The 72089-nt window shown below is 38.1% G+C and overlaps 1 protein-coding gene across 1 annotated transcript; it reads left to right on the top strand.

Moving 5' to 3' along the window:
• The first annotated feature begins 28022 nt into the window (after positions 1 to 28022).
• Positions 28023 to 71694, top strand: ELN (elastin). The gene is made up of 44 exons (XM_053455867.1): positions 28023 to 28150; positions 40042 to 40116; positions 40835 to 40876; positions 41775 to 41807; positions 43085 to 43216; positions 43381 to 43440; positions 43940 to 43984; positions 44493 to 44534; positions 45153 to 45194; positions 48275 to 48316; positions 49075 to 49113; positions 49545 to 49619; positions 49940 to 49972; positions 50081 to 50143; positions 50452 to 50499; positions 50634 to 50705; positions 51489 to 51515; positions 52945 to 53016; positions 54755 to 54802; positions 55442 to 55498; positions 55919 to 55981; positions 56164 to 56319; positions 56412 to 56459; positions 57282 to 57383; positions 57876 to 57914; positions 58110 to 58139; positions 58853 to 58888; positions 59353 to 59388; positions 60073 to 60096; positions 60520 to 60555; positions 60642 to 60671; positions 61029 to 61055; positions 61191 to 61223; positions 61678 to 61710; positions 62205 to 62330; positions 63108 to 63134; positions 63437 to 63592; positions 64092 to 64130; positions 64604 to 64708; positions 65199 to 65246; positions 65618 to 65722; positions 67373 to 67408; positions 67494 to 67523; positions 71268 to 71694. Exons 1-44 carry the CDS (start codon positions 28072 to 28074, stop codon positions 71315 to 71317), a joined length of 2541 nt encoding a protein of 846 aa, XP_053311842.1. The 5' UTR covers positions 28023 to 28071; the 3' UTR covers positions 71318 to 71694.
• The last annotated feature ends 395 nt before the right edge of the window (positions 71695 to 72089 follow it).

Here is a 72089-nt window from a genome sequence, read left to right as displayed (position 1 = left end):
ACAAAGAGCAAATGTTTTTGTTACAGTGAACTTTGGCAGCAATGGATTTTTTTTGGGGGGGGGATAGAAAAAAGCCTTAAACCCAAATGAAAGTATAAAAATATGTTTTTATATGAAATAATGCTGACTTTGTTAATTTATTATTATTATGTTTTATTATTACCCTGTATTTGTACAACTGATATTTATTTATTATTGTATATTGCTGGCCAACTAGACTGTGCCATATCGCTATCAGGGAACAGACAGGATTTGGCATAACACACTTCTTCTAACCACTGCCATGATATAGTGAAGCCAATGGTGTCACTTTGAGGGGGTTCATACAATATCTGTCCCGAGAATGTGGAGCTTACCATCCCTCATTACAATGGTAAAGTTATCCACCTATCTGGACACACAGTAGACGTGGCTTTGTGGTTGAAGAGATCCTAAAACCATGCAGTTGCTATTTTACTAATTCCAATATTTTAACGTTATGCTGATCAGGGTACCTTTTTATCTAGGGACTGATCTGTATGAAAACATGCATAAATACACTGTTTCAACCGTAATACATCATGTTAAACTTACATATTAATTATTACAATGTAAACAAGCAATTAGTAATTAAAAGGGTTAAGACCTTGCTGACTGCCAAAGTTGCATGAAAAGTGAGAATTTTTCCCACAATAGTAGTGGCATTTTCTGCATGCTTTTCCTGAATTATTGCATGTGTCATGATGTAAATGCCATCACTTTTGATGTAAACATCATACCAAACATTACGCAAATGGCCATGGAAATTCTATACAGAAACAGGAATTTGCAAGGGACAGAAATCCACTATATTTTCAATATAGGCAAAAGTGTTCTCACAACTCTGCCAACCACAAACCAATGTTAACAACATATTTACAAACTGATTTTGAATACAATATATATTACATGTACATGACAAGTTATTATTAATAGTCATTTAAATAACCTTGGGTTTTAGTTTATGTCCCTGCCCATACAGAGTATGACTAGTTATGTCTCAAAAAAAAGACACTTCACTCATCATCTCTTTGCCCACCTCCCAACTCTTATCGATGCAGGAGATGTGTTCGGTTTAACACATCTCTTTACACAATATACTTACCGCCTGCAGGCAGGATTAAAACAAGGGTTCAGATCACTTGCCCAAAACCACTTCCATTGAGTTCAATCAGTAGCAAGAATCATTGGGCCACAGAGGTAGAGGGGAGCTGCGTATGAGTCTATGCAGCTTCTAGCTTAGATTTGGAGGGGGTTGAAGAAAACATATTAAAGAACACCCAGAATACTTTAATATGTATTTTTCTTTAGTGGGGCTGTCAGGTACATTAAACTGTCCCTTCAATTAGTTCAAATTACAAATAAAAGAAATGTCCCCTAAATTGTTACATTGGTATCAGGACAATAGATGTTCCTGTGTTCTGTGGTTTTGCTAAATAATTTGCTGGTCAGTATTTTTGCTTTCTATGTGAAAGATAGAAGATGATAAAAACTGTCACGGAGGAGATGCTGTTTTATTGGCTGATAGAACAGATATCAGCCCTTCCCCCCCTTATCATGAATTGAGTCCATGTGATAAAATGAAGGGATATGCAATGGTGGAACCTTGGGCCCTTGAACACATACATGCTCATTTTAAGAATCAGGCTGAGGAAAGAGCCAGTGGACAAAACAGTTTAACAATATAAAGAATGCATACAATATTAATACAAAACATAAGACTTAACACGAGACTTCCTACATGGGAGTGCGGTATTAATTCCGACAGACTGCTGTAAGTCTGGGTCCCATTGGATTCTTCACGTTGGCTTCATTTGACGCAGAGATTTTAAAATTATGTAACACTTCATCAGATTTGATTTCCCACACTTTTCATGAATGTAAGTCAACACATTTCCAAGGTGTCTTAAGGCACAATGAGTGTTAATAATTCTTTCTCAGTGCAATGCCTATAAATTATATTTTTGAATATAAGGTTTTAATAGATATTAATGAAATCAATGTGGGATGAAGATTATGAATGAGAGGGGTGGGACAGAGAATTAGTAATAACACTGGTATGCATGGGGTTTGAAACTTCTATATAGTATGAGCAAACCACACCAATGGAGCATGTCAGAGAGTTATAGAAGGAATAAGACAACATCTGGAGAGCTATACATTGACCATTCCTGTTTAGAAACATCTATGGGCTCCATGGCAAGTGGTGCAAAACTTAGATAGTTGCTTCAATTCTTCTTGCAGGGCATCGGCCAATGGAAAGAAATACATACCACAAACATGCGAAATCCTACGGCAAGTGGAAACAGTTTTTCTCATAGGCAAACATTGGGTTTCGTATGCATTTAAGGAACATGAGTTCCACAGGAACATGGGTTTAATAAGAATAGAGAACCATAAAATGGAAAATATATATCGAAGTAAAGGTCCACATCAAGATATACAAAGAGGGTCAAATGAATTATACTGACATGTTTGTAGGTGGAAATAGTCTGTCTTTTTCTGTTTTAATCTTTTTTTAAACCAGCATGAGGCATGTGAAACGTAAACCCAGTGTAACATTTGTGAGGCGTCAGTAATTTGCACATATTATACAACCTAACATATACAATGTTGGCACATCTGTATTGAATTTGTGTGAAAATGTTTATTGTGCACACATCCTGGTCAATGAAATATTTATATGTAAATTCTCGATTTAGATGTATATATAATGTAAAGTTAATCTCTATGTTTTACTAAGTCTTTGGCTTGGCTAAGTTTCTTGGCCCAGAACGGTTGTTCATCCCACACATTTTCCCCTTCTATACTCCTGATCTCAAGAGGAAGGAGATAATTACTGACAAGACCCAGTGGAAGATTCTCGCTGTCTTCTGGTTCCAAACAGTTGTGCAAGAAATAATGTGCTACGCCTATGTTGAAATAATAAAAAAAAATGTTAGAAAAACTGTTTTCGTCATCCTAAAAGATTATGAATGTCGTATGCGGAATGACCTGAAAGGACAAATAACTGCTATATAAATAGAAATGTACACCTCAGACAATTTTAATGTTTGCCTGTATGATATGGCAATGATATTGTCTAGGGTAAGCTTCTCGACCAAAAAAGTTTTTATTCTAAAGACATAACCTGTTTGGAACAGGTCTGGAATTGAGAATACTGTTGCTTCAGGTTGCGTTTGGCCAAACATAATAAACTAGGTTTAATCATCCTTTATTTCCAAACTATTTTTTTATTTTTTTTTATTATACAATAATCTTAATCTATTTATTTTATTATTTTACAAGCAAATTAGTACTACACACACATGATTTTGCTAATCCCATGTGTGAGACAATCTCTTATCATGGGAGACACAGGTTCCAGTAACCCAATTAAATGAAATGCTTCAGTGCCAAAACTAACAGAGTCTAGCCTCATAAGTAATAGATTCAATGCCAGAAGGGGTCTGCAATCCATTACATAAGAAAGCTCCATGGGTCATACAACAACAAAGTAAAAGGGCAAACTTGTGTACACTGATCTACATTGTATAACAGGTGTAACACAAATAAGGCTTTCATTTAAATAGTTTACAAGTTACATCAGGTTTCAGGAATGGCCAAATAATGTGTCATAAACACACTTAGCATATAAAAAAAAGTATTAACTCATTATTACACAAATGGCTAGAATGAAAGCTTAGTGGTCGGATCAGATTAAAAGTTATGTCAATTCCTTTAGATGTATGGGGCTTATTAGTGTGTATTGGTGAATACATTATTTCATCTTCCTTCATTAAGCATTTCACTCAGTACAAAAAGATTACATTTTTTACCCACATACATTATAAACATATTTGATTTTAGCCTCAGAGTAGTAAAAAGAACACTATAATCTTACTAAATATACAGCTTCCATTCAAGCATATGAATTAAAATAAAAACATAACTCTATATCATTTATCAAATGATAATGTGTTACCGAAGGAATAATTGTTGAAATCGGTGCAACAAAGTACTACTTAAGGTTACCTGTACTCAAATTCTCGAAACACTTGAGATTCTCTTTGTATTCGAGAGAACATGAAAATAAACACGAATGTTGTGTTTTCGTTGTTTAAATAGCAAATAAACTAATATGGCGGCGTGTAAACGTACAGAAACACGAAGAAGCACAACACAAAGAATCTTCATGTTCGTCTTTATAAATATCTCCTAGCTAATCTGTCTGGTCCCTTACCCCCGTATACTGCCTCTAGCCTATTTCGTAGCATCACAGGGGTTAACGGGAACGGTAATCTGTTGGATCGCCAGGAGTTAAAGGTCCGTAAAAGCACTTCATTGGTTGATGATAGAGGAACTCCCTGCCGGCAAAAAATAGAGTCGCTCTTATGGACCTTTACTTCTGGCCCCAAAGCTAATGGTCTCCACAGGCCAAGTTTTGGCGCCAGGAGTTAAAGGTCTGTAAGAGCGACTCTATTGTTTGCCGGCAGGGAGCTCCTCTGGCATCAACCAAGGAAGACTAGCTGCCCTTATGGTTGTTATAAACGCTAAAAATCTCTCTTTACTATATCTTTATGATATTTAATTCTTTTAGGCATATACTGTTTTTTTTGTCATATTAGGTTTTTTTAATTCTCCTCACTCTTTAGACTTCTCTTACATCGGGAGGAACAGCCTCTATGGAAAAAGAAGTATACATAGCCCTTAACTTTCTTTTGGCTATTCCTTTAGGAATTTCTACATTTGTACCATGGAACTGAGGGTACTGTAATTACCTAGTTTCCTATCTTATAATGGGGATAGGACCAAAATCTTAATACATAAAGATGCTGGCCCACCAAAAGAAAACAAAAACACTACTGGATAGGCTTTAATTAAAAACAGTCTGAAAGCTAACCTTGTTTAAAATTTAACATCACCTGATATTTAGACCTTTTCACACCAACATTATTGCCAGTTTACAAGAGGACAGTATCTATCCAGAGCTACATCGCATATAAGGTACCATTTACATCCTTGGAGCACTTGGGGAGTACAATGAATATACTTACTTTAATAAAAATATACAACTATGGTCCAGTGCATGGCAGTGTAGTTTTTAAAACATGTTGTAACTAGAGGTATCATGCATCCAAAGGGATTGTAACAGGGCTGGTGCAAGGATTTTTGCCACCCTAGGCAAAACATAATTTTGACCTCCCTGGCTCCACCCCCACAAGCCCCTCCCCTTTTGTCCTCCTAACTGGCTGACCCGCTCCCACTCCTCCCCATAATGACCCGAGCCACGGCCGCACTTCTAATGAATGACCGGCTGCGCGGCTGCCGGCGCCCCTTCCAAGTAGGGGCCCTAACAATGTGTTTCCTTTTTCTTTTTACAGGGTCTGCAAATTTTCAGATCTTTTCTTCTTAATTTTAATAAAATGAAAAGTTAGGGGGTGAGTTTACATTCGAGCAAACAACTCTGTACCCACTATATCTCTACTCTCATGTCCAAATACACTCCTAACTGCCCTCTTTGCTCCTCCCATGACCTGCGCCTCTCATCTACTTTTACAAACTTTCCCCAAGCGCGTATTCAGGATTTCACACAGGATGTTCACTTCTCTGAAAGCTTACAAACCTTTCCTCCTAATACCCCAAACAGCATCCTAAAGAAGCCACCTGCAAGATCAAGAGAGTTCTCCATATCACCCTCACTCGAATGAACGCATCTCCTATCCTACTGTCCCCATTAACCACCAAATAGATTGTAAGCTTGTAAGAGCGGGGCCCGCTTTTCCTTCTGTACCATTAGATTTTAACATATGTTATGATGTCATTTTAAATTGTCTCTGTTACCAGTAACAATGCTACAGAGTTTGCTAGCACTATATAAATAAATATAATGTAATTTTAACATAGCAAAAGCTTCCTTGATGAGCAATGTGAATTCAATTGTAAGCATAAGTTGGGTGTTTTTTTTCAATGAGAGGAAAGGATCGGAGAGCATTAGGTGATCTCACTTATTACAACATGATTTTCTTCTTAGACATTCAAAATGCTTTAGGTTTGAATTTTTAACATACTTTTACATAAAAGCATTACAAAGAACATTAGAAAGCTAGCACGATAAAGCAATTAGTATAATGAGTCCTGCAACAAAACACATTCCTAAAGTTTGTCTACCCTAAGTGATGTAATTAATAATGGAAAAACTTGCTTTAAAGTGATATATCATGATTAAAAACGCACTTGCTACAAATTCTGCTATACTATTAATTCATTAGCACTATGATGAATAGGGCTACATATTCTGTTGTGTTCCTGTGTATATGTTGGTTGGAGGGCTGTCAGGTGTAGGCTTGTACATTAGCAAGAAGGGTGCTTAGAGGTATCCAGAACATACATAAACACTCTCTGCTATCTTATACTGAGAATTCTTAGAATATATACCGGTATATTATAATTTATAAGTACATTTCCAGCTGTGCTAACATATTTGCAAAAGGATTTTTTCAATTGGCCTTCTAAACTTAACCCCTTCACGTCCTTCTGATGAGGTAACTTGTCATAAGTGGCGCTCGTGTAGCTCAGTGCTCACCGCCACTCATCTCCTTAGTCCCTGAGTCCAGGACTAAGTCCTGAGTCCTAACTGAGACAGGGTTCCTGGACCCAATCGATGATCGTGGGGTCAGCTGATCACTTTTGAGACACTTTGTGTCTGTGTCACCCTGCGAACCTCAAACTTTGATGTAAGGCACAGAGAGTAACAGACAGTGTAACACAACATTGGATGAATTTCAAAGTGTTACAAAAATATATTACATTTAAGATTAACCCTTCCCATCCCTTCCCGATCACAGTAGTACACTGTAAACAATGTTATGTTACTTTTTCGTACTATTTTTTTTAAAAAAATATTTACCGCATTTTTATTTGTTTTACATTTAAAAGCTTTTTTTTTTTGAAGCTGCCATTAAAAGATTACACAATTAACACACTCACATTATATATATATATATATATATATATATACACCCTAAACTAAATTATATTATATAACCTACATTGCTTTTCCTTTATTTTTATTTGTTTCCCATACAGTGAAAGTAATTTACGTTATTATTTATGAGAACATATTTTATCAGAACAACCAAATAAATAATTACAAAGAAAAATAGACTGTGCCATGATTATGGCTACTGGAATATGTGGTTTAAAGGAACACACAAAAGTATGAGACCTTTTTTATTTGTTGCATTATAATAGGTCCTCTGGATTCAGTCTTCTTTCAAAATGTATTCTTAATTCCCCATTAGCCATTTTCTTGGAAACATGAATGACTTTCTTCATTTAGCTCCTCTGGCTTCCTTCACTTGGTAATGGAGACCTCAGAACTAACCCCAAGCTACCAAGCTGATGTAGTTAGCGATATACATAAAATGACTGCCTGCATAAACTTTATTTTGTTCATTTTAACCTACGGAATATAATTGTCAATGACATTGAGGCCTGGGGAGAAGATAGTTCCAGGTAGACACCGATTTTACTTCATGTAATTAGAGCTGCCAGTGCTTCTTGACTGTTTTTGTTTTAAAGGTTTTGTGTCAATTTAAGTGTTAAATGGATGATTTTATCGTTAAGATGACCTCATCCTTAAACAAATAATAGTATGACATAACACATCAACAATGTAGCAGAACCCATTCTGAATTAACGGCGACGTTTATATTATGATTAATGTTTCGGTCCACTAATGGAACTCTATCAAGATAAACAAAGATATAGATCACTAAGGCCAACATGGTGATTGCATAAATATATCAGTCATGTTTAATTTTCTAAATATATGATGCAAGGAACAAGGAATCAGTGATTTACAAAACCCAAAGGCCACGTGGATGCCGTAGTACTAGACTTTAATGCTGTTCCAGTCACAACTGGACTCCTGTGTATCCTTGGCCCGTTACTTAAATGAATTCCCCTAAAATTACAGTTTCCACCCAAGCTTGCTGAACAGCAACAGGTTTCCTATAACAACGACATTAAACGTGCTTATGTACTGTAAATCTGCTAGCAGGTTATATTTCCATATATAATCTCTGTTTATAAACTCCAGATTTCAGTAGATTTTAGGTACATATAGAAAAATCTGAACTCTCTCAATGTGACCCTGAAATTTCTAGGATGTGGTAAACCAAATTAAAACCTGTGTTTGCAAACATAACGGATAGTCATAGCTTTATCAACGACAAGAAAATACTAGGAGCCAGGTGGCACCCAACTGTTTGTACCCTGCTTTCATACTACTTTATGTAAGAAATCAACAGTATTTTAACATGAAAAACGGCTTATTAACATATCTTCCAGTTACTTTCTGATATCAAGTGTTTATTCACAGTTTTGGCTCAGAAGGTCTCAGATCAGAAATTTTAAACAGAATTTTCCAGTTACATCAAAAACCAAACCCAGTTGTTGATTCTATTGTAACAATTGCAACAGAAAAATAAAAAAAATTAGACTTACGAATTAGTTCAAACTACAGTACAGAACAGTTAAAAAATGCAATCTCCTTCAATAATGATAAAGAATATATCTTTATATAATTAAATATCATTCATCCCTGGCAGATCATGTATTTAATATACGAGAGATTTGACAGTCTCTGTGACAGCTAGCACTTGGGACTGAGAAATCCTGTTTAGTGGATTTGAACATACTGTACCTAAAAAGCTGAAATCATCAGTTGAGATATCTCAACTTCTACTACTACTACTCCTCTTGGCGCTATGGATTCCCCACCTGGAAAATAAAATTCAAAACAACCTTTGTTTCTCTAAGAACAGTTGGATATCAGATGATCCCAGTTAACCAAACCCAACATCTGCTTTGTCTGTGACCGTCATAAGGATGTTTCTTGTTTTAATGATGACATGAAAAGTGAAAAGACTGCCCCCCTGTGGTAGATGGCCACAGACTACTCCTTTAAAGATGAGCTTGGGATGCGTCTGATTACCTCCAATGGTATTCCTAGACAACAAGTGTATTCTAGCACTGAATTCTACATTCAAGCGATATGAACATGATGATGCTGACTTTTGTTGAAGTGAATGTGAACGTATTGTCCTTGTTGTGCACACATAGCATGATATGTTTTCTGATCCAGGAATATGAACAATTATCTTGTAACGAATCACTGATGATAAGTAAACAATCAGAAACGATTGAATTATCAGCCTATGCTAATAATTGTAGCGCACTATATTCTGTTCAGTGGTTTATATCCTCTTATTGAGAGTGTTAAAACTGTACTGTGTTCATGATCTAGAAAGTCAAGAACAATCTTTTGAAATTCCGGATGGCTCTATGTTCTATAATGTTAACTGGCATTTGTGTTGCAATTGTTCATGTTCGTATGACGTGTTTATTTTATTCATTTGTCCCTGTATATATATATATATATATATATATATATATATATATATATATGTTATGTATATAAAAAAAATAACTATGTAAAAACCAGAAGCAAAGACCTTGCCATGAAATAGGTAAGGGGGCAAAATTCTCAGAGGGGTTTCCTAGGACTCCAAAACTTTCCAAGCTAAACTATTGATTATTGATTATTACCCGAGCATTCGGAAAATGGAAGTATGTCAGAGCATCACGTAACACTTTGGGAAATAACTTTACCATATAACAATTATGACATTCGGTAATGTGCCAGATATGCACCTCTAGAGTACTGTGCACAGTTTTGGAGACACCATCTCTAGAAGGATAATAACCCACTGGAAAAAGTAGAGAAAAGGGCTACAAAAATCAGGAAAGGCTAAGGGACCTTATAGTATATGTATACCTTAGAGATAAGAAGAGAGAGGGGAGATGCGATAAAACATTTCAATAAAGGAATTTAACAGGAGGCAAGCTTATTTGAGAGCAGGAGAAATGTTAGAACAAGAAGTCATAGTCTAAAACTAGAGTGTCAGAGACTTAGAGGTAATGTAAGGAAGTTCTACTTTACTGAGAGGGTGGCATCTGCAGTAAATGGAACAGTCTCCCAGCAGACGTGGTAAAAGCTAATACAGTGAGGGAATTTAAACATGCATGGGACAGACATAAAGCGGCCCTCACTATGGTACCAGACCAATGGGTTTTAATCCCTTACATCAGGAAATATTGGCAGACTCGATGGGCCGAATGGTTCTTCTCTGCCTCCAAGTTCTATGTTTCTATTAAGCGGCTGATATGGAAACCCTAACATAATTCTTCTTGAAAACACATGAAACTTCAAAGTATCATACATTCCAAATACACTGTGCAATCAATGACTAACATGTTGCATTACGTTATAAATGCAGTTACATACAATTATATACAGGAAGTCTGTTTTAACATACTTTGCTTAATGAGAAATTGTAGTGTCCTGAACTCTTTAACAATATCAATTTACTTTTTGGAGAATGTTTCAAGGAAGGTCAGGATGTGATTAAAACACTAATTTTATCAAGGCTTTATAACATGCATGAAAATGTGAGGTTTTCGCTATTTTAAAAATTTAACAAGAAGAGTTTTATATTAAACTGTAGAACACAAATATATAATGTATTAAACAGTAATGTTTTTACTTTACATGACTGTTCCTGAATTGTATTTAGCAACACTCCGTGAGTACAGCATCAATGATGGCAGAAGGAGCTTGATGTCATGTGATATGTTCAGCCAATAAGAAGCTCCTTTTAAACTCACATGCTACACCAGTAAGGGTGGAAGCTGCATGGCTTTTTGCTTGTAAGGGAAAGGCAAGCATTAGTTACTGTGTCAGCATCCTCAAGCCAGCAGTCTGTAGTCACAGGAACAGAGATACCTTAGGCAGATAGATTTAGGGGGGGGGCTGTACATGACGGCTGGCTAGTTTTATCTGTGGTTCACGTTTGGTTCCCTTAACCCTCTGTGACCAAGGGTTTTACCATCCTGAGTGACTAGGGCTTTTTTTTTGCTGTTTTTATCATACCTTTGTATACTCGTGATTCCCCTTTTTGCGTTTAGTGTACCCACAAAAAGTATATAGTTTTTTTTTTCCAAGATTGGGTTTATGGGATATGAAAAAAGCCTTTAGTATTGGGATGCAACCTTTATTTCTGTACTGAATGTTTGCTTCAATGTTAGCAATTTAACCGGTAAGTCCATTTCATTGTTAAATACAGTTATTATCATTTTTATTATTATAAAATAATTATATTAATAATAATTAAATATTATTTTTTGCCATTATTCATTTAATGTGTAATTTATTTTATGTTTAAGCTAATTGAAGGTTTATGCATAAATGCCTTCTTTCTTTTTTATAGTAAAACTGCTTGCCATTTATTTCTAGTCATTTGATACACAGTCGGAGTGATGGGGATGCTCACACATTGCCAGTACTTTTCAAGTTGCTTTTGGCCCTCCAAATTCTCTCATGTGGCAGACATTTTCCTGCTGTGTGGATTTAATTTATAGTTAAGATTCACCTCACATGGTTTTCTTCTGTAAAATCACTTGAGATGCTTTAAAGTAGGCAATATCCAAGATAAATATATTAAAAATGCTCTTCCACCTACACAAACACGAGTTTTGTCAAAGGCTGTCTTGTACAGCGGGCAATTACTTTGAAGGGATCCATGTATAAAGTGGATATAGAGGCAAAAGGTGATCATGTGCCTACCCAGAATCCCTTGTGGTTGTGGCAGCCCCATGAGATTTCTGAGGAAAAAAAACAAGCCTTCTGACTTGTCTGGTGTTTGTAGATGAGCGGTTAATAATACTTCTACTACCCCCTTAATTTTTATGGTTTACCCACCATAACTTTTGTGATTGGTATAACTAAATATGGTATTAGAAACATCATTCCTAGCACTAGGCTCAGACTGGCCATTTGGCCCATGAGACAAATGACTCTTCCAAACTGTCACTCCTGTGGCAGATCTGGTGCTGCACCGTACAGCCAATAGCTGGATACGCTTGGCCGCACTCTCATGCCCGGGAAACTCTCCGGGTTAGGAGAGCCACTACTCCAGTTCATCAGGTCAACATCCCAATCCTCCGGGGCATCCCCACTCACCGCCCATTTTCTGTTTAAGTGTGGGTGTTTTCTGCAATGTCAGCTGGAACTGACTGACTTCAGCAAGACCACCCACTGACGTCAGTGGTCGGTCTTGGCCGTGTCCCGCAAGGGTAGGCTCTGGGTAGCAGAAATAAGTAGCGTGCAGCCACTCACAGCCCCACTGACATCCTCAGGAGGCCACCACCTAAAGGGCCAGGGCAACCTGGCCATCACTAGTCCAGCCCTGTGTTGCATTGTTGAATGCCTTAACAAACATTTAAGAAAAATTGTCACTTATTAATGATTTTTGGAGAGAAGACTTAATTGTCATTTCAAACAAAAGTATATTGTTGCTATAGAAATTTAAAAAAACCTGAATCCTTCTGTGTGGTTTTTAAGTAATTATGTGATTTTGCTAAGTGGAACAACGCCTTTAAAATGTGCAAATGTTTGACCGAACAACAGACATGAGGTGGGGATTTAAGTGTTAACAAGGATTTCCTGGAATCATAGGCTGAAGCTGACACGTGCTTATTCAAGCGTCTGCAAGGATTAATTCTCTATATCGAGATTACTAATAAAAAAGGTAATGGCGTGTGTCGGCTATTATTTCAGAAAGCTATGACAGCACACTCTTAAATGAAGTGCTGTCTCAACTATTGTGCAACCGACAATGAGCTACCCTGCCATAGAAGTATTTTAGATCAAAGTCGATACAACATCAAAAGTTGTTCTGAGTGGATTTTGTACGAGTTTCCTTTTTAACAACTGCTCGGTGTACTCTGTATGGAAGCTGCAGTCTTCATTCTGTGAGAGTCTCAGAGTCACATGAGATTGAGACTTGCCGTATACATTTAGTATGTGTGGCACCTTGTGGTTGGTGGGGGAGCATATCTGCGGTTTCTCTTGTGGTTGCTATGAAAAGAGGCTCTATACTCAAAGGAGTCATTAGTGGTTTGTGGATTTGGCAGTAGTCTTCCTTACGTTACATGAACTTTTTCCACCCAGAGAAACTAGCAAAGAACTGCTATACAGTCAAATTCCTGTTTGAGGAACTTCCTAATCTGAACAATGTCTGACTGACCCAAACAATATTTTACTGACCCAAACAAAGCCAGATACCATAGAACACTTGTTCATTAACCATTTCTGTGTTTTTAAAACATTTCCATATACAATGATGCAACTCATTCATCAATTTAGTAGCCAGTCTCTGAATTGTCTCCAAAATATCTATATCCTTTTGGAGATGGGGTATCTGGTGCCGTATACAATACTCTATATGAGGCTTAATGTATATTGATAGGCAAACTGGAAAGTGGCCTAATCCCCACTTAATCAAACATTTCCATAAAGTATTTAGAATATAGGGGTGTATTCACAAATATATAGAGAATAAAAATTTCACATGTAGGTATTACAAACTTTGCCCTTTTAGCAAATAAAACCTGGCAGTGTTGCTAATTGAAACACAAATTTAATGGATTACTTTGTGGAATAATCCCATTAAATATTAATCCCTTTGCGTCTAATGACGTACCAGGTACGTCATGTGAAAATGTCTCTATAGGGCCAGTGACAAACTTGGTACGTCATAGGCAAAAAACATGTTCCAATGTTGTCACAATGTTGTGGCGATCGCAGGAACAGTGCTGCAGCTATCTGTCTGGAAGTCCAGACAGAGCAGCAACAGTGACCCAGGGAAGGAGAAAAACAATAAAAAAAACCCAAAACATTTTAACTTGAACTTCACCAAAAACAATGATGTGTGGAAGAAGAAAAGAAAAGGAAATCCTGATAGTGTTCAGTGGTAGGTGTATCCCCAAAAGCATGATGTGCACCTTCCTGTAAAAAAGTGAAACCCCTTTGCATTCTCTGTGTTTTCTTTCTTGTTCCTGGTAGCCCAATGTGAAAAACTAGAAAATAAAAAAACTCAAACTCCTGTTAGATTTGTGGTTGCAGTGGGACATCTAGAAAGGTAAGTGGGGTGTCTTTTGACATCTCCAAAGGTGTGCTTTTGGGGAATATACAGTGATATGGGGTTAAATTTAAACTGAAAACTGAAATGCACATGTTCCAATTTTGACCCCACAACTTCTGAGAAACATGACGTACCCACGAGAGATCTTTCTGTACACATGAGGGATCTTTCTGTGCTCTGGGGGTGTTGTGGAATACCAATCAAGAACTTTTTTTGTTCTTTCACATATCCACTCCACATGGGGAAACTGAAAAGTGAAAAATGCTTTATTTATTTTTTACACCAACTTTGAAAGGTGCTGGTGTGGAATCTGCTGCATTGATCATGGCAATATGTATCTAATCAGATTCCCTGTGCTGTCTAGTTTTGAAAAAATATAGATACCGTTTTATGGAGTTAAATTGAAATATGGGACCTCTGCTGTGCCTAAAATGAGATGTGGAACTAGTAATATGCATTTTCTGGTTGAGACTCAACAATATGCTGTCCCCATGCATATGGGGTAATGGTGTACTCAGGTGGTGTTGCTGAATACCAATGATGAGTTATCTACTTGCACATACCATAGGAAAGGGATCTTCTGACATACTGCAATGTGTTTGTTAAAAATGGATACAAAAATGTACTGCAATATTTGTCACAGATTGGCACTAAAACAGTTACATAAAAATGGTCATAAAAATGCCTCTAGTACAATAGCTTGGACAGGATATCCTGTCCTCCGATTACCTTCATTCCTGGTGTCTGCAGTAATGTCTCCCTAAAGGGAACGCCCAATCGGGGTAATTCTTACATAATAGCTTACCGGCGCTTGCGCTGGCAACTGTTATAAACGATCAGTGAGCAGGAAGCCAGCTTCTGCTGATGGAGGGAAGTCCAGGCCTAATCCCCGATGTACGTGTCTTTTAAATTAACATTCATTCCAAACGCACAGACGGATTCATCAGATTCTCCCTACCTATGAATTTGTCCAGGGTCGGACCAGCAAAAAAAATGTCTTCGGCACTTTACGGCCAGTAACCACTAAATGAGTACATGCGACCGCCAGCTGAATATGTGCACATTGACATAGCGTGCCCTGATACAAGCAGCGGAACTCTGCATGTCTATAACAACATAACTTTCAGACCCACAAATCATTTAACGGCAGCTGGCCTTAAAGAGCTAGGGCTGCCTAATCATCCTCAGTCTGGCCCTGATGACAGATTCTTCCAAGAACAGATTTTACCACATTTATCAGTTTAAAGGATTAGAATTTTTTTCTGGTAGTATTTAATTTGTACACACGCCAATCTGTTTCACAAACACACAATTTTTTTTAAGAGGCATACAATTTCAGTATTCTAAATTGCAATTAACATGAGGAGGGTAAATTATATGTTCTTTAAAGGGGAGGGATAATTACATTCCATATTTCTGGGCAGTATCTCAGAGTTTTGGCAAATATGGAGATGTGCATAATTTAATAATTATATTTTTAATGCTAACTCTTCAGTGAAGAGTAATTACAACACAAGAACCTTAACCGGTTAGTGTTCACCACAGCTTGGCATGGAGTTAAGAGCACGCAGTTAAATCATGGGAGAGTTTAAAGCCATTTTAAGGGAAGGTGGACATACAAATCAAATATTGAATTACAGGTCAGTGACCCTCCTCGCCCCAGGGAAATGGGAGGTGGCAAAAAGTCTTTTGACACAACTGAAAGACTACACATAAACATTGTTGAAAGACAATTTCCTTGACATCTGGTGTCCATGGGCTGAGCGCTTCCATGGACTGAATGAGACAGTTAATGAGATAGTTAATAGCGGAAAAGCAAGAGACACAATGAAACAGTCTATTTTTGGCCTTTAGTGAGTGTACACCAGGTGTCACTATGGGAAATGTGTATCATGACCAGGAAGCAGGAAATATTCAATATGGGAGATCTCAATCTAATGGATGTGGAACAAAACATTTATGTTGCAGATTCCAAATGGGGAGATCATTGACTGCATATAGAGGACCTTGCCTGAACCAGCAGGTTAGTGAGGTGGACCTCAAATAAAAAAATACACTAATTATTGGAAACGTAATTCCAAACTAATGGAGGGTTCTTTAGGGAATTATTTGGCAGCTTGAAAGCATTAATCCATTGGCAAGCACAGCTGAAAGTGGCATGAATCCAGTCATAGTGTCATATGTAATACAACAAATACAGGGTAAAAAAATCTAAAATAAAATGCTATAAGAATAATAACAACCCTTAAATATAATCTCCATGCCAACTGAGTCCGCTCTGATAACACATTCCATTGCTTAAGGGCCAGCAAGCGGAGTCGCAAGCAGCTTCAGGTGATTTATATAATGAGCATCCTCCGCCTCACATGTCTTCTTTTGTTCGTTGTGAAAATATCTTTGTAGACTGACAATTTTTATTTCCAAAAGAAACAATATAAGAAAGATCAGAAGTGTAATAGATGTACATAAAGCCAGTTATTAAAAACACCCTAAATCTGCCAACATGCTACTAAATTGCTGGAGTAATATAAAGCAGAAATAGGATGATCCCCAGTGTTCCATGCAACCCCACCAATAAAGGATGCATTCAGCTCATGCACGGGGGGGGGGGTGGGGGGTACATGCCAGCGCTGGAACTAACTCATTGAGTACACTACAAGAGTGCAACAGCTAAATACATCTCTTGTAAACCTAAGTTCTACAGAATGCATATGATGTCTCAAGGGTCCCTTTATCAGTGTGCATCAGGACTGGCACACCAGGCAAATGCCACATACTCACCATATCCAACCCCCAGCCACACACACCAGCACCAAATCTGCCACTACGTGGCCAAACAAAAAGATGCGTTGTGCCACTGACATCATCAGGCAGTCGCCAACTTCAAATGCCAGGGCCAACCGACCGTTGGCGGCCCATCCCTGGGCTGCAAGTATAGGGCAAAAACTGAAAGCACAGTAAATGGCAGTCTTGAAGGCAAGCTAGAGGAATAGCAGTAAATCACATTTCATAGATAATGATTGTAGCATGTTTGCGTACATGCTACGCAAAGTAAGAAAGAGTTAAGGAATTTAAACAAGCGTTTGCTAGACAACGGACAAATCAGAAACACATAAATGAACATCAAGCATTGTCTAAGGCTTTCAAGCTGGCAAAATGTTACACTTAACATGCCAAACATTTCTTATCTGCTGTCAACATTTATGTTTTCTAGGTTCAGAGTTGCATAAATATCCTTAAATCTGAACTTGCTGGCTTAAAAACACATGTCAATTAGACGTGCACATTAGTGCAATATACTGTATATTGTGTAGGAGAAAAATCATTGGACATCTAAAAACAATGTCTTTCTCATGCATATGCTCATTTAGTTAGGGCGTTTTGATGTGTGATTTGAGTAACCACGTGCTGTGTGGTGTGCCACTGCCCACCATATGCCACTATACCATATACATTCAGCCACCAGCCAGACAGATTCCTAGCTGTATGCTACATGAGCATAGAAACATAATGTTCAGCCTTTCATACCCACCCTTTGGTCGCATGTATGTCCTAAGGCGTCCACCGGCTTTAAAGTGCCAGGGTCACCTTGTCATCCTCAGTCTGGTCATGATATGTACCATGCAATATCTAGGTCTCTGTCCTAACCATCTTGTACCCAAAACCTCTTTTGTGCTTAAAACACTCCTATGTGCACCATTTTCTTACAACTTAATTTGCAATATCCCAGGCACACAGAGAGGCTATGTTGAGGAGGATCGCAACTGAAGCCACCCTACACTAGCCATCCCCATGTTTAAGTTTGGGGGTTTATTAATAAGGTTTGCAAGAGAGTTGCAGTCTCAGACCAATGTTTTCATTATGCTTCATGAAAGCCTGGAGCTGGCCCTAGCCAAACTGTGTTTCCTTTTTCTCCTCTTACATGTACCTGTTTGCTAACAGAAGATACCACCTCATGATGGAACCTCCAACTCTTCCTGCATTTGATAAATATGGGCATACTGCTATTTTATGTAAAATGATTGGATTAGAATAGGGCGTTATTTTCGGTCTTCGCGATAAGCATATATTATATAAACATCCTTAATGCGCCATAATAAACAGAGATCTTATTATACATACACCCCGTCTGTGTGTCTGATTTCTCTTGAGCCGCTCGATAAAGATATTTAAGTAATTTGGAACCCCAAGGTATAAAATTTCTCGGAAATTCTCCGAAACTCTAGGTAGCCCTATTCTAATTTGTCCCATGGCCTATCCTTCCCTCTCAAAGTTAAGCTGGCCTTGTTACACAGGCTACCATATTTGTGCATGTCTGATACTTTGACTGTAGCTATGGGCAAACCATTGGTATGAACTGCATATTAAATAGTTTCAACCTTAGACAGCTGTTTGCATGTGGAAACAAATGTGCCTGCGTAAGAATGGATAAGAAATCAAATATTGCATACTAGTATCCTTATGTGCACATTTCTGCGGTCATTCAGCAGACTGCAGGTTACTATCCCATAATAATCAGATCTAAGCGTTAATTGACTGTCTGCAGGTGGGATACACTGTCTCGGGCAAGCCTACTTTATAATATAATTTGAATATGCATAGGCAGGTTTATTCACTAAACAGCGAGTCCATGCGAGATGGATGAAAAGTTAACGTTGATACAGCAAACACACACAAGTTGGACTAAGGTCTGACTCTCATATTCACTATTGCCAACTAACTGGCAGAAATTCATGTCTCGTTAAACACCCAAAAGCTAATATGAGCCAGTACTGGAGACGGCTGGTGGTGAGTATATTGCATGTGCGCAGTTTGGCCAAATGAAGGAAAAAAAAGGTAAAAGTGCAAATTCATAGGGGGTTCTCCTCTGAATTCCTCAAACATTTGCAAGGGGGTAAGATGATAATTTAAAGGTCATATATTATGGCTGGTGCTCCCTCGCTATTCATTGTACTGTACAGCTGTCTGTTACTCTGCTCCATCTCTATTATATGTGCAGCTGTCTGTTCCTCTGCTCCATCTCTATTATATGTGCAGCTGTCTGTTACCCTTCTCCCTCTCTATTATATCTGCAGCTGTCTGTTACCCTTCTCCCTCTCTATTATATGTACAGCTGTCTGTTACTCTGCACCTCTATGTACAGCTGTCTGTTACCCTTCTCCCTCACTATTATATGTACAGCTGTCTGTTACCCTTCTCCCTCACTATTATATGTACAGCTGTCTGTTACCCTTCTCCCTCACTATTATATGTACAGCTGTCTGTTACTCTGCACCTTCACTATTATATGTACAGCTGTATGTTACTCTGCACCTTCACTATTATATGTACAGCTGTCTGCTACTCTGCCCCATCTCTATTATATGTGCAGCTGTCTGTTACCCTTCTCCCGTTACATGTGCAGCTGTCTGTTACTCTGCACCTTCACTATTACACACACACAGATGTCGGTTACTCTGCTCCCTCTCTATGATACCCGCTGCTATCTGTTGCTTTACACCCTTACTAATACACACGCAGCTGTCTTTGCTCCCTCTCTATCATACGTACAGCTGTGTGTTTCTCCTCTCCCTGTTATATTCTTGTAATGCAATGCACAGCTGTCCCTTATTCTGTTTTGTTCTCAGTCTTCTTTAAGTGTATAGTATTAATCTTTCTTTTAATATTGAATAAAAACTATATGAAAACTATAAATAGTACTGTTATGTTTGTGAATACACTAAGAGGCAATGGGAGAGTTAACATTCTTAGAACGAGATATGTATTTAAGGAATACACAACGCGACTGTCTGCGACTGGAACAAGATTTCCTAATCTAAATTCTTTCTCCAATCCAAATTTTTCTCCTAGCACGTCATTCCTTAACCTTATTAAATTGGGTACATTTAAGTGGATTTTTGGGTAGAGAAGTCTGCCTTAAGAAGCAAATTTAACCCCTTCCTGCTAAGCAGACTGTTGGAGAATTCCTCCCTTGCAAAGTACTGAATTATAAGATTTTCTGGGATACCCCCAGGGCTGAGATTAAGAAGAGCTCTGAGGCTAAATCTGTACTTGGTGACTATCACATACAGATGCCAGCAAGCTCCCTTAACAAACGAGATTGGTGGACATGGACCAAAAGAAATGAGTAATCACATGATTCTATTTAAATGCCTGTCCTTTGCCATATACAAGACATGGACCAAGTGGTCCTAGGAACGAGCATTTTTCCTGGGAAACACACATGAACATAGCGTGAGCTTCTTAGGCAGAGAGGCATAGAAAGCGAAACACACAGGGTGATAGATAAGATGAGGGTGGTAGAGGTTCAAGGAATTAGAGAATTTAATCCTGCATGAAACAGATGTTTTCACAGAATTTCCAAAAGATTCTGCACTTATTTTCAATGCTTATATCTTTCTATTATGTTACAAACGCAGTGATTCATGTAATGCATCTCATTATAACAGAATCAGGCTGTCAATGCAAGGTTACTGTGAACACAGCATTGGCACTCTGGTGCTGTTCATGTATGTTCATGTATGTTCTCCTGTTGTGATTTTCTTCCATCTAACCTACCTGACCACCGTGTAGTAAAGGGAAAGGCTGATCAGAAAATATTTACCTCCTGCTCTCCTGAAATACAACAACCTCATCATTCTCGGCCATCAAAGATTAGTAACAACCTGACAAGCTCTGCGTTAGACTAAAATTTGTCAGGTGGTTCACTATTACCCCTGGTAACCCAGTACATAAGCAATACTTGGGTATGGGTAAAGAAATGATACTCGTTCACCCTTATAGCCTCTCAGGGGACACCGAGCTTTTGTTTAAAATAGTACTCCAGAAAATCTTTCTACTGAAAATGACCTTAGGTCACCAAATTTTAGTAAACGTTGACACTGATGCAATGAGTGTGTCAGCATACATTTCACATAATCCTTTTTGAATTATGCACTGAAAAAGAGACAGTTTAATATCCCACGTAACCTCACCAAAGAAGACTGCTTTTTAAATACCCTGTGCAGTCCTTAAAATATCATAAATAAAATGCTTATCTGAGGGAGAAGCTGCAGCAGAACACCTTCTCCTAACCGTGAGGATTAATGCCACCGCTTGCAGCAGCCAATCAGTGTCAGGAAAGCACTCCTATTGAAATCAATGGGGGTGCTTTCTGTGTATGTGTACGGTTTGTTATACCCACTTAGAACACTTCCCTGTATCAACACCTCTCTTGAACACCAAAGGGGGGTTATATGAAGGGATTCCGACGAATATATATGGAGGACACCACATAAAGCTAAATGGTCCACTCAGCTATCATATTTATTAAAGTGCAAAAGATAGCCAGATTGTCCCTTTAAGGAATCACTTTATTATTTTCTTTTTAATAACTTGCTTCTCTCTTTCAAACAGCAAAACAGCAGGTTACTGGCAAATGTTTAGCATTGCCTGCTCCTATACACACAGACTCACACACACACACACACTCACACACACTGTTCTGTATACCCAGCAGAGAATGAGCAGCTGCAGTGCAAGACTCCCCCTACCCTTCACACACGCACACTGCTGCACATACGCCACAGTCTTTCAGACGCGGCTACCTGGATTCAGCTGTAACATCAAGTGCAAGTGTACTCTTGTTTTTCTGTCCTCAGATGCTCGATTCAATTATTAATAAATATTTTTTCTTAACTATATATATTTCTTCTGATTCCACCTGCAACTATTGTGCACAAGCCTAACGTGGCTTTTGCATTATACTCCTCAAATATACACAACTGGATCTATCACAATCATCTACTTTGAAACAAGTACAATATATGCTTGCAATCCTAATAGCAACCATAGAGAAAAGTTCTAACATACTTTGGCACAAACAATTAAAATTTTCCATCAAGCTATTGTCACAAATATCCTTGGGCAGGTAAGCCATCGTAAGCATGGAGTGAACCATCATCTTGGCGCTCTCACATACAGCTCATACAAAAAAAAGAAACCATACTATTTATATTAATAATTAAATGTATAAAAAATATGATTAATGAAGTAAATAGGATTATGAATTACAATTGTGACTGGATAACACATTTTAATAGGACGCAAAATCTGTCCTAGCAGTGTTTGCTCACTCTACATATCCTTGAAGGGACATAAATAATCCTCTGTGGTAAATAATTGTCACCACATGTACAAAACTGTCTGATGGGAAAAGAACCCAAAATATGTGCAAAGCTCAGAACTAGTTTGCCACAACAATGAAAAACACTTAAAATAACAGCATCATTTTGCATCCAGCTTAACCAGGGAAGAATGCATTAAATAAGTGACCACATGTACCCATTTTTCCGGGACACACATCTATTTGATGTTACAGATCAGCACATGTAATGTGTTGCCCTACAGCACACCTGGGAACTTCCCCGGGGGCTACACCGAGCTCTCCCTCTTCTAGGATTGTGGCCTCATGAGCATACTTGGGAACGTGTGGGCTCTAGCTACCGGCCAACCCCAGCCTACCCATGTGGGACGCGGCCAGGACTGCCCGATGATGTTGTGGGTGGTCCCGCTGCCTCACTGAGCGGTCCTGCTGACGTCGGTGGGCATTTAAATGGGAAATGGGTGGGGAGTGTCAGGACCCTGCCCCCATGACCCAGAAGATTCGAGGGTCGAACCAAAAGATGCATTTGATGGCAGGAGTGTCCCTTTAAAGACAGCACTTGTATATAAGATGTTTTAAGCAAAGTAGCTATGCTTTTCTTTACAATTTCAACAGCGCCCATCATGAATAAATGCAATCAAACTGTTATACCGCAAATGAGCATCCTGCATTAGGCTTTTCCCTTAAGTCAATTTGATTGTGTTTTTCCATTCACGTTATCCGCTGTTATAGCCAAAGGATTACCGGTATAATGAACCTCAACAGTCTGTCTTAACATTGTCTTCATAAATAATGTTTTGTTTCTGTTGTGCAAACTGGAAATGTTGACACAAATGTTGAATTCCCATCAACTTCATCATAGCTTCATAACTATGATAAATGTTGCGAGGCTTATTGGTTTTAGGTGCTGTTCTATCTGAATTTAACAACATGGGATAACGAAATGTGGCATAAGAAACATAAACTCTTTGTTGAATGCCCAGATCCTTCCCACAAAAACTCATGTAAGGTTTTGACTTAATCATATTTTGGCAGAGACACTAATTATCCTATGATACAAATGCAAGTACTGATTGGTTGTTGCCATAGAAACATTGTTAAAAGTTACTTTGCTGTCTTTTGTGAGTAAACCTTCAGAGGAAAAAATAAAACAATCTGTTTTCTGTAAGTGAAATGGCACCTTTCCTTTATGCGATCTGGACATATTAAAAGGAAAGCACCCCCTTCCCCCCTTTAGTTTGACTTTCTAATTGATTAAACCCTTTCAATAAAAACCATGCATGTGATGCGAACAACATGTCTCATACATGGTGGCATCCTCAAGTCCCCTGTCAGCAACTGCTAGAAGTAGTTACAGAAGACCTATTTCTCTACTTAAGAGGAGCAACTGTTTGTCTCCTAAACCAACCAGCAGCCATCTTACCCCCTTTCAGCAGAACTCTTGCATGTTTGATTGCATATTCAAGACTTTAGTTAAAGTGGGAAGCCTTTCATTTACTGCTGGTCAAAAATTGAAGAGGTGAATATGAAATCTAATTGCTGCCTTTGCACAGTGATTTGCACACGGAGCAAGCAACCTAATATGGCTGCTTGCTACCATAACAACATATGCAATAAAAACAGGAACCCCCAACTCCAACCCATCCCCCCTTACAAATAAAACATGTTAAAATAAAAACCTCATGAATTTATTGATGATGAGTGTGGTGGAAGCTGTAGCCCTCCAAAGTGAGTGCACAAGAGGTTTACAAACGTTGCATTGTGGAAGTGTGTCTTACTATATTTTGACTTGTTTACACAACTTTCAGACACACTGGGCAAATGCTCAGTAGGCCAATGCCTGCAGTGCATGCCTTTCAACTGCACCCCTATGATCCATTAACTGCTGGCATTACAGTGACAGGACTTATTACTGTTAGGCTAGATTTCCACTTGTTTTTTTTTTGCTAAAAACGCCCATAAAAACGCCAATAGCGCCACCTGGCGTTTTTTTAGTGAAAAACGGCTGCAGCCAGATGTTAGCTGTTCTTCAATAGGAAATCGCAAAATGCCATTTCCACTTGGCGTTTTTCTGTCTGGCGTTTTTTCAGTCCTCTTTGGCGTTTTTCTGCTTTTTTGGGCTCTGTGGCAGTTTTTCAAAATCACAGCATGTTGACACTCTGGCGTTTTTTGCAAGAAATCTTGGCTTTTTTTCTCCAATAGAAGTCTATGGGAGAGAAAAAACGCCATGAAAAAGCCATGTGGGTTTATTGCCTTGGCGTTTTTTATGGCGTTTTTTCCACAGTTACAATGCAGAGGATGGACCCAGTATCTGTGTGTCCTACGAGAAATAGGCTGAAAACAAACAGTTTCACACAAAACAAAGTCCTGGACTGGTTCATATTGAATTTTACACCATTTGGAACAAACATGCCATTACAAACAAACATACCCGACGCATCAACTGGATCCTGCGTGCCAAAAGCAACAGCAAACAATTTGCACCATCATTTGGGGCCAATCTTCCCAGAGGAGCAGACATTCGGAATAAAGCATGCCTTACAAACCACAGAAAAGAGACAAAAGGGTCTACCAAGTAAATGACATCAGGAGAGGGCAGATACTTGCCATTTATCCTAATCCCTTTTAGCTGGGTGAAACTTCTAACTTGTAAAGGCTGGAAAAACTGCCTAAGGTCAAAAAAAGCAATTTCCACAGAAAGGCTAAAACGCCAGAAAAAACTCCAGAAAAAACACCAAAACGCAGGTAAATGCAGTGGCAGTTTTCTTGGCGTTTTTCCTGGCGTTTTTCATCAAGAAAAAAACGCAGGACAAAAACCCAAGTGGAAACCTAGCCTTACTGCTCCAGTACTGCAATACTTTAACAAAAGGGAAAAAGGAACAGGATGGAACTGCCATTGACTCAGCTTTTTTTTTTGGAGACATTTACTTTAAATGTTACCTTTTTTACAACAGGTTAGATAGACCAAATAGCTTTTATGTATTAAATTATTGTTAAAAGAGACACTTCGAAGCCCAACCAAATGAAAATGCAAATTGTGTAGGTAGCTTAATATGCATACATAATTTACCCCACCACACATTGTTATCAAGATATGCAATGGAAGAATCGATGCAGATTTCATCAGTCAAAAGTGATTTACTCAGACGTAAATGTCACATTTAATTCTAGGATGCAGTGCCAAATTAAGCCTCTCCATCCATGATCCCTAGGCACATGGCTTCTGGCCCTGTATCTGGAAACAAACACACTCCAACTCACTTACTTATACTTATGTGGATACCTGGGAACTCTCAGGATTTGCCCCTAAGTCTAAGGGTTTTTGCCCCAATCTCAGGGTGAAGGGGCAGATTCTCTGGAGTTCACTCCATCCTATCCTACACTGCTGTGATTATATATAAAGACTCCAAATTGGTACTTTTGCTAACAGTATGTTATGGTTGCTATCCCTAATGGAATAAAGGTGATTCAAGTGTATCTTTAAATAATGAAAATTCAAGATTTCCATGAGGACTAGCCATTTAGGCAACACATTTGATGAGTCACTACATAGAATGGCCACAATGTCACGATGGTCCATTAAAGAGTTATTATTTAAACAGTCATAGAAAGCCTGTAGAAATTTCCCATGTATGCTTATCTGTCAAACATCTGGTTCCACATTATATATTGATGGCAATTATGCTGTACCACCATCAATGTCTGACTCAGTATGTAGTGATGGCAGTTATGCTGTACCCCCGTCAGTGCCTGGCTCAGTATATAGTTACGGCAGTTATGCCATAGTAAAAATATTTACTTTTATATTAAGGATTGAAATTACTTGTATTTTTCAATTGCTGCTGCTATTATTTAATATATATTTAATGATAATGTTTATGTGATGTGTGAAAACCACAAATTCATTACACTGTTGAAAAGTTAGCTTTTTTTACTACAAATACTGAAAAATAGACATGAGGGAGTGTAACCAAAAGGTAGGTGCTTAATGGTCATTATAGGGTGTGGCATCTCCACAGGGGGCCATTGACTTTTTGTTGGCCAGGGCCCTGGATGGTCTCAGTCCACTCCTTGATGAGCCGAATGGTTCTTATCTGCTGTCAAATTCAATGTTTCTTGGTTTCAATGCTCCATGAATGTGCTTCCTGTCAAAATCTGGTGAGCCCCAAACTTTGGAAGATTACATTTGGCAATTTATAAGGAAGCTGACTAATTTCAGTAAATATTTAGAGAAGTTCTGCAAGGCATGTAATAGAAACCAAGAATGAGAGAAAAGCCCATGATCTGGCTGGGCACATTTACATTACTGAAGTGGCACCAAAGCTCATTTCAAAGCTTGGCCTGTTGTTTTAGGAAGGGCAAAAACATTAGTCCAGTTATAGGAGAGTATGACGTGAGGTCTGAGTTATAGCCAAAGCGGCGCTGGCTCAGGTTTTTTGACATTCCCTGTTGAATGTCATTACCGTGGGTGCTCTGTTTCACACTTTTCTATGTAGTTCAGATTTGTGGCTTACCACAAAGTCCTGTTGATGTGGATAGCAAAGAATACTTTATGTTGGGATTCTCAGACATGGTTTGGCGCAGACATCAGCCGAACCACAAATAATTTGAGTCTGGTTTTTAGGCTACAATGGTCATTGGACATACACGCACAGTGCGAACAATGTATCACATAAATAATTAGCAGTGTGTTATGTCATTCTACCTTTCTCACCAACGTCTGAAAAGCATTAAGCAGAAGAGTTTTATGGAATTGCCAAACATAATAGATATAAGATATATTTTGGTATCAATTAATACTTAACTGCATCATATACTGCAGCTATTTACCATCCCATGTGCTAAATCCGTTATTACTCCAAAGGAAGCCTTTGAGAGACTTTTGAAAAGTATGTAATATGTCGTTGAGAATTTTTTTGTTTGAAAATGAAAGAGTTAATCTTGCATGCCCAAGAAATATGGGCTAAACACGGCAACTCTAAAGAAAAGAACAAAAAGCAAAAAGAAAAAAAAGGAAAACAGATGTTATATTACAGAGAAGATACTAATTATCTTGATCAGTTGGTTATAGAGCAGTCTCCTGCACCTGATCTGATCTTGCCTGTGCTTATTCAAAACACTTAACATTATAATGTGAAACATACTATGCACAGTAAGAAATGTGATCCTGGCAGCCGTATACATTGTGTTCATAAAATATTACTGTGTAGAAATGTACATCTCTACTGAATTGTGTTACAGAAGATAAATACCATATACCTAACATTTTAACCCCACTGAGCCAAAAGACTTCATTCTCTCAATACGCTACAAAGAGAACTTTTCTTGGTTTGGTTTACATCCTCCCCAAGGCAAAGCACTGCTATACACCATAAGAAATCTTAAAACACTAGACGTTCCTGTTCTTCTCCTCTGTGAGTCCTGCACCTGCACATTTCCCCATTGCAATAAACGGGATGAGTTCATTGATAAGTCTGGAAATCTTTTTTTTTTTCTCGATGTACAGCCGAAGAAGTAAAACTTTGATAAATTCTCTGTGAAGAGAAGGAAGAGACAGACAGACAGAGAATACGGAGAGACAGATAAACACAGAAAGGAGAATTAGGCACCCCCCCCCCTCTGGCTCAGCTCCCATGTCTATTTCAGCCAGAATAAGGTAACGTCAGCCAAGAAAAATGAAAAAAAAAAGGAAAGAAAAAAAGAAACAAAACAAAATAAAATATTCCCCCCTCCTCTACCAATAATCATAGGGGTGGGGGGTTGGCTGCTGGCAATGTTGGAATTACGTCGTGTCTCTTGCCGCCCCTCCCTCGTTGGGGATGTGAGCTTAGCGGCGGGATAAAACCCAGCATGTGTGAGGGGACGGGGGCATTGTGAGACATGGAGAGCATACGGCCTGCCGCTGCTCTGAGGAGCATCTTCCTGCTGCTTGCCTTCTGCCATACTACTCTGCAAGGAGGTAAGTGGACTTATACTTTGCCCTCTGTCTGTTATATATGCTGTGCCCAGGCCTGGCTTTGCAGTTTAAAGCAAGTTACCCCATTCTGCGCTTTAGCATTTGCTCTAAGCAGAAATAAGACAGGTTGCTCTGATGAGCATCACTTGAGCTTACCTTTTTGGCTTCAACATCACTGCCATTATCTAGAAGACAGCAGAGAGAGGTACGATAGCAGAAGTGATGGATCCACTTTGTCCATTGGTACGCTGTCAGAGATAGCCATCATCATTGCAATAACCTGTTTAGTGCAGAAAGTCTGTGCACCTTAATGTGACGAGTGTCCTTCAGTACCAGTTTTGAGGAGGATACTCCATAGCATCATGTCACAGTGTGTGGGAACCTTAATGGGTGATGGATGCAGGCAAGCTGTTGTAACACACAGAGAGTCAGCAGAGTGCCAGCATATGATTTCAAATTAATGTAGCACACACCCCTCTCGAAATCCAACACCCCTTGTGTTTTTCTTATCTACAAATCCTCCGCTGCTACACTGATTGGAATAGCAGCTATTCCTGGTCTATGCAGTGCTGAACACCTTACCTTACAAAAATTAGGATTTGACCTCACCCCTTAAGTATACTATACACTCTCCAAAAAAAATGCTGTATAGGAAATCACACCCTGCATGTCGACACACTGGATCCTGACACCACACTGACCATACCAAATGCCAAGTTCCCACCATAGCTCCACTGCACATCTTATCACAACCGTCACCCCAGACAAAAGTATAAAGATCTCACATCAATAAAAATGAATGTTATGACAGATATTCAAACTAAACAGATTATTCTGGCTGCATAAAGATATTTGAATAGCTTGTGCCCTGAGAAAAGGGTACCTGTGTTAAAGGTGCTTCTGTAATTTAACCCTAAGTGATGCCATACAAAGCACAAAGGGGTATGTCCTATAATATATACCGTATATATATATATATATATATATATATATATATATATATATATATATATAATATTTTGCATTATTAGAGCGAATAATAATAAAATGGATTGTACATTTCCTAATATAATAGATATAAGAGGTTGTTTTAGGTCTTATTCTAACACAATGTACAATTATTTTTAACTATATGGTGCTATAATCATTAAACTAATGATATCTGCCCAGATTTGACATATCTGATACCACTTGACTTGACGTTAATTCATTAAAGTTTTACCTAGATAGTAAGTGGGTAAGTAAAGAGCAATAGCACCAAATGTCTGTAAGCATATAACGCATGCAATATCTGAGCGGTTAATATTTTTTTACATTTATTTCCATTAGTCACTGTCCATATTAATATATGCTCTCACCCACACAAAAAAACATATATGCATAAACTACACCTGCAACACTCAACATTTACATTAACACACATTTGAACACTGTGTCCCAATCTGATTCTTCCATACACTTGATCTCCAAAGCTCATTGCTTCCCACAATAAACTGTGGACATCTCTGTGTATTAATATTCCATAAAGAGATTGCTACACCTAGAGACATGGATAGTTACATGGAGGAATGGCTATACATTCCAAAGTATGAGAGGCTTCCATATTGCATGTAAGCACACCTTTCTCATACATAGAGGACTACTGTCAACAATTGAGTGTCTTAGCAGGTACCATAAAAATAAGTCACAACCCACCTCCGCAAAATCATTTTAGCAACCTTATAAATGGTCATCCCGAAATGCTTGGGGTCTACCATCAATGTCTCATGTATTCTGTACATTTTCACATTAATGCTGGATTGTGAATACTGCAAGCTTTTTATATTCACTACACTTAATGCGTATTGGTCCATTTGGCTTAAGTAACGTAATTAGCTCTGGTGACATAATGTGATCATTTACATAAAGGCATGTTTGTTCATATTGATTAATTTGATCGCAAAGAACATACTCTTGTTGGCTTAGATGTCTTCTAGTGAATCTGGTTTCCATGCAGGTATCTACACAATTCAGACCTTTTGCACAGTGTCTGTGCATATTCAGATCTTTTGCACAGTGTCTGTGCATATGGTCGTGTTTGGATTCTTGGCCACAGTATACTCTGGTTTAGCTGCACACTATGTGGAACTGCAATAGAAATGTAGTATGTTGATCTGTTTCACCATAGAATCCAGATGTTTTCTGTCAAGGGAAGCAAAAGCTTTAACTCACAAGTGAAAGCTGACACATTCCCATCTGACACGAAAGCAAAGGCTGGAGCCATTAACGCCTTCCTTCCTGAAGGGACCAGCATACCTACAGCACAGATCTCCCATATTATTATTATTTATTGTTTTATATACCGCCATCATATTCTGCAGCTCTGTACATTGGGAATGACAGGTCTAAACGTCAGAGGGTTAATAGAGAAATGCTTTATATGACAGCAAGAACGAAAACGTTTTAGGCATTCAACCTTCCAAATGCATGTGTTATTCAGAATAAGCAGTGGAATATGGTTTTCCCTATGGCATACTAGGTAAATAAATTGTTCATGATCAGGTTCTTCTGACAATCACGCTTAAAGATCCATAGATATAAGGCAAAACTTAACTTATGTTAACACTTGCCACCTGTTTAACACACAAGTGTTAAGGGTTAAAAACGAGCATCAGTAATGTAAACCAATATGTGTTTTGTAGAGGCACTCGTTTTAATGGATCTGTGTTTCATGGTTAGTGGATCATTTCTCCTGAGGCTTCTATAGCACGTTCAAAGTTCATGCATTTCCGCAGGGTCAACACACATATCACGATCAGGTTGAGATGCTGAAAAAGGTTTCCTTACTTGGCTGGGTTTAATAATAGTAATACTGCACATTGTGTTAACCCTTTGCAAAACATATGACTTACTTACAGTCATTGTGCTGCTTACTCGCCAGGTAAGAAACCTAGGTAATAGAGAAGTTAAGGTTTAGCTATTATAAAGAAGGCTAACTCTAAACACTGTACAAATTAATTATATTTGAAGATAATATATAATTACTATACAATATATTGAAGCCTTTTGTCCAATATTGAGTCATGTCTAAAAGTTGAATAAACTTTCGGGACCCAGCACATGCCCTGTATACTACTTGATAGCAAAAATTACTAAAAGTGCTGCTGGCTCTTTGTGCTAGAAAGAGCTTAGATTCAAACATAAGGCTAGGTCTGGAAATAACCACAGCAGCAAAACATTATTCCGACGTAATATTCAATGGATCTGCAAGCTCTCTGCCCAGTTTTTGCTGCTTATTAATATCTTAGACTCCCTGGCGACAATTTTTCAATCTCCCGCTGCAAAGCTGGACTACATAAGTACCAAAAATCACTAAATTCATTCTCATTGAAGCTCAAACAATGTAATACTTTGACAGTTCTGCTCCATGTTTGCACCAGATTTGGATCCAGCAGACTCCGATACATGATCCTTCTCCCAGTTGTGCTTTTAAAAGATTTTAGGCATATCCTTTCCAGAAGATTTGGAATGTGATTTGGCAAGAGATTTTCTAAACATCACAACGAAGGAAAATATATTCGAGTAGAAAAAAAAAAAGTGATACATTATTAATCTACATTTTTGGGACAGGTTTAGTAGATGAGTCTCATGATAGCATTAAAACCCACAAAGTGATGTATATTTGCATGCAGTTTCGTACTGTTTTACTGCTAATTATTCTAGCAAATGTACAAATTGATATGATTTACTTTGAGCAAGATTCTTATGGAAAACATATTGTGTGGGGCTACATTTAGCCAGCAGAGCTATGCAATGTTGTATGCTTCTGTTATCTAGCTAGGTCATCATTATACAATATGGTGTTGGGTTTCCAGTTCATCAGCTCAGACCCCCTGTCAATACATTTAGCATTAAGCTCAACAGAGTGCTGACAGACCATATTAAGTTTATTGGCGAAACAAGCACAGCATGATGACAGTCCACATTATGCTGCTAGCTAAATACTAAACACTGTATTATAAATGCATTATGATGTCATGTAAAGTGTCACCGCGCTTCCACCATACAGTTACATGTTATGCCTTACAAAAGAATAGAATCCCAGAGTGATCATAGCACAATGTCACAATGCCCTACTAGAAACCTTACATGATTTCACAATGGACCCCAAAAAGTAATTATCATTGATGTGCATGAACGAGTACAGTGTTTTTTTAGAATGTAAATTAAGCTGAAAAGTGTAAGATGAAAAATGAATTCTGATCAGATTTGTGCTTCACAGGAAAGGACTCCATAGCTGAGCTATTGCCTTTCAATAACCATACTAATATTCAGATAATATTACACGCACACAAAATTAGCACGCATTCTGTGTTCTTATGTAATGAAGTCCTCCGTGTAGTTTGCAAAACCAAAGCTACTTATCTATGATATACAATAACATAGTTGCCATCTTTTGCTCCAGGTGTTCCAGGACATAAAGGGGTGGGGCCTAAAGTAGGTGGAGTTATGCAACAGAGCTGTTTGGCTCTGCCTACTTTAAGCTCCACCCCCTGCATTTCTGCTGTGTGTGTGTCTCAGACATAGACAGTTTAAACGCAATGCTGCCTGTGTAATGCATTGTGCATAGGCAATATTTTTATGCTGGGGCAGACCTGAATTTGATGGGACAGGATCCTAAAAACAGGACTGCCCCTTCAAATTCGGGACTGTTGGCAGGTATGCAATAATGCTAGCAATGCCTTCAACCTTTTTTCTTAGTAATCCAGTCCCTGCAGCAAGTGTCATTCTTTCCCACCAAGATGCAGGTTAAATGGATCCCACCTGCTGCCACTATCATCCAATGCTCTGATATCCATTAAAATACTTACATGGAGGAGAAAGGTTAAGAACACAGTATTTTCAAGTGAGCCTGTCACAAGGATAGAGCTCTGGCACATGCACAAGATTGTAAAAAGTGTGTTTTCAATTTTGCTAATCCCTCTCTTTGGACAAATTACTCCTTAAATCAACATTTCATTTAAATATAACTTGAATTGATAGCTAAATTAAGTTAGTTAATGCGCTTGGTAGCATTATACAAGAATTTTTTTCAGAATTACTATATTTTATAGCTCAGTATTCCTAAGCAATGCATAAAATATTATTAAATATTTTTTGCAGAATAATATAACCAACATGTATGTATTACAATATAGTCTATCTACATACTTGTCACGTGTCACATTGTTTGCATACTTGTCACTTGCCACCCCTCCTCCAGACATACCTTACTGAAGGAGTCCATCGTCTGTGTTCTGCACATCCTCTTTGTGGACACCAATATATGATGTCATATCCCAGCTCTCCATATTTGGTGGCACCACACAGTTACTTCACTGGTCTGCACAGACCCCTGAAGGCTGGGCCGGTTTCTTTCACCTTTCCAGCCAACCCATTGAGAGGCTTGGGAGGCCAGTTGGCCAAGGGTGGTCAGCTCCTGGTGAAGTGCTCCAGGAGTTGCTTCTCCCCCCAGACCTGCAGTCCTAGGCCTAGTTGGTCTCGTTATGTGTTCAGACACAACACTCCAGATTAAATGAGCTATAGTGGCATACAAAAGTAATTTAAAAAATCCTGATTACTTAACAAATGCTCAGTAAACAATTATATTTCAGTAATCCATATAATTAATAAAATAACAATTTACCAATCAGGCTTTTAATAGCAACTACTTCTGTTTCTTATATCCATTAATTTGTTTGCTCATGGTATAACAAAGCAGGCAAAAGAAAAAATGCCAACATGGCAATATGTGTATGTCTACAAAAATGCTAAAGTTTTTAAAGCACCTTAATAACCCTGTTAGCATGATGTGTAGATAAGTAAATAGACTCTTTGCTTATTGTTAAATGGGATCTTCTTGGCACATGCCTGCTTCTTTATAACACGTTGAGCATAGGATGGTGGATAGCACAGTATGGAGCGTCACATGCAGGCACTGGTTTCAGTCTGGCTTGATCTCATCTGCAGTGGCATATTGTAGCCTAGGCCTTCTGCCACATATCAGGGAGCCAGCTTACTCTATTGGGCAATCATGCTCAGCAAATATACCTTTCAACATGTTTCATCCACAGCATTGTTAAACACATACTCATGCATATACACACGTCTACACCAAAATCTCAATATGGCACACACTAACTAGGCAGACCTCACTAGCACTCAATGCATTCATTACATAGAATTTACTAATACAGTCACAATGGATACCACATTAACACACTACATACTAACAGTATTTTGTGTACCAATATGATACATAAGAAAACAAAAGAAAATATTGTGTTGACTCCAACAAGGCAACACTCCAGCTAATCACAATCAGATGGAAAATAACGGTGCTTTTAACCAAGGGAATTAGGCTGCAAATGCCATCTGATTAGTCTAATGCTTTCCAGTGCCAGCCTCTAATTTGGAATAAATTTGAAAATCCTCTTTCCATGCAAGAACAGCAAAACACCATAAAGTTAAGTAACTTAATCTCTTTTCATCAACAGAGTCTGTACCAAGTTAATTAGTCAATACTTACTAGAGTCAGGTTCCCTTCAGTCAAAACTACACAAAGCACCTATCGTGTAGGATTTTGAAGTATAAGGGGTCCTTCTACCAATAGGCTTAGGAAAAGCTAACCCTTGAAAAACCATTGTGTATCTTCCAATAAACATAATAAATGAGTGCAAGTGAAAGGGTATTTATGTAAAGTAGTAATTACACTATATTTAGAAATTAAATAATTTTCCATGCTAAGGCTGCGTTTCTGTTTTTAACTGGATTTATTATCCTGATTGTAAAAAAAAAAAGTTTAGTCTGAGCTGTTTTTATGCATATAAACTGAAATAAGAGAACTCCCTTCTTTTTATAATAATAAAAGTGGAGTAAAGCTGCAATTCCATATTTGGTTGCAGTTTCCACAACCGTGAAAGAATGCTGTAACAAAAAGAGAAACAACATAATGCTTTGGCTGAATTCACTATTTTCCTATTAAAACATACCACGGATACGCATTATATATATCTAACATAGTGCCGAGATGTTTTTTGACTAGCATTGGCAAGGTATTTATACTGCTGTACACTTGCCAGATTTGTGTTGTTATAAGTTTTATACAGACTGCTGACAAAGAATGCACTATTTAATAGAGGTATTTAGAAAATGTAAAGCGACCCATGACATTTCATGTAATTTTGTGGTATTTATGCTACATTACATCTAGTAAATAGAGGTCTTCACAATGCTCCATGTGCCAAGTGACGCTATTACAAAACTAGGAAGCACAACCAGATGTTTTTACAAGAGCAACCAGTAAAATAGAAAGGGCTCTAATATGTTTCAATGGCACAAAATTACATTTTTCTCATGTAAAACAAAACTACTTAGGGAGTTCCTAAGTATATATTATTACACTTCCTTTATTGCCTATCTGGAGAAGGTTCTGCTACCTTGGTGACATCATAATGTGCCAGGTGTCTACCAGATACAGAAGAGGGATTTAGGCAACTAAAATGAATGGAAAAGAGATGGTAAAGACAAACTTATAAGGTAAATAGAGCAACAGAAATGTGTCTGGGTAGCAAAAAATACTATTAATATATTAATTTACAGAAATTAGGAGTTGTCTTTTACATGGTGGAATTCCATTGCGTCCCATTTGGTTCTATCACAATTTAAAATTATTAGGGAGATCTAAGGAGTCCCAAAATGTCCCATTCAGTGAACTGGGGACCCTGTTAGCCCAATAGGGTAATCACTACATGGTGGTAAAGCATTTGTCACCCTAGCCTGTACAGGACATGCCGCTGAGCACAGGGGCAATCTCAACCAAGGGCCCTAAACCAGAGTGGCCTAAAACTTATTTGACCGATGCATTTAACGTTCAAGATGTAGTCCTGTTGAAAATACCTTCACCAAATGCGTCCATATTGTTCTAGACATCCCAGTGGCTAGATAGGAAAATGCAAGCTAAAAAAAAGACTTCTGTTCCTTGCCCAAACTCTTTAATGAATTGTAATTCTGGTAATCCTATTCCCTTTCCAACTCTGAATCTTAGTGTTTACTGTGGGTGTTAGAATGTTAAATTAAAGAGGTATTTGTCACAATTTGAAGTTACCCCACTAGATGTTAAGTGAAAAGGTTCCTTAGATGTTAATTACAACTGTTATAGTGAAGAGACATTCTATTCTTTCCTATCTAAGAAATCTAAGGAACCATCACAACATATACATACATATGTATTTCTCCAAAACAGTTTTGTTAAGATTTCGCAAACTGTGTAATCAAGTATTTTATTTGGTGTAAAATGAGCAATAGTGTGATATTAAGAAATATATTTTAAATAATAATAAAACATGGGGAGACATGAAGTGTTACCCAATGGAAAATACCCCTGAGTACATTCTAAACACACCAAAAAAAAACATTTCTCAGTGTGTGTTTACTGGGATTCCTTAAAACCATTTCTGCTTACATTTTTAGTTCTGAAAACTTGGCGTCTGTTCAGACGGGTCTTAGTCCATTTTGAATAAAGTTATGTTGTTTTTAGGTACACTTCAATGTAGGCGTAAAAATATTGGCACAATAAACCAATCCTGTCATTGCTTCTTGAGACCTAACAGTCACATGAACAGCTGCAACACTAGGAGTCATCCGTAAGCCTCTTTTCTGGAGAAATGGACGCAAGGCGGCTCCCAGGGCTGTCTCCTTTAAGTTCTCTTGCACAACTTATGTTTGTTGCACCAAAATGTTACCCTAAAACACTAATACTTCTCTTTTAATGTATACTTTTTGCCAATTCCATAGTCAACATGAATCTCATACCATATCACCCATTTCAGTATCAAGCACATCTATACGATAACAGTGTGGCTTTCTGTTTGAAAAGAAGTTTATGTGACTTCTTTTGTTTATTAATTTGTTAAAGCCATTAGAACATGATGAATGATGCCCCCCCATTGCCACTCTTCTCATTGAACCACCTGAGATCATTTATATGGCTCCCCTACTGCAGTTTGTTTACCAAACGGCCTTGGAGCCAGTACTGTTGCAGTGCTCCCCCACGGCCGGCGCTCTTACACTGAGATCTGGCGCTCATGTATCAGATACAGCACGCTCCAAATTCCTCTCCAGCTGAGATCAACAGTTCTGGAATTCTTAATTCCCCCAGGGCTCTGCTAATCAAATGCACACCTCTCATATGGGGCTGTGCTTATTTGTATTAACTCTGTCGCAGCTGAGGAACATCAGTCTTTTAACCCTTACATGCCCAAGAGGCCTTGCCAAGTTTTTTTAAAGCCCTGACAACACTGACCTAATAGAAGGAAAGTAACGGAAAATGTCCTAATTATACTGTACATAGTAGAATGTTCCAATTACACTGGGTAGTATATGGACACTAGGGGATTTTGAGACGAAGTGATCAACATTATATGTAAAATAACATGCCCATCAAAATACAAATCTGACCAATTAGCAAAAACCTACTTTGAGGAACATCTCTGCAGTCTCTGTTCCTTTCTAGAGAGACATATGGAGCATATTGAAATAAATCTATTTCCTCATACATTGGTCTGCAAAATATTACTTGATTAATCCTAACATGTCTTAAATTACTTGAAACCTTGCTAAATTAGATTAGAATAAATCAGAAGGGTTCAGCCCTTTAGTTGATGTTGAACAATAGTATTTTGTGTAATGAGGTCAAACATGTTACCAAGAAGAAGAAGAGATTCCTCAGTCCTGGGCCAGATCAGGATATTAAAACATATGCTTTCCCACATTCACCTACTCTGAAAGACCGAAGAGAATCAGGGGATTCCCATGATAACCATGGATTGACTCAATAGACAAGCATGTTTTTACAGAGCAATGATACTACGTATCTGTTGGTGTTTAATGAAGTATTTACAGGTTTCATCAATTTATACTACCCTATTTAACCTTCAGTTCAGCAGTTATGCTCATGCATTGCACCTACACAAGTTTAACAAGATAATGGGTAATGATTTGCTTTGTTTTTTTCGCTTCTTGGGTAACAAAACTATTGCAAAACACAAAAATAAGCAATGACATACTATTTAAATGTTTCTACCCAAATTGGAACACCACTTTTATCTAGGAGGATTTTTTTTGTACGCCTACTACAACTACTCATAGGAAGAAGGAATGTCTCCTTGGAAAGACTGGAAAAGACTCAAGCAAACATATTTCCTAGCATCACTGATTTCCAACATATCAAATATGTCTGTTCATCCGTTGGATGTCTTTATAATGACGTTACACTCTAAGAACAGAGCAATTCCACATTTTTACAAGAAACACTAGGTCATGATTGTAAAAGGCACCCAAAGTATTTGTTTGTTTTGGACAGAAAAATACTCATGGATGGTGTCAGTTAACCCAGGGTATACACCACCAGAATGGATGTGTATGGATCTGATATTATACGGAAATCTCTTGTAATGAGATTGCTATGAACAAAAAAGAATGTACACTTTGAACAATGGACACATACGGATTGACATATTTTGTCAATCCCCGGAACCACTGTCTGTTTTTATTTCTGTTTTATGGATTACGACTCTCTTCTTCTTTGTCTGCTTTTCCAACCGACGTAGAGAACTCTAATGTCCCCATAGATTATATGACTACACTTTTTTACATGTTGGCCCAACACATTTTTCCCAAACAAATGATTTATATATGTACAATGCATATTGCTGATCGTCATGACTTGGGGCTTTCAAAAATAAAGCTCGATCAACCTCACCCTCTTTTCCCAACTGCACCTAGTGGTAAAGAAGGACTACATAAAACTTTTTGTTTTATACCACTTGATTTTTTACAAAGTTTTATCGCATGCTCTTTTTACAGGTACTCTTACAATTACTAAAAAAATTCCTAAAGAAAATTATTATACTGTTTTTCCAAGGGACCGAGCTTTATGTAAAATAACAAGAGAGAACACTATGTCTACCATATGTTACCTACTTCTTTGTTAATGAAAACACCCATACTTTGTGCTTTTCAGTTTATGATCATTATAATCATTCTAGACATATCTAGTTTATTTCAGAGAATTTAAGATTTGTTGCAGAAACCTAAGGATATCTCTTAACTCCACCCATACAATGGCTGTCTTAACCAAATCAACAATAATCAGCAACTTAACAACAGGGTAGTCACTTCATGTGGAAGAATATATATATATATATATATATATATATATATCCTGAGAAAGTTCAAATATCTGATCTCATATTATGGACATAAGGTGGATTTCTAATACATGAGACTTACTTACGTTAATCTGTAAATGCCGTTACATAGGTAAAATTACAGTATTTACAATTGTTATTGAATAGCTACTCACCTTGAAACACACATATGGAGCTTGTATCATTCCAACCAATAAATCAATTAGTTTAAACTCTGATCTAAATGTAAGAAGATGAAATAACTATCAGGGGTACCCTGCTGCATTCCCGTGAGAACATTTCAATCCATCACTATGCTTGATCAGCTTTGTTTTTTGTGTATTAGTTTTCGCTAATGCAATTGTGTAAAAAAAATAGGAGATATCTTTTAACTTTGTAGGTATGGTTTCCTCCACACGCTTATAAAAGGTCTATTCAACTCAGTCCTCCAAGATTCATTTCCTGCCAAAAGTTTTGGACCTCACTAATGAAGGCAGCTAATCAATTAATCAAACATACATGTATGTGTTGGCCTTAAAATCTGGACTACTAATGGTCTTGAGGGATAAAAGTTGGAAAACCATTAAATAATTCATTGTTCTGCTGGATTTTGGCATAGACAAGATGTGTGCTTTTAATTTGCGTGTTTATTGCGGGCATGCGTTAACATTATTTCTCCTTTCACAGGAGTGCCTGGTGCTGGTGTAGGAGGCCAATTTTTTCCAGGAGGGGCAGGAGCAGGGGTAGGAGGGGTATATCCAGGTAAAACAAAAACTGAATTTACTAAATTGAATTATGCAATGTATTACATTTATTCTATACTAGGAGATTCCATAGTGCAATTGCCATGAGAGAAAATCAACAATAACATTTAAATTGATAATATACAAAGAGTTATACAAGTCAAGACATACTGGCACAGATGGAGAAGTAGGCCCTGCTCTTCCGAACTTACAATTTATTAGGAGGTTGAGGAGAAATGAGATGGAAGAACAGGGAATTTATGTGTGACAGAGGTACTATTATTGTATCTTGGGGAGCCTTTTAAATAAAGTCCAAATTAAAGGACCGGCAAAGAGCGGCAGGGTGGGGAGAGGGTTAAATGCATATGGGTGTCATACACATACAACATGGCAAAAAGCAATAGGAAAGGCTAGGTGATAGACATAAGGGTGTTAACAATAAAGGAAATCAAGGTTAGGCAAAATCTATTGTCCAGGGCCCTGCAGAATCTTAGTCTACCATCTATTGCCAAATATCTGTGCTGGTTGGTTTGTTAGGAATGTGGAGTTGGGTAGAGAAACCTAACTTTTTATGATATGGAGGAAGTGGCAAAGGTAAGGTGAGTCCAAATCCATCCTCTCAAGTTCCATAGTTAAATGTCACCAAAAAAAGAATCATAGTAATAACTGTTTTAGGAAATCTCTGCGTAGACAGCGGAGAACTCCAGATTGAAGTCTGTTTTCTCTTTTGATGCTAGGGACTGGATTGGGAGGAGCTGGTGTACCAGGAGCAGGTGCAGGTCTGTATCTTATTGTTATTGTTCTCCTTGAATTTTGAAGTCACACTACTTGTTTTTAATTTCTATAATTCTTTTAGCAAACATTTATATAACTACGTTTCTCAGCTGTTTCGTGTGTGATTGTAATTTTCTCTCTGGATAGTCTTCTTGGTGCTGATTAAGGTATTGTGAAATTTGCCCCTGAAGCTCCCCTTGAAACAGCCCAATAAAATCCTTTGTAATGTACGTTTTTGGGGATACAATAAGCAGATGGGAAGTTCACTGAATTCACCGTAGCTTCTCTTTTTCTTCAATAACTGAATATTCAGAAGAACAATCCTTTGATTGTTCATTATAATCTACACAATGCAATGCTGAGGTTCTCTAAAACTATGAGGAAATGCAACAAATGTCCTTGAACAGTATTTATTATTAATTATTATTAATTTAACATCAAAGGCATTTCATTCTTTGCTGTAGGGTTAACCAGAGTGACATTCTAACAGAGTTAATATATATATAATCCAGTTAAACAAATATACAAAAATCAATATAGATGTGTTGCCTCCATGATTGAACATTTCTATCACTTTTTCCTTGTGATAAATTTATGATTCATCCAACAAACTCCTAATTTCATGTAAGAACAATTACCCTACTCCAAAAAATCACGTTACAATCATAGATAAATGAACGTTCACCACTGCCCTTTCCTAATTTTAAGTAGTTTTATTTTGTTTTGGAACTATACTAGTCTGTATGAGCAGACCCAATAGTTTGGCAGTAATGTTTTAAGGAGTATGAGAACAGAGATATTGTGTGTAAGCATGACTAGTGCTGTTGGTATGGATCATTGTGTACGTTAGTATGTATTTAATTTCATTTTATAATTACATTACATTTTTTTCATGTCACCTAGGCTTATATCCTGGCGGAAAACCTCCCAAACCGGGTAAGAAGAATTGTTTGCTGTATTAATATTAATATATAATAGTGACCATAGATCCTGATCAAACCTGGAAAACTACTTTACCACTAACTACCACTAGCTACCTAACCAACATCCTATAGGATTACACTAAAATCATTGCTCCTTAATGTTACTTTACTTTTTTTAAGGAAAATATGTTTTTTTTAAAAAAGATATCTGGTCACTTGCCTTCAGTATAAATTTTCCATAAGTATTTCCTTTTAAAGTCAAGGTCACTCTTGATTTATTTAAAAAAATGAGAACTTCCAATAATGATCGACTATTAATAAGCAACAGAGATATCTCTAAAAATACTAAATTATAATTGTAATTAGAAACACATATCTAAGCTTATAACGCACGCACTTACACTGTAATATTCCCAAACGTTTGATCGGAGAAAACGTAAAGTATGTGTTGCGTGGATACTACATTCCGGCCAGCATTTGTAGCTCAGCCAACAGAAACACATATAACTTCAAAATACAAAATAATGGATTATTATACAACCCTCCCAACACATTTTGCAATGTCCACAGATTATGGTAGTAAAATCAGTATTTCCCCAGAGCTCTGAAGCAATCTCCTTTTCATTCTGCGCTTTTCAAACATCTGGCATTTTACTAATGGGATGAGGTTCACTAAGCAGTGTGCCTAGCTTGGCCAGCTGTGGCTCCTGTACTTTCCAATGTTTGTCTTCACCCTGAGTTCATAGGCTGAATAGCATGTTGGCTTCTGAATTGAACATCTCCTCCTAGTATAATTAAGCATTATAAGTTCGACACTGTTCAAAATATTTAATACAGTGATGTTTAAATGTTTAAATTAAACATTCATCGAGTTCCCCATGGTGTAATTCAGAAAGAAATATGTGTGTAGAATCCAAACTATCCAACATGGATGCTTTCTCTCTATCTAACAAAAAATGGACAACCTTACATGGAACTTGTAGATAGCACCAGGAATCCAACAGTTGACTCTTATAATACTAAATGTACAACACTGAATATTCTCATCAGTTAGAGGATACTTCACTTTGCAAACCAAATAACTCATTCATTATTACATGAGAATGAAAAAGGATTGCTATGAAGACCTTACAATTAATGTTAGTAGCCAATAGGTAGTTCTGCATTTTTGGGCAGGTTGTCTGCTTTTTGTGATGTATCAACAACAACAAAAATGATATATTATTAGACCTATCACCCTATTTACCTAAATACGGTAATGTTCATGAGTTTTGTGCCTCTGGTTTCAAGGTGTTGGTGGCCTCGGAGCTGGTGGCGTGGGTGCTGGAGGCTATGGTGCAGGTGGTCTTGGAACTGGTGTCTATGGTGCTGGTGGCGTAGGAGCTGGTGGTCTAGCAGCTGGTGCAAAGCCTCCAAAACCAGGTTAGATATGTCTATTTAAAAAGTGAACAAAACTGCAAATCGGCTATAATTACATTTAAAACCCCTTTATAACTTGCCAGTCCCATGCATATTGATCCAGCCATTGTAATGCATATTAATGGAGGACTTATTCTGAAGTCGTATAATTTATGGTGCTTTTTCAGGTTATGGAGGCCTTGGAACTGGTGTAGGTGGTGTTGGTGGTGTCGGTGGTGTTGGACCTGGTAAGCACAGTAGATTTTCAATGAATTGGCCACATGGGGCAAACAATATTATATTAGATCTAGGTTTCAACTCCAGGTAAACAACCATGGATTCTGTAAGTCCTTGCCTGAAAAGATGTAATTTAACGTGTTTTTCATTGAGTTGGCTGAAGATGGCATGTCCAACGATTGTGACATGTGGACCTCCGGGCTTGGAGTTAAAAATAATGGTTTACATTATAGGTAGAACCTACTAGATATGTATATTGGCAAACAAATAGGTTGTCTAGTGTGCGACAATATTATGTTGATAGAACTATAGAATTATCTGCTGCCTTCACACAAGCATTAAAGTCATTCATTTTAGTAACCATTGCAGCATTAGCACAAACCGTACATAATCATAACCTGAACATCCCTTTATGAATTGCCAGTCCCCTGCGTATTGATCTAGCCATTATAATGTATATTCAAGTAGGACCTATTCTGAAGTGTGTAATTATTTATGGTGCCTTTTCAGGTTACGGAGGCCTTGGAACTGGTGTTGGTGGTGTCGGAGGAGTTGGTAAGCACTGTAGATTTATCAATGAATTGGCTACACCTAACCTGTTCTGTGAGGCAAATAATAGTCCTTAATCCGATGCCTGAAAACAAGTAATTTAGTGTGTCATATAATCAGATGTATGTGCTAACGATGGTATATTCAACAATTGTGACCTCTGTGTGGAACATAAGGCCTGGAGTTGTAAACCAATGGTTTAGATTATAAGTAGCAAATCATAGAAATGTATATTAGGCAAACACAAAGTCCCAGTTATATTACAAAGAGCTAGCCTACAACAATACTATGTGGGATTTTGCATTAAGAAAGCATTGTAGTAAGTATTTGCTGTTATGGACCATTCACCATAAAGTAAAGTTGTCCCTTGCTGGGGTGTTTTGCTTTAAGCAAGTATATTGGATGGTATGATTAATTAATGACAAGTAAATATTTGACTGCTAAGTCTAGAAGAGACATCCTTCATGGGCTTTTGTCCAGGATGGTTTCAGTAATAGTACGGGTACGTTTCCAGGTGCTCCCGGGGCTCAGCAGGTAGAAGCAGAGCCGTCAGAAGGTATGATAAAGAAGCTGCACATGCAAAGACACTGTGCAGATGACTGTGGTTACACAGCTGTAACGGAGTGAACGTTCCAAACGATTTCACTCCGGCTGATACTAACAAACTAATTTAAATTGTTTTTCTTCAATTTTTATCAAATTTTATCATTATTCTCTGTATTATTATAATTAAATGATATGCTACCCATCGAATTTAAAAGTCAGAATGCACTGTTTTAGGCTATTAATGGATTGTACTCTTCAGAATCCAACGCTTTTAATGCTTCCTCACATATTATCACCCACTGAAATGGGTAAGCTTATGCTTTTAGCTCCGTTAGCAAAAACTATAAGACTGTATGATATACTCTATATTTACTGTATATTTCATCATATCACGGGTATTTTTCCCAGCCTGCATATTTTTATTCTTGATGTTGCTGTGCATCCTTATAAGAGTCTCAGCATCAAGAGGCCCACTAAAAGCTGAGGGTTGGTAGTCTACATCTTCTGTAAACACCTAATATTTCAACACAAATACAGCAGAAGCAAAATGGCGACAAGTCATTAGACAAGAGACATCCTTCATGGACATTTAACATGAATAACAATAATAGTACGGGTACGTTTCCAGGTGCTCCCGGGGCTCAGCAGGTAGAAGCAGAGCCGTCAGAAGGTATGGTAAAGAAGCTGCACATGCAAAGACACTGTGCAGATGACGGAGTGAAAGTTCCCAACAATTTCACTCCCAGCTGTTCCTAACAAACTAATTTAAGATAAAACATTCAAATGGTTTTTATTCGGCTTACAAAAACCATTAATCTCTGTATTATTACTTATCTGGCTTCAAATCTAATCTTCTAAATGATATGCTACCCCCAAATTTGCTATTAATGCTATGTTCAGTTATACTCTTAAGAATCCAATTTGAGAAGCTAACCTGAAAAGCTCAAAGTGTTAATTTCCAAGCTGCCATATGGGAAAAGTGAGAGCTCTCCAACTGGAAAACATTGTCCCTGATTTAAGATTTCTGTAGCTTCCCAAGGACTGTCAGATGGAATTCTTTGAGCTCCTCTGGCTTGTAAGCAACATGACATATTTGTTGTGTGAGTGGAAGAGTGGGGAGTTCAAGGGTATTTAAAATGGGGCAGATATCCCTTAAGCACTGCTCAGTATTTTTGGCAAACTCCTTAAGAACTTGTTATATTGTTTGGAAGAACAAAAGTCCAACAATAACGAGACTTGCAATTAAGTGCCTCATTTCATTTCACATTAGGAACTGTTAGAATGGGTGAAATTGCAGAAAACATATGCATTATGAAAAAAGATTTCCAAGAAAGATCTTTTTTTCCCATCTATTGAAACAAAATTAATCGGTTAATTACCGATAAAGGTTTTTTTAATGTAACCTATATGAATTATTAAAAAATGAGGTGTAGCTTCCACCAACAGAGCCACCAACATCTGGACAGCTTAGATCTAAAATACCCTAGCCTTATTTTGTGCAATTATTTTTGTTATTTCTTTTAAAAAAAACGGGAAAACTCTTTTGTCTTATCTTCATTGCTGGACAGAAAGCTGTTCTTGCTACATGGCCTCATCAGCTGTTTTTCTTTGACAGTGACGATGTGCCCGGGTAAAACCCACTGGCCATTTTTCTGAGGGATACACGTACATTTCATGTGTTGCTGACAGGCACAAAGTGATGCTTTGCGGAATCAGTTACCAAGTCACACATCCCTCATACAGCCGGACCGGGCTTGTCGTGTGCTGGTCAGCTATGTTGGAAACGTTTATGTGCTCTGTGAAAAATGGACCTTTGCTGTCACCCTAGTTTTGCCACCTCTTGCAGAACAGAGATAATGAGACACAGATCTCTAAGTTTTGGGGCTCTGTCAAACTCTTCTCCAGTTTTAGTTCAAGATTGCTCCGCAGCTGGCGGATTCAGCCTATTGATAGAAGGATGTCACAGAAACCATTTAGCCAACAGGGACTTCAAGGCTGCCAGCTGTTTTTAAGAACAGACAGCATTAGGGAGAGCCAGAAGATTTTGCTTTGATTGTATCCCTTAAGCACTGCTTCTTCCAGATGTGAGAGGAGTGTTGTCTTGTCTGGACACAAAATCAACACATCATAGATTTTAAATATTAATAGTCCATCAACATGTAACATTAAATTGCTAAGTTTCGGGGGGGGTTTCCTGCCTTGGAAATGCATGGAAGCATCTCATGCACCCCACCCCCCCTCCATCTTATTAACATGCTGAAGATGTGTTCAGCCGATCAATCGATCCAGGAGGCCTTAGTATTATAAAGGACTTTAATATGCATTCTTCACTGTTGGGGCTGTACGGGACACTATCACAATCTACATAGCGTTTCAATAATAATATAACTTATAATAAAAGTTAAATATACAAATAATACATTGGCCTCCCATATACCAAAGAATAATAATGATATGAGAAGCACTATGCTTTGTGCATAGTTGACTTCACTGATTCCTTAATTAAATGGGCAATGGCAGCCCTATACCGTATTTGAATGTCACATAGAAAAAAGTTCTTAGAAATCCATTTGAAGTGTGCCCTAATGGTTTTGGAGCAGTTCCATTTAGAATGGTGAGGGGTGACATGATTACTTAAATGGTCAAACTGTTTAGAAAACGGAGTTCTGTACTCTGTGTTACACAGCCATTAAATAATCTCGATATTTTCAAACTTAATCTGATAAACCTTAGTAAAACAATGTTATACAAAAGAAAATTAAAATGCATGTTTATTCATCCCAATAGAAAAAACATTGGAAATGGTTAGTCAGTTCATGTTGACATCAGCCTTTGCCATTGTGGACTGTTTTTCTTGGCTATTGCCTGTTTCCTGGCTTTTATCTTGCACTTACTTGAGCGCATTATTTTAAATCTGCTGTAATTATTGGGCGAGAGCAGATCATTACACTTCTTGAAAGAATTACAAATGTGTGCTGATAAAAGGATTCCGTATTACAAACTGTGGATGGAATTCAACGAGAGCTCAAATCACAGTATTAACCTTTCTTCCAAGAAGTCAACAATTACAAGAAGTTAACAATAAAGCATTAATATCCCCTAACTCCAATAGCAATGACAACATAGATCTATCCATCAAAGTGTTCCGATGGGGAAATTAATAGATATATAGTTAAGCTAGCTAACTGTGAAAGACCACCCTAAATTTAGATGGGGAGTAGCAGTAATTAAAATGGAAAGGCGCTAATCTAATAAATCAAACAACTTAAAACAAACTGCTTAAAAGCATGCATTCTGGGACAAAATAGTGTTTACTTAACTGGACCCTTTCATTCAGTTAAAAGAGCAATGTCTCGATTAAATATGCTACTCCGTTACTTTCACAGCAGATACTGTCTCCTGGCAGCTCTGTCTCACCTAATCCTCATTGAACTATTGATGGATCCATTCCAGTAGAGCGGTGCGCTAAACTCCGGAGCAAACTAATGGGCTTTTAATGAAAAATGTTAAACATGTGTAAACTGTGTGTGCATGTATGCCTGTACCTTACAAAGAAGTATATTATGTGGTTCTGCCATTGTCGTAAAAAAAGAAGCAAGTTAATTGGTGATCGACACAGATTGTATGAGGATTGGGGTTGGCTTTATTTAATTTTACAGGTTAATGCTGTATCTGTATACTTAATTATCTTTGTTACAGTCAAAGAAACTATATTGGTAAGTCTAATATTTTCCCTGATCTTTCTACAAGGTGGTGCAGGAGTTCAAGGAGTCAAACCAGGAAAATTGCCAGGTAGGAACAATTGTTTCTAAATGAGCTATTTCTAGTTAAATGCTACCCCGTAATCATTTAACAGCAATTGCACAACCCATTTGGTCTATAATGCTGTAATTTGTGTTACTGTGCTGTCACTGTGATAGGAGCAACAATACCAGGATTGTACCCAAGTGGAACGGTGCAAGGAGCGCTGCGACTTCTGTATAACTTTGCATGCTTTTGATACTTAATTACATTTCATTTATTTATTAGAGCTACGGCTGATTCTGTAGCAATATACAATATACAGTATTAACAGTAACATTAACATACGTCAAGACATACGGGTACAGAAGGAGGAGAGGGTCTGCTCTTGTGAGCTTACTATCTATTAGTAGGTGTAGGGGAATAAAACAGAAGGTGAGGATAATTTGATTGCAGTAAGGGTGATGTGGAGGAGTCGGTGGCTGCAGATCTCGAAGGTGGGGAGATGAAATGGTTTCAGGATACAGTTTGAGGACATTAGGGTAGGTAGTATGTTTCTCTGAATACATGGTTTTTAGTGGTCATTTCAAGTTACAAGCTTGAGTGGAAAGTAGTGATAGTAGCTGTTATCTATGTTCCTGGTATTCTATAGATCACTCAATATGTATTTGGGGAAGATTCAGGTAAATAGATGGAGACATTTAATGTAGACAGTCTCTGTGGCCCTTTAATTCCATGAGTATTTTATGTGGTTTGGGCCCCAAAAAATTATTTAAAATTATATTACATATATTATACTCCTTTTTCAGGTGGAGTTGCTGGTGGATATCCTGGTGGTCTTGTACCAGGTTAGTGCTATTTTAGACATGCCTATTATACTTGCTGTATTATTTTGACAAACCTCAGCATCCTTAAACCTTATTAAGACACCTAATTATCCCAAGCATGCGTGTTTATCTCATTCTTGGCTCCCGAGTAACTATATTTTGCTAACATTTGTCAAACCCAGGGATGATTACAGTTATTGGTGATTGGGCCAATACTCTCAAATAGCCAATTTACTAATAAAAAGTTTCAATTAGACCTACAGGTCTTGTGCCACATGTCTTTTTGTTTATGTACTATACACATCTAGCTTGGTGTGTGATTTGCATGTATGTTTGATGCTATATACTGTAAATGGTGTTCAAGGTGGTGATTAGGCAGCAAGTCTTCACAGTGCCCAAGTATTAAAATGATCAAAATCTTTTACATGTACAGTATTTTGCTCCTTTTCCAGGTGGGGTTCCCGGTGGAGTTCCTGGTGGAGTTCCCGGTGGAGTTCCCGGTGGATTTCCTGGTGGTCTGGTACCAGGTTAGTGCTGTCTAATGCCTATTATTCACACAGTACTATTTTGCCAAACTTCACCATTCTGAAACATTATTTAGACACCTAATTATCTGGAACATTTCTTTATCTCCTGAGTAACATTTTATGGCTCCTAAATTACGCAAACATTTGTCAGAGCAAGGGTTTTATTGTGGATTTGCTATGATAACACTTATTAATGATCGGGGAAATAACCTCAGATAGCTAGAGAAAACACTACACAAGGCAATGATTAGGCAGCAAGTTGTCATGGTGCAAATATTAAAATATAAAAATTAAAAATGTATAATTTGCTCTTGTTGAAGGTGCTGGTGGAGTTATTCCAGGAGTGACCACAGGTAATTTATTAATTTGGATGCATGTATTTGTGAACGGTGGTTTGAGACCATTGTCTCCTAATTCTCCAATGCCAAAACACTAATACATCTATCTGTTTTCTCTCTCAGGAGTAGTAGTTCCACAGACTGGTGGCCAGCCAGGAGCAGGAGGAAAGCCAGGAAAACTGCCAGGTATGTGACTTGGGCATAGTTACCACATTTGAAGTACTTAAGGCATATTTATTTTAAATGAAGACCCAGTATTAACAAGCGTTTTACATAGGGTTTGTTACATATCTAATGTGATTATTTTATTATATATTCTCTTTATTATGGTATTAAATTATTTTTACTGAAAACTTGGTAACCCTACAAAGGTATCCACCAAGCATGCCTTTGGTAATGTGATTTGCATTTAGTGGTGTCACTGAGCTGTGTTTCAAAGTTTTAATATTTAAGTGAAGAAGACTTTGATCTATAGTTTCATGTGTCCTTGACAGGTGCTGGAATTCCCGGGGTCTTCCCTGGAGGAGTGTTACCAGGAACAGGTCAGTTATAGTGTTATACATTAAAGCTTTGCTATTGCTGTACTATAGTACCCTGCCTTATTACTGCAATTGGTAACTCATTCAATTTGTAGTTATTATTGTTTATTAAAAATGAATAATTGCTCTTATTACAGGAGTACGATACCCTGGAGTTGGTGTTCTTCCTGGTGTGCCAACAGGAACCGGAGTGAAACAGAAAGCGCCAGGTTTGCCCTTCAAGTTCTGTTCTTCGTGTCAGCTGTTTCTATTTGCCATGTCAGCCTCAGTGATGCATTGTGGTTGGGTTTTAAACCAGGATAGCGCCTCGGCTGCCCTCCTCCAAAACTTACCTCCATTGTTGCTGCCCACTTTGTGCGATGATATGACATTATTTTTTAGCCTTTAATATATCATTTTTGCAAGTTCAATTCACTGGGCCCTACACATTGCAATATATATTTGAAAAGTAATTTAAATATGACAACTAGGTAAAATTATAAATAAGCCAATGAAAAAAAGTCTTTATATGAATGTGAAAGAGTGTGGCCTCTCTGATGCACTGATTATTACGCTCCTTTAAATAACAACCCTGCTTTAGTCATACTGACTGGAATTAACGGCATCAAATAATTATCTACAAAGCCTTTGCCCCAACTAAACAAACGATCTCTCTCTAAATAAACCAATCCAAAAATATAAAACGTGTGTAGCATCTGGAAATTTGAGGTTGGCAAACGCCCTAGAATAGGGGTATTCAGCGTCAGACCCTGTAAGCACCAATATTTAATATCAGATTTACAATTCACATAGTTGTGCACTTTTTTGTTTGTTTTAATAAATCCAGTATAATAATGTAGCATTGTGATAAATGTCACACATGCATAACATCTATTCTCTCAAACCTAAAGACAAGACGTGTATAACATTTTATAGAAGCGTCAGAAAGTTCGGTTGAGTCTGATATTGGGTGGTATGGTATGTGAAATGTTCATGTCTGATTCTTTCCACAGGTGGTGGCCTGTTAAATGGAATTCCAGGTTAGTAAACATTTTTTGCGAACATTATACTTGATTTTTTGCAGACATAAAATAACATAATACTAATAATTGGGGCAAGACAGCAAGCATTGTAAGGGAATGTGATAGAGGTCAGTAAAATGTGTTGTAGGCATCAGAAAAAAAAAGTTTAGATACCATGACTACTGTACTCGTCTCCTGTAAAAATATTTTTTATTCTACCTATACGAATATTAAAGGTTATCTATATAACATGATTTTGGTGCAAAGTTTTTAAAGTAGTCTCATCACCATAGCAACCAATGGAATGCACTAATCACCAAGAGTATGGCAATGGTTGCTATGACTTTGTACTAGAATCACTTTTTATACAAGCACATAATTCCTCAGGAATATGCAAAATAATATGAAACAAGTTATTATATATAAATATATAGTATTAAATACTTGTTTTCACGGTACAGCGCTGCAGAATGTGATGGCGCTACATAAAACTATAAAAAATAACAATATAAATAATAATGATAAGAATATATATCCAAAGGATATCAGGCACAGTGACAATATTATAAAAAGTATCCGTCAATAAGTATGTACACGTAAGATGTCATTTTTTTCTATGCAAGCCAGCGAAACTGTCTGCTATCGGGTATTTCAACTGATTGAGATTCAGCAAAACATGCAAGGATGTGCTTATAGCAAGCAAAGTCATTTTCTTTAGGGGCTTTTAAATGAGGAAGTGACAAAAACACACAGTATTTTCCTTTACACCACCCTGTCCTCTCCAGGGACCCAGTAAAGATAAAACTATAGGGAAGAGATGGGGCCCTTGGCGTGTGGATAATGGATTTATGTTGAACATGGAGATATCAGGGAAAGGGAGCAGTCAAAGGAAGTTCAACACTCCCATGCTTCATGTCAACAAGTTATTTCACAGTTTTCACAAGTGAACATAATATCGTAACCCCTTAACTGTTCAAGCGCCTGTACAATTTTGTGTTGGGCGTTTTTCAAATGGGATTGCTAACATGTTAATACAACATCATCAGTAAAATCTGGGTTAACCAAACTGCAGGCAAATGTAAAGATCAAGAGAAAACGACGGTGTCGTGTAGCCTGATATATAAGTGAACTGATTCACTAATGAAAAATTAACTTACCTACCAGGTGGATTCTTTCTACCAAACTCTGAATAAAATTAACTTACCTACCAGGTGGATTCTTTCTACCAAACTCTGAAATTTTGAAGTGTGATTGATTACCTGTGCCCAGTAGTCCCAAATAAAAGTAATGAAAACAGTAAAATGAACCTTATTTCTAGATAAGCTTTTTTAACAGAAAATTAGCTATTGCTATATAAAATGTAACAATGTCCAACCTGAGAAGTGATAAAGCTCCTACTAGGAACGGTGCAAACAAGCTTTAAATGCCTCTTGCAATTTTTTTTTAGGATTTGGTGCATATGGTGGCCAGCAACCTGGCGTCCCTCTTGGATATCCTATAAAAGCACCCAAACTTCCAGGTATGTATGCTGGGAGGGTGGTATTGAGAATGGAGACTAGTGCCTACAAGTGTGAATTCTCTCTGGAACTGAACAGTTTGGGCTGGATGAGCAAACTTTCAAGCCTACAGATTAATTTCTATTATATATTTAAGTGTGACTATTGGATGAGTCAGGCATGTTTTATGTAGGTCACATAATGCAGCAGATTAGTATATACTTCCCTTTCTCCTTATATCAGACCTTACAAAATCAGCAAATGATAACTTAACATTTATATATCCTGTAGTCCCAGCCAGAATGTGAAAATCTCTTTTACTGGTGTAAACCTGATAAATAGAAAACGTCCGCTTAAGAAAGTCATTAAGGCCATTTGACTATTATTTGTTTTTGCAAGATCCATATGATGGTTATGTAATGTGCATGGAGACCAAGGACTGATTAAGGTCTGCATCTCATAAGGAAAAATGGGCAGCCTAGACGGGCTGAATTGTTCTTATCTGCCGTCAAATTCCGTGTTTCTGTGTTAAGCTGAATGTGATGGCTGATAAGTACAGGTCACACATTTTACTAGTTCTAGAAACAGTATAACATGGTACGTTTTGATTCCTATTTCTGTTGACATCATCCATAAGAGCAATGCTTCCCTTCATGACCTCCAAATTGACCTTTTTCTTGTCGTTATACACTTATGGCAATGTAAAAAGCATCAAGAACTCATTTAGTAATAACTGCTTAGTTATACTATTGAAATGTGCTCTTTCATTAGAAATCTATTTTGTTTAATGCAATTATAAACTTTTGCTGTGAATGAAACGACTGTCAACGAAACCTTAACTGACGGGCTGAAAAGAATAAAAACTATAAAAAATGAAAGCCCACCACATAATTTATATCCCAAAAATATACTGCAATGACAAAGTTTTACATAGATTGACCCACGGCTGATATTCTATATAATGCCCTTTTATCAGAGATTGGTAAATATGAAGTTTTACCAGAGCTTGACCAAAAAGGATGTGTTCTAGAATAAATGCTTACAGGGTGCAGCGTTCACAGTTACACAATCCATGAGTTATTATACATACTAGGTTTGCTTGTGTTCCTCGCAATATGTAGGAACCAATACGCGTCTCTGCTTCCCCGTCATTACTTAATGAATTATCATGAGCGTGTTTTTGGACACCCAGACATAGACTAGGTTATATTCAATATTATTGTCTACACAGGCTCTATTTTTTGCAGCCTTGGCAAATATCCTTTGGGTCGAAACACTGCCTGTCTGTAATTGATGATATGATAAAGGGTTTCTATACTCATTGAGTTCTGGGGAGGACTGGCTCCAATCAACCCCAGTCGGATGTCCGGCCAAGTGGCCCGGTAATAAATCACCACATTTGGCACATCTCTCAGCGTGTGCTATCAGCCCCTGCTCCGGTCCAAAACACAACTACACAAAGGGACTGCACAGAAAGCCCACAAAAAGAAATGATTAGTTACAGATGTAATGGAGCCTAAGACCCTTTTAATGAAGACACCTTGGTGGTTATGGGTGGAATGACAACCTGCACATAGGTGACCAAAATCACTATACCAGAAGTAGTGACTTCCTGAAACACAGTAAACATAGTCTTGCTCCAAATCATAAGGTTTACGTCTCTAGTGTAAGTGACAGTCATGGTGCCTTAGGACCTAGTTGTCCAAGTTGGCCCTCGGTAAAATAGTTCTGTGTTATTAATTAACTTCATTTACTTTTTAGGAGGATATGGGCTTCCATACACATCAGGAAAACCTGGAGGATATGGCGGTAAGTGTGATGAATGAGGTATTTATCAGCGTAAAAGTCTCCAAGGAGTCTAGACAAAGTTCCAAATATGTCAATTTGGAACGTATCTAAACACCAGAAAGCCGTTTGGACGTATTGTTACGTTAATACATCAGTTTCTTCCGCTTTGTGGTCTTTGCACATCAGAACAGAAATAAACAAGCACTTTTTAGAAAAATATTTCCTGGCATGCATGTGTTTCTGTGCAGACTTTTGAAAGAACATTCAGATCAGTAAAAAATTTACAGTAAGTCTGGCCAATCTAAAAATAAATTATAACTTACAATGGCAGTAATGATTATTGCTGACATTAATTGCTTTCTAGTTTACACCAGTCATTTATCAGTGATCTGAGAGGTCTGATCCGAGAGCATGAATCAAGAATAAGAATGCTTTTTTAACAGAATGTGGCAGTCTTTGCGCGGAACCGTTTTTAATATCATTCTGTTTGTCTCAATGCCATCAGGAGAGATTGAACTGAACGCTAACCTATATTTCTGGGACATTTTCTTGTAGCAAGAAGACAGAAATGTATAACTCCTGTAGCCCATCCAGCATAATCAAAATGCCTGGTCTATTTCTTGTACTTCTGTAACCTGTAAATGTTTTTTTTTATTGTAGGTTATGGTCAGGCTGGTTTGGGAGCTGGTGGAAAAGCTGGATACCCCACAGGAACCGGTATTGACTAAATGACCTAATGTTTACACAATGTATCCAGAACACAATAATACTTCCAAACATGTTCTTCCTTTGAGCCTTAGATTACTCACTCCATTGAAGCTAAATGTATCATTGAGTAAATAGTCAAACATATACCTCTATAGAAATCACAAGAGTAGATTCAAATGGCAAATTATATGAAAATCAGCTGTTTAATTTTCAAACACTGCAACAAGGGAGCAAGATTTTCACACCTGCAAAAGAAGTTAAATCAGGACTGGTCATTTATACGGAAGTTAATATCCTGTATTTAGTGTTTTATCTTTATGGGAAGCTCATTAATCTATTGTAGCGTAAGATATAATAATATCATGGTGTTAATATGTATAAGGTATTATGGATAAAGTCTACTAATCAATGATCTGTTCATCTGTTCAGGGGTTGGTTCTCAAGCAGCAGCAGCAGTAGCAGCAAAGGCAGCTGCCAAAGCAGCGAAATATGGTAGGTTTTGTCTTGCTTTTCTTGTTTTTATTATTATATTATTTTCTATATTTGGCATTGATGTAAGATTTAAGTGGAATATTCAACGTTTGTGTACACTAATTCCACTTGCATGTATATATATAATAGTTCTGTGATAAAGTGACACAGTATTATTAATCAGCAGTGATTAATATTTTCAGGGGCTGGAGGCCAGCCTGGGGCTGTACCTGGAACCGGAGTTGTACCTGGAGGTGTCCCTGGTTTAACTCCTGGAGGTGGTGCTGTTCCTGGTGTTGTGCCCGGTTTATATCCTGGAACTGGTGTTCTACCAGGAGGTGGTGCAGTGCCAGGAGCAGGTGGGTTTGTTTTATATATTCAGTAAACTAAATGAGATTATCAGATAAGAGTTGAGATCCTTTCTCATATTATGTTTTATATATTTTTAAAGGTATACCCCAAGTTGGAGTCCAGCCAGGTGCTAAACCACCTAAATATGGTGAGTAATTATTTTAACTCTTTAATATTTTGATATCATCAATGACAGGGTGAATTTCATTTCATAATACAGGTGGTCCTTCCATCCATGGTCCTTCCATCCATGTACTACAATGACACCTAGTGGTACTGCTTGCAAAGATGCTCGGAATATTTTGCAGTTGTGTCATGGTTTATTGGCAGTGATATAGTAGCTGCTTATATATAAAAGTACATAATTTCCTGATGTTCGCAGTTTGTTAAGCATCCAGGGTATTTTTGCTGTGCTACAGTCTGTACTGAAATCTAGTTGTCAGCTAATTATGGATTACCTGTAGATACCCGTAGATAAGATGTGTTATTTCAACAAAATCTTCATTTTGAGGTTATAGCTTAAGTATTGGAATCATACAATACTACAGTGACAGCATACAGTAATCATAAACCATAAACAAGGCATCAGGAAATAGATTCCAATAATATGGCAATAAAAATACATTTTTGACATAGACTGTCATTATCTTAGTAGACTTGAGATATCGTGAAATAAAGTAAAGAATTTACTGATTTGGCCAGTTATTTTAAAGGGATAGTTAGGTTTGTCTCATCATTCAAAAGTTCTGCCTGGAATCAGAATTGTGAATGTCTACCAAAGCAATGTACAAATAGATCTTCCAAATGAAACACCTAGCACGGCAGAAATGTCTTCATCTAAGTACATTACACTTCCTCTGTATAAGATCTTCCTTAAGACTGGAACCTCTTTTGTACATGAACCGTGTTGCCCACTGCAGAACTTGTGAGAGAATGAACCGATATCTGGTGACAAGGCTTTACATTTTAGGAGTCCCAGGCGGCGTGCCTGGAAGCGTACCAGGTGCAGGAGGTGTTCCTGGAGTGAGTGGAGTCCCAGGCGTTGGAGGCATTCCCGGAGTTGGTGTTGGTGGTAAAGACCGATAATTTGTCCATCTCTTTATATTAATCATCCACACACATGGCAAAAAAAATTCTATAGGGATTTCTTGAATTCCACCAAACCTATTGGAATATAGGCTGCCTGTAGGGTTCAGCTTCTGTACCCAGCCATGGGAAGTATATTGAGATTACAAGCCCATTAATGAGCACAAATAAATATGGCTAAGGTAATAAGTAAATATCATATGTGGCATATTCACTAAACACATTTTTAATACTTTGAAATAGAAACACCATTTAATTTACCCTACGCATGGGATGTTCTATTACCACTAACTTAAAATGAAGGCGTTATAGAATAATGTTTGACTTAACAAACTATCACTGAACTCTTTAAATAAATTCTCTGGGTTCATAGTTTGAGAAACACAGCTACGTGAGACCTCACCAGCTATGGCGCAGTAATTCCTAGAGCTACGGCAAATGGGGTTCCTGACACACAGCTGTCTTTGCTTTTTTACAGGTGTTGGTGGCTTAGGTGTTAAACCGCCTAAAACAGGAGGTAAGACAAATTACTTTGTGACAATAATAGCTACTGTAATGTGTTATAGATCAGTGGCTCCCAGCCCAGTAATCAAGGTGCGCCAATGGTCCATGTTTTTTGATTAACCTTTTTTGAATAGTATGTTGTAATTACTAAGTTCTGCCCTGTTGTGTGCCTTGAGGAGTAATTCTACATTTCTTTTTGTCATTATAGCTGGGTATGGAGCCGGAGGTGTCCCTGGAGGTGGGTGTCAGCAAAATACATGTGTAATGTAATTACATCTTCATATATTTAGTTCTTCATCTAGAAGAACACATCCAGTTGAAGTTCAGTTTACCTGTATAGTATATTCACTTCTGCCGGTGACACGTACTCAGATGGTCAGGACTTTATTCTGTTCTTAAAGCTTTTACATCATTGTATTTAAGAATAAACAGCTGTGATAACACCTGGCATTTTTATGTTAACTTATTTTTATAACCCATTGGCAGGGTGTTAGAAAAACACAACTGTTCTGTAGGATGCATGACATGCCCCAACTTATTTTGAGGGAAAGGTTTTGAACCAATGCTCTAGAACGTCAAAACAATGCTTCAAAATGCTCTTATCACACAAGAACATCTTACATTTAGCAATCCTTGGATTCATATTTGGATTCATATGTGTTGTATGAATTTGGCTGCTGGTTTACATACTGGCATGCCCTGAAATGGAAGAACATAATAGTTAGAAAGAGAGTAGATCCACCAAAGGCACTTATCTGCCTACTTCCTCAAAACTAGTTATACTTTACTTCTAGAAGGTTTTTTGTCTGCTGGTTTTTAAAGTGGATTTGGTAGAAACTAATACAGTCATGGTTGCATGGCATGTTCTCTATAAGCAATCTCTATTATCATTTATACGTATCGTTTGATATTTGATTGGATGTTTGACTTCCATTCCTTCTCTTACTTTAGCTGTGGCTGGACAGGGCGGTTTACCTACAGGAGGAGGTAAGCATTTTGATTGAATATGGAAGCTGTCCAAAAATACTTTACCACTTGCTGAACTATTTCTAAATCAGGGACAAGGGAACAACTTTCATTCTATAGAAATGACCCAAGTTCAGAATGGTAAATGAAAAACGATACAACTGATGCTCAAATAATCCCACAAATTCTAGAATAGTGTAGTCTGTGCAAAACACAGTAGCATTGGCAAAAAGGCCAGATAATCCATAGATTGAGTGTAGAAATAATCCAGTATCAGGTAAAATGCTGTAATAGAACATCATACTTTTGTGTTGCTCTTTGTAAATGCAAGCATGCTCCATATATCAATATATCAACAGCCCTGCCCTTCAGATTTGAAGTGAATTAGGGAACGGCTAACGTGATGTATGCTGGGCAGATTCTAGAAAGCAAAACAGTTTGGTAATATCAGTGATTGAAAATAATCTCTGTCTCTCTAAATGCAGTGGGGATTGGACCTGGAGGTTTACCTACAGGAGGAGGTAAGCGACACAAATTCCATTAATTAAAGAATTATGATTTGGATAACTCTTCTGCATTTAAAGGCCTATAACATAGACTTTGACATCACGTAAGAACCAAGTGGCCCAGTCAACTCTATGAAAATGTCCTTATTGTTGACAATAAAAAAAAAATTGACACACAGACCAAGTAATGTGGCATGATTAACAATAGTATTCCCCTGGATTATGGATAACATGCAGATGAAACATGAAGGGGATCAAGTCAGGGAAAAATGTCACCATACATTTTTTCTGCATACTATTTCATGTCTTCTTGCCACATGCAAGTAATACCTCGACTGGTTCTTATGGCTTTCACATCAGCAGCCATTATGTCTGCTGTACTAGCCAAAATCCTTTAGTACAAAGTAAAATTAGGGCCAAAATAAGTTAAAAAAGAACATTATTCCTCCTAGAATTGTTTCATATAGTGGATTATAGCAATGTAATTACATTCTTTTTTTTATTAACTGTATGTGTGTAGAAGCTTCAAAGAAAAACAGCAACCTCAATCTTGAGGTTGGATATGTTTGTAGCTGACATTATGTAGACATAGGCACAGGCACGTGAAAGGGTAACATTCCGTAAAGAAATGTTTATATTTTATTTACTTGTTTTTGATTTTTTTGATTCGTGTGTGATTAACCTCTCCTCTGTTTTTAGTCGGGGGCGGACTAGGCGGACAAGGTAAGTGACACAACCTTCCCTTCAGTATTTTAGGAGGTGGGCAGTATATGGACAGAAAATATATTTAAAGGTGCCATTTCGCATAGACATTTACATTTTATTCTGTCCTTTAATCTTTAATTACACAAAAATCACAAAGACCTCTAACAAGCTTTTCATCATTAACTGAAACAAAGCTTATCAACCTATTGGTGCCTTTTTGGTGTAAGATGACTACAGGTTGCCGTTAGAGCTGAGCTAAATATTAAGATATGCATCATGGGGATTTCCACCAAAAAAATCCTTAGCCCCCAACAGGTGTATTGGTGGCATCCCAAAGAAGGTAGCCCTGCATTTAAAAAATTATATCTGGCCAGGGTTTGGTAGCTACGTTCTAGATGCTCTTCTAAAACACTGAGCTTCTGATTGTGTTCTTTGACACAGGTGCTGGTGGTTACGTTAAACCCCCGAAGACAGGAGGTAAGTCCTATAAACAGCAGAATTAACCATTTTAATATAAATTTAACAGAGCATGTCTAATCCTACTTTTCTATTTGTCATTTTAGCTGGGTATGGAACCGGTGGTGTCCCTGGAGGTGGGTGCCAACAAAATACATGTGTAATGTAATAACATCCATCTTTATATATATATATATAGCTTTTCATCAAGAAGAACCCGTCCAGTTGAAGTGCAGCTTGCCTATATAGTATATTTACTTCTGTCAGTGATACATACTGGTCCAGGCTTTATTCCGTTTAAGGTCTAGATGTACAGTCCCTGACTTCTGAGCCTCTTGACACGATATTAAAGCTTCTACATCATCTAGAGTGTTTCTTCTAATAAATGGAAGATATTTGGAATAGTTTAACAAATATATGTTGACAACACTTGTTTTTTTTATATAAAAACTACTACTTTGTTTTTATAACCTATTTCTTTCTTTGTTTTGTAGCTGGTGTTGGAGGCCTGCCAGGTGGTGGTACGTATGAGACGTAAATGTGATATATATTATAGTTCTATAACTTGAGAAGGTCTACAATATGACGATAGGATGAGTCTTCTTTTCCGTTTGTCATCATTTCATGTGTAAATCCTTTCTCTGTTTGATTTGTAGCTGGTGCTGGTGTTGGAGGGCTGCCAGGCGCTGGTACGTATTAGATATCATCCAGATTTATTATTTGTATTATGTATTATGACCTCAGAAAGTTCATAAAAGGCCTTAAGATGCATAAATGGTGATACTCAAAAGATTGTGGGCTATGCCAGATACAAAAAAAGCAAAACAAATCAGCTTGTCACGTGACTTACGGTATACCTTTATATACAGTGTTTCCCTTTCCTTTCGTTCCCACTGATTTTCCTTTAAACAATTCTTTAATAAATGGTATACTTTTAGTTAGATGTGAAACATAACTGATTTTTTGTCTTCCTTTTCTGGAGTAGCCCACATTTTTGGAGTGTGTTTGGTTATTTTATAGTGAATGGAAACTGCATGGTCCCTAATTATTTTCTAATATAAATAGTCTGTGCAATATTATTTAAAAGCACATGCCTTTTATATACCCAATAAAAGTGGTATCACCTTTTTTCCCACATGTCAGGTCTATATCCAGGAGGAAAACCACCTAAACCAGGTATGGAGAGTCCAGCTGTGCACTGGCATTTGTTAATATAAGACCTCAGGCTGTCGGGTATTTATGGGAATAGTGCCCGCGGTTAATCAAGGTGAACTTAAACTGAAAACATGGGGTCAAAGCTTGAAAAAGAGCTTTGGTCAGTGTTCTTCCTATTGGGACTTATCAAATAGCACTAATCAGGCTGCAAACCACATATAAATCTTAGATTTGGCAACAACAACGACGCATTAAAATGTAGGGTAGACTATTTGGTATTTTCTAATAAAGTATTTTGAGTTTCTTTATTTTTCAGTGTTTTTGATGGTCATCATTCTGTATTGCTTACAAAACATAAAAACAGTTGTAATCCCCATTGCTGATCCCTCCTTTTAGTGCTTCATTTAAGCAAAATATTGCAAAATATTTCTACAGTGCTAACGTTTAATAGCAACTGTACTGTCAAGGAGTCATTTGTGACTCTGTAAATATATTTCACTGCCATGGTCTTTCAGGTTATGGACTTGGAGCTGGTTTGGGAGCTGGAACTGGAACTGGATTATTACCTGGTGGTGGAGTAGGACCTGGAGGCGGATTAATACCAGGCGGTGGAGTGGGACCTGGAGCTGGATTACAAACAGGTAATGGAGAGGGAACTGGAGGTGGACATTTGCCATGTGTTGGACTGTGACAATTTATGTGGATTTTTTAAGGGTGGAGAAAACAAATGGTTTATTTCACAATGTATGTTGTGGGTATTAGAAGACAGATTTCGTACATCTCTGAATAAGTGATCAAGTAGATCAGAATATGACAGAATGAGGTAGGGACTTCAAGGGAACAGGTACAGCACAGGCCAAATCCTGGATACATAAGTGGGAAGAAGTGAAAACGGTTAAAGAAGGATACAAGTCGTAGACAGAGCAAAGAGGGTAGGTAGTTAGGAGACTATTTGCAGATAAAAGTAGAGATATAGAGGAGCTTAGTGTTGTTAAGGATCTGCAATTTAATTGGGGAAGGTAAAAGGAGTCAGTGGAGGAATGGGCACAAGCGGGCAACAGAAAATAAGTATAGAAGAGGTGTTCGGAATGGGTTAGAGCATTGAACAGAGTATTAGGGTTAGGCCAGTTATTAGGGTGTTGCAGTAATCCAGATCAGCTATCCAGGTAATCCAGGTAGTAACCCAAGTGTCCCTCCTTAGGAGGACAATCCTTCTTTGGGACACAAATCCCATTGTAATCCTGAGGAATACTTTACACAATTACGCACATAGCTATCAATAGGCTACAAATTTGTATGAAAAGATTAGGTTAAGCCTTGCCTAGGCATACTTATAACCCCACTCCTAAAAGAAAATGTGCCAATGAGAATGATAAAAAGTTGGTGATCAGATCTTCTATGCTTCTTTTTTTTGTCAGGAGCAGGCGGCAAACCACCTAAGCCAGGTATATATTCCATATTTTCTTCTAATTTTTAAGATGCGTGCAAAATCGCAAAATAATTAAATTCTGGACGGCATGTGTGTGAGAGATCCCACTATTAGAGAGAAGTTGTGTGAAAGGAATGACTGCATGATAGACTACATTGTAAAAGGTTCATTTCACAAAGGGGAGGAATTATAGCCTGGAACTCAAGATCAACAGCAGTAGGCATCACTTCCGTTCTACTAACATTTAGGAATTTGGTAAACACTAAATTAAATGCAAATGTTCCGAATTACATTTACAAATCTGTGTTTATTTTGCAGCAGGCTATGGAACAGGAGCAGGATATGGACCGGGCGCTGGATATGGAACAGGCGCTGGATACGGACCAGGCGCTGGATATGGACCAGGCGCTGGATATGGACAAGGCGCCGGATATGGACCTGGAGCTGGATATGGACCTGGAGCTGGATTGGGAGGTAAGATAAATGAATAGCTACAGATGAGTATTTCATATATGGTAAATAGACATACAGTAATATCGTAAACATAATTGAATGATTGATTTTTATTATTTGGAGGTTTTGTTTTTTGGGTTTGTTTTTTTTTTTTAAAGAAAGAATGCTAGATTAAATCTAAATGTTCAGTAATGAAAAATACACAAAGCTATGGAGCTTTGCCAGTATTTTGTCTTTTGCGATAATGTGATGTTTTCCCTGGCTGTTGCATAAAGGTGAATCAGACTTGGTAACCAAGCTACTATAGTATACTAAGTAAAAGACTACACCTGAATTATATTTCTAATGCTATATTTAGTAATAAAGTTCAGTATTCAGTTCAGCAGAATAGGAAATAGAAAAATGAATAATTTTATTTATTCTTAGAGCTGTTTTTCTAATTTCATAGAAGATTACTTAATGTAATATTGGTAATACTTCAGTATCAGTAACACTATATCATTTCTCTCCACATTGCCAGCCTTGTACCCCGGAGCTGGAGGAAAACCACCTAAGCCAGGTATGAATGCTCTGGTTTTGCTTTTATTGAATGATAAAAGAAAGCACAAACACCAACACCAACAAACACTACGTGAGCTCTAAAACTACTGTCTGCAGCCATCTGAGGATTGCAGTGCGGGAGCTCACGTTACAGCAAGTAGATGACTTTACTACCTTCAGAAAATAATATAATAATAAGCAATATTGTAGTATAGAAGACGACGTCTTGTGTTGCAAAAAAGTTTTGGTTCTGTTTATATTGTGATGAATAATTGAAATTTAAAAAAAGATTATGGTGCATTGTTTGAAAAGTGGTCTGAATGGATCACTTTGTTGACTTTTACAAGAATTATTTTTTTATCCATAACCTCAGCTTATCCATTACATCATGTATGCATCACCCAATGCATCATTAGAGTTCTCGTTAATAAACAATGTCCATATTTTAAATTCTAGGTTATGGAACAGGAGCAGGCTTAGGAACAGGAGCAGGCTTAGGAACAGGAGCAGGCTTAGGAACAGGAGCTGGATTATTGAGACCAGGCGGCGGATTGGGAACAGGAACTGGATTGGGACCTGGAGGGATTGGAGCTGGAGGTGAGATCTGTATAAATAAAAAAGAAGTAAAACTGGAACGTTCCATACTGAATATAATAGTGCTTACTAATAATGTGTTACTGAGTGGTAGGTGAAATTATTCTGGATATTTGTCACAGAGGCATCCTCCTCCCCATTACCCCATTACACATTAGAGGCAGTTGATTAGATTTTCATATACAGACACTGGTGATGTTCCGGGAGTAACAATAGTAGAGCGGTACTTTGGTGGGGTATATGAATCTGATCACTTTATTTAAAATTTATGGCTGATTAATGGAAAGCCTAAAGAGAAAATATTCCATAACATGGTCAAACTACTGAGGTGCTAAGAGTCCAACCAATTTGACTGCTTGAGCTTTGTTAAATATAAATATTCTGTGATGGTCTGCAGCATTAACTAATCCTAAGGAAAGGAAGGATCTGGCTGAGTTAGTGTGTGACTGTGAAGATCTGAAGTATTTATATATATAACCTTTGTTTTTGCCAGGTGTGTACCCAGGCGGAAAACCACCTAAACCAGGTATGGTTGCTCTATGTGCTGTTACTACTTAAAATGATAAGTTAGAGCCACAGATAACCAATAACCAATATTATAGGATTGCCAAGCTGCCATGCTTTCCTACAGTCAAAACTTCATACATGAGAACCATGGCTTTGGGAATCTAGTCTGGAGGTCTCCTGTACCGACTTGAGTTACTGTCTCATTCATAAAAGTTAACTGGTTCAGGGGAACTGTTTACATTTAAGATCTACATGTAAGAGGGGGATTTCATAGAACTTGTGTCAACATGAATGTAAAGCCACAAAAATGTGCCAATGCTTGTTGTGTACTACTCAATGTTTTTCTACATTTTCACCATTAAAACTAAATTGCTGGTAATTGTTTTATATTATCAGGTTATGGAGCTGGTGCTGGTTATGGACCCGGTGCTGGTTATGGACCCGGTGCTGGTTATGGACCCGGTGCTGGTTATGGACCCGGAGCTGGAGCAGGACAAGGAGGAGTAGGAGGTGACATTTTTATTAATGGTCTCAGAAAATCCACTTAAGAACTTGATGCAATCTCTACTTTTTACCTCCTTTTTCCCATTTCTACCAAAGTAAATGTTATCCATGAGCATTTCTGATTACACAACATCAATCAGAAGCATGTTCTGGCTCCAGATCCGGGGGCTGGAGTGCATCACCTAGGGGCTGATCGCCCAATAGGTGATCATAGGTGATCATCACTATGCTCCACAGTTCTCAATGAGCTCATATAATATCCCTTCCTTGAAACCTGCAGAGTTATACTTAAAAGGTTTGTGCAGACCCCCATAGTATAATTTCCTTGTGAACTAATGTGAGGACAGGAAATGGAGGAAGTCCTCTTCGGCTTGGTAGGTCTGGGGTGGGGTGGCCAGGCCTCTGCCATGGGTCAAGCCTAGGCCAGCTGCCCCATAAATACTTTTCTGACTTACTAAAATACTCAGCTTATTTAATTTAAAAAAATTACCACAATTATAGGTTGTAATCAGTTTAACGTAATTAACGTGTTGTAACATACATGTCTTGTTTAACCCTCATATTCTGTAGAGCTGCTACAAAAAAAGGAAGCGAAAACTAAAAACACATTAAGATTACTTTTAATTTAAAAAATTGGTGGCCCCCACATAATACACTAGTTGTTGCGGGGATAACACACCCAAAATGGACAGTAACATTAACACATGCTAAGATATACTGATACAGTGAAGCAGAACCTGTAATTCATGATTTTTTATTTCTAAGTTGAAGCCAAACAGTGCATCCTCTCATCCTCTAACTGTTCTTTTATCTATCAAAAGCGACACTGCTGTTTTGTCTTAAACATTGGGACAAACCACATTAATAAAATGACAATCACCACTTCCCCTGCAATTGTTTTCAGTGTTGTGCTGGCTCTTAATATTAGACATTGTGGCTTGAGGTTTTCCTTGCACTGTGTAATACAACGTAAAAACATCTCAATGCTTTGCAGGCAGAAAAAGGGAAGTCTATTCACTTGTGCATCCACCTTACAGACTGATGATTTTTGTGGGGGATTTTTACTGTTTTATAAATCTGTAGCCACAGAATATATGTACACTGTTATAATTTAAAGAAATATTAGGGCTTTTTATTTAACATTATAGTGTTGTGACTAACGCTGTCATTCTTAAAGGGGCACACAAAAGGACACATTTGAGATCACACAAAATCTTTTTCGAACCAAGTTCATTAAAAGCATCTCTAGCTCTAAAGGCATACATCCAGACATTTTCCCGATTTTACATATAGACTGAACCACAAGACACACAAGTCTGAGAAATTCACCCTTTTGCGCTCTCTGAGCAATATATAAGCACAATACTAAGTATGGAATGCACAACCCTCAACATTTTAAATAAATCCTTCTCATGTTGAATCCACATGTCTCTGTCTGCTTTAAGTAAACTTTCTTGATAGCTAACCTCAAAATTTGCTAAATAATCCCAAAATATTATCTGATGGAATCTGATAGCGTTATATAAGTCAATAAAGAATATTCATAATAATAGTAATATTAAAAAAAGCTTATTAGTGTAGATCCTATCAATTGCAGTCAACATGTTTGGGCACTAGATGGCGCAGCTCATTTTGCTTTCTCTTGTATTGATACAGGTGCTGGTGCTGGACAGCAAGGATACCCCTTAGGAGGTAGGTTATTATTGTGATGAATTTGAAACATGAAGCAAGCTGATACACAGGCCCTTAAGTAATGTTTCTATGTTTTCTATTTCAGCCCAAAAACCACCCAAATCATACTACAGAGGTAATTATAAACTCAATGACATTGTCGGTCAATATTTAGTTCCATTTTTTTGGGTGCTATATCTGTATTTTGTAATTTCCTGTTAGAAAACAAAAACGGCAAAACAGCTGAGGGGTAAACAGATGCCTTAGGCCCTGTGTGTCCTTAAAATAAATGTTCATGGAATAACATGACATTTAATTATATGAGGCGGAGGAGGCATGGAAACTTTAAAATAAGTTTCACAAGGTTTTTTTTAGCTAACAGTTCTATTTATGAATAGCTCTCCAGAGTACCAAAGATTTTAGATCTGGCTCTATAAGGAAGTAATAAAGATGTGATAGTGGGGAAATGTAACAACAATAAACCATGGAGATATTATTTCGCTTTTGAACCAAAGATATCTAAATGTCTTAATTTTCATGTTACATGTTTAATTCTCAATATTAAGAGGTTTCCTAAGGATAGGAAACACTTTCTGGGGTTTAATGGGACAGCCAGCCAACACTCCTTCTTTTATAGCAATATTGGTTGGCAGGGAATATGCAATATTACACTGTAATGAAAGATGATTGCAGTAAGTCTTTTTTTATTCTTTGTCTCATTTTGAAGAAAGTTCTATAGGAGTCAAATTATTACCTGATGACCTGCACCCAAAAAGTAATGCAGGGTCATGGCCTTTTGTCCCAATGTGTGAGGGGTTAAAATTCACAGTTTACTTGCTTTTTAGTTAGTTTAGTAAATTCCACAAGGCAAATGATTATGTGGGCTTGTGAATAACAAAAAAACTGGAAAAGCACCAAACTATAGCAAGCTATATAAAACATTACCGTATTTGCTCGATTATAAGACGACCCTGATTATAAGACGACCCCCAAATCTTAATATTAATTTAGGAAAAAAAGAAAAAGCCTGAATATAAGACGACCCTATAGGAAAAAAGTTTTACCAGTAAATGTTAATTCATTTAAACAATTTTTTTAATAAAAGCTATGCTTGAGAAAAATATTTTGGTTTTATTTCCTTCTATTTTCCAACCTGCCCCCCAGTTATGCACATCTGCCCCAGAAGTGCCTTATACCCCCTATATGCCACTGTGCCCCATGATATGCCTTTTAACCCTCTAAATGCCACTGTGCCCCATGATATGCCTTTTAACCCTATATGCCACTGTGCCCCATGATATGCCTTTTAACCCTATATGCTACTCTGGCACTTAGAGGGTTAAAAGGCATATTATGGGGAAGAGTGGCATATAGGGAGGTTTAAGGCATTTCAGGAGGCAGAGTGGCATTAAAGGGGTTAAAAGGCATTTCACAGAGAACTCTGCCTCCAGAAATGCCTTACACCCCCCATTTAACACTCCCTCCTCCAAACTTACCGGTGCTTCTGAGTTGGGGGGGGCCGCATAACACAGGAGGGTCCAGGTCCCCTGCATCTGAGCCCCAGGTGCTTAGTCCGGGCAGCATGTAGAGCTCCACGCGAATCGCGTAGAGCTCTACACGCTTCCCGGACTAAGCACTGGGGACTCAGAAGCACCGGTAAGTTGGAGGGGGGGCATAACACAGGAGGATGCAGGTCCCCTGCATCCACCTGTGTTATGCCCCCCCTCCAACTTACCGGTGCATCTGAGTCCCCGGTGCTTAGTCCGGGCAGCGTGTAGAGTTCTACGCGATTGTATCGCGTAGAGCTCTACACGCAGCCCGGACTAAGCACCGGGGACTCAGAAGCACCAGTAAGTTGGGGGGGGGGGGTTAACACAGGAGGATCCAGGTCCCCTGCATCGCTGCGGGGGATCTGGATCTTAGTCTCATAATCAGACCTATTTGAGGTCTGATTATAAGACGACCCTGATTATAAGACGAGGGTTATTTTTCAGAGCATTTGCTCCCGGGAAGTATTTAAAGATATCCCATGAATGGATGCCTTGTAAATATAAAGAGCTCCTCAGGCTGCTCCCATTTTGTAGCTTTTAGTTTATGAAATACTTTGTGCAGGTTTTGGGAAATTACATCAGATGTAATGATTTTCACTTTTTTGATTAGAATTTACACTTGTGCACGTGGATTTGTACTTGTTTTAACTGCAATTGGCTGCTTTGTACGAATCTCCGATAACGAGGGCAGTTTCCGGCAAAACTGCAGAAAATTCGTTAGTATTCGTACATTCGTTGCCATGTGTAGCCGCCATTACGAGCTGTTTTGGCGCCATTCAAACCTTGATGAGGTGAAGTGGGAGGGGCTGTGTATAGGAGGGTACATATCAATAACTGATAGAAGCAGATAAAAAAAGCAGGTGGTGTCATTGAGTGTTCTGGCTGTGATTGATGGGTCCAACAACCTGTGGGAGTTTTTCCTTTTTTCAGGCATCAACCTTCTCGAAGAGTAGAACTGTTCCCAGAGACAGGTGGGGCAGGGGCATCCACACATTGGGGCTTTCCATTTGAGGGGTATGTCAAAGCAGCAGTCAAACTGACACGACTGCTTGGTCAGCTTATAGCTGTTGAAGGTGCTTCCTTCCCCATATTTGAGGAGGAGCCCTTCAGGCAACTGCTGGAGTCCCTTGCTTCCTACTACCGCATCCCCCGTCACACCACCTTCAGCAGGACTGTAATGTCCTACCTTTTTCAGTCTTGTGTCGTTGTTGAAGGACAAGCTGTCCAAGGCAGCTGGACAAACCATCCACTTTACATCCATCGCATGTACAGTATCTCACAAAAGTACACCCCTCACATTTGTGTAAATATTGTATTATATCTTTTCATGTGACAACACTGAAGAAATGACTGCTACTGAGTGTACAGCCTGTGTAAACGTGCTGTCCCCTCAAAATCACTTAACACACAGCCATTAATGTCTAAACCTTGGCAACACAAGTGAGTACACCCCAGTTAGCCATTTCCCCTCCCCAGTGTCATGTGACTCGTTAGTGTTACAAGGTCTCAGGTGTGAATGGGGGTCCCCTGCATCCACCTGTGTTATGCCCCCCCTCCAACTTACCGGTGCATCTGAGTCCCCGGTGCTTAGTCCGGGCAGCGTGTAGAGTTCTACGCGATTGTATCGCGTAGAGCTCTACACGCAGCCCGGACTAAGCACCGGGGACTCAGAAGCACCAGTAAGTTGGGGGGGGGGGGTTAACACAGGAGGATCCAGGTCCCCTGCATCGCTGCGGGGGATCTGGATCTTAGTCTCATAATCAGACCTATTTGAGGTCTGATTATAAGACGACCCTGATTATAAGACGAGGGTTATTTTTCAGAGCATTTGCTCTAGAAAAAACCTTGTCTTATAATCGAGCAAATACGGTATATATCGCTCCAAATATAGGGGGTGGTAGGCTTACCCAGTCAGCAGACTTCAGATCTGGCGTCCAAGCAAAAATCAATACAAAACAAAGATGCGGAGAAAATATACCAACGCTGCAAAACCGAGATCAAATTCAAATAACTCCACCAAAATCTATACTTAAGCAGACTTTACTGGGTAGCTTGAAACATGGGGGACAATAGACTGGGAATAGAAACGCGTTTCGAGCCGTATGGCCCTTAATCAGTGCTGTCATCCATGGATTATAGTGAAAGCCAATTTGTAGATGTCATCCAGCAGGGGTTGCTGTGTTAGTGGTTGGCACCAGGGCACATTAAAGAGTGTATATGTCTTTAGAATGTGCAGGACTAGATAGCCTTATTAGTAACTATGACTGATTATTTGATGTTTATAGCTCTTCAAGCTGATTTCAATGTTAATTGAAATAATATTATTGTAGGTGGCGGACTCTGTGGACAGGGGAAGTACTGCGGCCGGCGAAGGAAATAACCAACCAGAGAGCTACGAGTAACCTCATCAACTATGGTGCTACTGCATGGTGTGAATGTAAAGCGATCCAAGAATCCCCTCTGTCTATCCTTAACCATATCCCCCAACCCAGCTCTTCTCTATTTCTCTTCTCACTGTAATGTTCATCTTTGAACAGGGGGTCAGCCAGCTAGATGCTAAAGAGGAGCCTGCAGTCTGACACATTTAAAAACATGCATACTTATACATCATATATATATACATTCAGTGGTGCAACGATAGATGTGCAAAGTGTGTGTCTGCGTGTAGGCATACAGGCCAAAAACCGCATATAATGGAGTGTACATTGTCTATGTCTAAAATTGCACAGTAATAAAAAAGAGTTGTGCATACTTGTATACAGAACAAAGATATAAATACAGATGTTCACAGCTATGGGCATACATGCACTGTATATATGCACTCAAGGGGCGGGTGGCAAGGTACATTTGCCCTGCCGGCTGGTGAGATTTTAATGGTTTGGGCCACCATGGAAGACCACTTGTCAACTACAGAGCCTGATGTATAGTAAAGTCAGCAGCTACTGCTGCTGCAGAACCTCTTGGGAAGCAGTGATACCCAAAAGCCCTGTTTCTTTAGATGTTTATGAGTAATCATTTTTTCTTTAATGGCGTCTTTCTTGAATAGACAAGTGGTTTTCCAGTGCAGTTTATACATACAGAAGAAATGCGAGGTCTGAAGGTGGCCCAAAATCTGGGCCAGTATGAATATGCCTTTCCCAGCCAAAATATTG

Source organism: Spea bombifrons, chromosome 2 (assembly GCF_027358695.1).
Source record: "Spea bombifrons isolate aSpeBom1 chromosome 2, aSpeBom1.2.pri, whole genome shotgun sequence".
NCBI lineage: Eukaryota > Metazoa > Chordata > Amphibia > Anura > Pelobatidae > Spea > Spea bombifrons.
This window is presented reverse-complemented; position numbering and strand designations above follow the sequence as displayed.

What these genes read in the sequence shown, in the direction of transcription:
- ELN (XM_053455867.1), top strand. Translation starts at nt 28,072, where the DNA reads ATGGAGAGCATACGGCCTGCCGCTGCTCTGAGGAGCATCTTCCTGCTG. An exon ending in AAAACCTGGAGGATATGGCG is followed by an intron (nt 54,803 to 55,441) that starts GTAAGTGTGATG and finishes TTTTTATTGTAG; the next exon opens with GTTATGGTCAGGCTGGTTTG. An exon ending in AGGAAAACCACCTAAACCAG is followed by an intron (nt 61,711 to 62,204) that starts GTATGGAGAGTC and finishes ATGGTCTTTCAG; the next exon opens with GTTATGGACTTGGAGCTGGT.